Source organism: Falco punctatus (assembly GCF_963210335.1).
Source record: "Falco punctatus genome assembly, chromosome: 5".
In the NCBI taxonomy this organism is placed as follows: domain Eukaryota; kingdom Metazoa; phylum Chordata; class Aves; order Falconiformes; family Falconidae; genus Falco; species Falco punctatus.
In genome coordinates, this window is record NC_137584.1 from 33286253 (window position 1) to 33358341 (window position 72089).

At 40.2% G+C, this 72089-nt stretch overlaps 1 protein-coding gene across 1 annotated transcript; it reads left to right on the plus strand.

Moving 5' to 3' along the window:
- Nucleotides 1-222: 222 nt before the first annotated feature.
- On the plus strand, nucleotides 223-34607 carry KCNS3 (potassium voltage-gated channel modifier subfamily S member 3). Its single transcript, XM_080387962.1, has 2 exons — nucleotides 223-1636; nucleotides 22287-34607. Exon 2 carries the CDS (start codon nucleotides 22336-22338, stop codon nucleotides 23818-23820), a length of 1485 nt encoding a protein of 494 aa, XP_080244088.1. The 5' UTR covers nucleotides 223-1636; nucleotides 22287-22335; the 3' UTR covers nucleotides 23821-34607.
- The last annotated feature ends 37482 nt before the right edge of the window (nucleotides 34608-72089 follow it).

The following is a 72089-nucleotide window of genomic DNA, read 5'->3' on the forward strand; positions in this document are numbered from 1 at the left end:
TTCAGAACTGAAGATATTTGTAAGACTTCAAAATTATTATCAGGAACAACAGCAGGGTGAGTATTGATGTTGACTCTATAAGAAGTCGTCATTCAATACTTTTCTTTAAAACATGTAATGAAGTCTAAAAACAAAAACAAAAACCCACAAAACCCACACACACAAAACCCCCCCAAAAAACCCAAAGAACTAACAAACAAAAAATACAAGCAAAAGTCTCAAAAGACAGAAGAAAATTTTCTGCAACATTTATGTATGTTTTTTTCATGGTAGGGTTGAGCAGGACAAAAAAAGAAATAGTTACTAAGCAGATTTGTTTTTTTCCCCAGATCGTGTGGTTGGTTATGATGCTGCTGATGGTTTAAAGGATATTTTTGATGAAAAGTTTGGAGAAGTTGGCCAAAAGTGCAGGAGATACTTTCGTTTGTGTCAAAATTTGTAACAAAGGAATAAACCTCCACTTTCACCCTCAGCAATTTTCTAAACGGTACCAGTGGAACGGGCAAGATGTTCATTCTCGAAGGCTGGTGTGGCTGTGCCTTGCAGTTGCTCTGGGAGCTGGCCTGGCTTCCCCTTACCTCTGCTTTTGACTGAGGCAGAAATGAGCCCTGACGGGGACAACTACTTTGGGGCATAACACGGAGAAGAAATCATCTCCCTCTGCAGCGTCCCAGGGAATACCCCACATCCAACACTGTACAGGGGCAGGTAAACCCGTGTATTTGCCACTTCAGCAAATCAGCGGTAGTGAATCAATCGCTGATCAATCCCACCCGCGTTGTCATTATCTGCGTGGTACTTGGCACCGCTGCTGCACAAAAGCGGGAAGGTGCAAGCCCAGCAGCCCAGTTCGTGGGGACCGGCGGCAGGCGCAGGATTTACTCCGCCGCAGCCCCGGGGCCGGAGGCGGCAGCTCCATCCCGCCCCCGACGGCCCGGCCACGGCAGCAGCCCCCTCCCCGGAGGGGCTGCCCCTCTCCCCGTGTCTTCCTGCGAGCCGTGGGCGAGGGGGGAACTGCCGGGTGGTGCCTGGTAGGTGGCTGCGGGAGGGAGCGGCGCCGCCGGGTCCCCACGCGTGCTCCGCGGCCGGGTGGCTGCGGGGCTCACCGAGAGCACTGAGCTGGGAGGACCCCCCACTCCACCCCGGACGCGGAGCGGGACTCTCCGGGCGCGGTGTGAAACCCCACGGACGCGGTGCGGGACCGCCTGGCAAAGTGAGGGAACTCTCTGGGAGAGGCGGGGGACCCCCGGAGGCGGTGCAGGGCCCCCCGCGGCCACGATGCGGGATCTCCCGGTTGTGGAGCGGGACTTTTAGGGAGCACCGAGCGCGACCGCCCGGAGCGGTGCGGAACCCCCGCGGGCAAAGCGGCACCTCTCAGGCACGGTGCAGGTCCCCGGGGTGCGGAGCGGGACGCCCAGGGGCGGAGGCAGCGCGGCTCCGCTGGCCGCGCCGGTCCGCTGCGGCGCCGGGACGGGAGCGGGGCGCCGGGGCGGGGGTGCCCGAGGCCGGGGTGGGGACTGGCCTGAGCCCGCCCGCCGCCTCCCCTCCCCTCCCCTCCCACCGCGGGCTGCGCGGTGCGGCCCCGCGGAGCCGGGCGGAGCGCGGCGGGGCGGCCGGTGGCGGCCCGTAGCTCCAGGTAGGCAGCACCGCCCGCCCGTCCGCCCCGGGCCGCGCTCCCCGCCGCGCCGGGCGACTTGGCGGGCGGGTGGGGGGCGCGGGGCCAGGGCTGCGGCCGCTCCTCCGGGCGTTTTGCGGGGCGAACAGCAGAGGGAGGGGGGGGGGGGGGGGGGGGAGGTTCAACCCGGTGTTGGGGGTGCCCCGGCGGGCTGCGTTGCTCCGCTGAAGTCTGGCCCTGAACTCTCCGGCTCGGGACTTGCAGGCCCTGCCCGAGCCCCGCGGGGGGCGGCGGGCACCGCGGAGGGGCCGGGGCGCGGCCGCGCTGTTCTCTGCCGGCTGCTCCGCCGCCGCTTTTTAATGGCTTGTCCGAGAGCGGATCAATAGAGATGTCTCTGAATCCCTTTCGCATTGCAGAGGTCTGCCTCGCCTTTTAAAAACACATTTGGACTAGAAAGTAAACTAGGTGCAAGCAGCTGCGAATCACTTCAGTAGCCTGAGTGGCTAAAGGAATGCGGGAGAAGGCTCCTTCTCCCTGCGTGGGCTTTTTAAAGTAGACTTACTAGAGTTGGGGGTAGTCTAACCTGATTTTAGATCCAGGTGGATTTTGAAGAGGCTTTCTCTTTTTATAAAAGGACTTTTCTTAATTGCTTCTGTAAAATAGTGAAAATCCTCGCTGCTCATTTCTGGGATTTTCTTGCCAGTGAGGTAGCCCTCAATACTGTTTCTCTTTTGCCTAATGCAAAGCACAAGTGCTGGTTATTCTGGGAGCTGAACTCGGACTGGCTGCCGGGGAAGGTGGACCTCAAGATCTGAGCAGCAGCAGCGTATTGATTCCATTAGCAGAATTTACAGATCTACTGACAGATCCTTTTTAACACAGTTGCTTTCCCAGAATTAAAGTTCTCCTCAGAGCATCCGTCGCTGGTCTAGGCCAATAGGTGGCATAAGGTACTCAGGCTAACATCCTAAGAGGACAGAGGAGGCAAGAATACACTTTGTACGTGAGCCAGGATTTTCGGAGGGTATGTGTGAGTCAAATTCTGGCTGTCTGACTTGGGATACCTTGGGAAGGTCTCCTTTTCAGGGACATGTCCTGGGCCATGCATTCTTTCCTTGGTCACAACTGCAGCATTTCCCAAAATCCTTCTCTGCTCTAAGCAGTTAGGGTTAAATTATCCACTGTTTTGGTAGGATTTGGTCAGTGTTGATATCCTAAGCTCACTAGGAAGCAGATGTGGCTTTTCAGCTTTGAAGCGCATTTTTAGCCTCTGCTGCTGGGGGAAGGCTGGCCATTGCAGCAGTGTTGAGACCAGCAACAGTTTGTGATGAGAATGGAGGGGTTTTTATAGTGGACTGTACCCTCTCGCAGTTGCCTTCTACTTTTCTGGATTTCATTGCTCAGAAAGGTAATGCTTGAGGGAGTGGAAGACAATCGGCTAATAAGGAAAAAGCTTCTTAGTTTTTGTATCTAAACTTCTGCTGAGATAGTACTGTGGGTAGACAAAAATGATTTTACGTTCTGAAACTGTAAATTATTTGTATATAGGTAGATAGCTAAATGATGATAAAAGAGCTTTAACTGACAGTAATCATACCTAGCTTTTACATGGTGTTTGTTGTCTATAGATTTCAAAACAGTTCTTTACAAAAAGAGGTGCAATATCATTATTTCATTTTTTTTCAATTGCAGGAATTGAAAAATGGGAAAGGTCCAGAAACAGTATCCAAATTTCCTAAGTCACAGTTCTTTACTTGTCTGTTAGACGTTATTTATACAGGCTGAACATATCTGTTTAACTTGATCTTAAAATAAGAAAGATCTATATGTATTCATAGAAGAGGACATTATTTTTTTTTTAGGAGACCTTCTTCCTTGAACACCATATCTAAGTGTCCATGTCTTGTCATCAGTCTCAGCACTAAGGCAACCTACAGAAATGGTAGCAGCCCTTCAACTTCCTATTTGTGAGTGTGGGAAAAACAAAATCAAAGAACAATGGTTTTCAGCTGAACTGATGCAAACTCCAGTGTGATCCTGTGTTATTCCCGAGACAGGCAAGGTCAGATGTTTTCCTAAAGTGCCCTTTGTAGAAACAGAGAGGTCCTGAAGGAGAACATTTCTTTGCTCGCTCTCTCTAGGACTTAGCAAATTTCCTGGGGCAAGAAGAATAAAACCACCTCAAACCTGATAAATCAGTATTAAGCCACCAATATCGCTTTGATTGTGCAGTTACAGCTATAGGCAAGGTAAAATCAAGTATTAATAGCGCCAAGACCATGGGCCAGGTTGAGCCTCAATACAAAACAAGGTTCAGCAGTGATTGAGCTGAGCTGCAGAGGCACCTTCAACCCATGTGGAGAGTGGAGACAGCTGGGCTTTCCCCAATCAGTGTTGGTGCATCTGCCAGAGGTGTGCTCTTTGTTCTGGCTGAGCCCCCAGTGAAGCTGGCATCGTACACATTGCCTGCTCTGTGCTGGGATCACTGCCAGAGACCGCTGCCACTGCTCCTGCGGCTGCCTGCTGCTTGCATCCCTTCTCCCTGCCAGCTGAGCAAGCCGAGCCCCACATGCTCTCAGGTAAAGTAAGTGGTGGTTAACAAGGATTACGTGTGGAAGGCAGATGCTCTGCAGAGTCTGAGGTGAGCTAGAGTCAGAGTGAGAAGCAGACTGTATCCTGTTGGGCAATATCTTTCCTAACAGCCTGTCCTTCAGGTTATGATCATGCTTTCTGTCTTTTCTCCTGGAATACCTCTCTGTCTAAGCCCATTTGTGTGCAGCGTGCCTCCTGTCTGAAGGTTCTTGATTTGAAGAACTTGTTTACTTGCTACTGGGGCACGTATATTAAAAAAATCTGCCCAAGGCTAATGACTAGAAACAAGGCTCAAGTCTCTAAACCTGCATCATTCCCTACCTTGCAAATTTTCAGTTATGGGATGTCTGCCAAGGACACATAATAAAACACAGCTCATGAGTAAACAAAATGTATTCCACTAACCTGTGGATATTTTCTTCTTGTATTGCCTTTGACCTGTCTCTTTGTTCTTTCTTTTTTACTACTCATCTATTTTTTTTTCTGTTTAGCCATTTTCTCCTTTTCAATTTATCTCTATATTTATTTATTTTCTTCCTGTGTTGCCTCTTTACTTTCTGAGGGGGGACCACCCCCACCCCCCCAAAAAAGCCCCACACCCAACCAAATACTAGGCAGGGTGCTGTCTGGTTGCCCTTGCCTGGTTCTGTGTAGAGGGCCAAATCCTCAGCTGACAGAAACTGTCCTTGACCTGTTCCATTCAGTGGTTCTGCACCAGTTAACGTCCAGTGATATCTGCTCCAAGGTGTAACCCCAGTATGCTTCTTCGTTCTTTACTATTTTTTCTTTCTCATATCCCATTTCCTTCTGGCTCCTTTTATTTTTCTGTATTTTACTGATGCTTCTTCCCTTTATACTCTAATTTTTATTTCATTTGATTACATTCTATTCTGTCTTGTCTGTCTTACTGTCATTCAAAATTAATCTGAGGTCCCAACAGTAGTGTCTTAAACTGCTGTCATCTGTCATTTGTTAATAACTTGCCCATTTTTTCTTAGAAGAGTATTCTGTATGTGACAGTTGCTTGTAATGGTTTTCTTTTGTTTTGTTTTTCATTCTGCTCTAGAAGAGATGACTTCTAAACCATTTATCTTGCTTGGAGAGGAGGATGGTGTTGACCATTTTGGTCCTTAGTTTCTGAGGGAGCTCATTCCACAGTCATGATCTTACTTTCAAAAGAGATTTGTCTTCTGGAAAGGCGTGCTTTATCACTTACGTTAGAAGGTCCCACTGTGGTCACTGTTCTTGTTCTGGAGTTCTCTGGGTTCAGGCCATTTGTTGTGTTACAGGTGCAGCCTGAGACCTTGATTTTTTGTGCACTATTCTGCAAGGAGCTAGGCTAAGTCTGGAGTAAGCACGGTGGTCTCTGTGGCTGGTAATGCTGATTATGGAAGACTTCACTCATTTTGGCCTTTCTAAACTGTTTCCCTCACTGATTATCTGTCTGCTAGGTACTCCTGATGTCCTTGGTCTTAGCATGATTTTCTGTTCTTCACCCCTTTATCTGCAAGCTCTTCAGCCCATCTTCTTGCCCTTCACACTGAAGTGCCTTATCTGTTTTGTCTTCCCATCCCTGATGGGTGAGTGGGGGCTGAGGTGAGAGATCTTGATTTACCGGCTCTCGTAGCTGCTGAGGAATTGCTGGGAGGAGACACAAGGGGAGACCATTACAGCTCAGCCCCTTGGACTCCCCTCTGCTCAGCGCGGCCATGCGCCCTGACTGCAGACATCAGCCTGACTTCAGCAGGCTCTGTGTCTTTTGCCGTCTGTTCCAGGTAGGTTTATGTCTTAAAGGCTGAACGCTGGCAGTGGGAACTGCCTGACTTTGATCCAGCAGAACTGATCCCGGTGTGGTGGCAGTCAGGCAGTGTTGTACCATCCTTACCTCTGCCAGCAGCAGCAAGAGATGCAGTTGTCCCCCTGGCCCTGCAAGGGGTTGTGCTGGCAAGGTGTGAGTGCTCTGGAGGTGTATGTATGTATGCTGCTGGTGCTGCATATGCTCTGAACAGGGTTGTCTTGGGGTAAAGGCTAATAAATGTACTTTTTTCCTTTTTTTTGGAAATGCTTTGGTCTTACCAGCCTGCCATTAAAACCAGCTAAGGCCACATAGACCAAACACAGTGTGGCTGGTTTAAGGAGGACAGGTTCTTTATAATCTGTGACAGAATTTTGCTTCCCCTCTTTTGTACGTTTTTGTCCTTTGTTCATCAACTTGAACTAGCAATTTAGATGCCAACTAATATCTTGAAAACTGGATAATTCTTCCACACGTTTAATCATTCTAGCCCAATGCTACCCTGATGACAGGCTCAGAGCTCAACCTGTGCAGATTGCTTGTCTTCTCTTTTGGCTCTCACTAAAAGCAAAGCATAGACAGAGGCTTTATGGACTTGGGGATATTGAAATGGAACATGTTGACCTGCTATGTGACAATGTATGGGTCACTTCTCAAGTTTCATGCTTGGCTTTCAAAGCATGGATCTCAAAGTATCTGCCTCACAGCACTCAATAAAATGCTGTGAGATTTATGGATAAAACCTGTCTTTTATGTAATAATCTTGTAAAACTTAGTATTAGCAATTTGCTGCCCCTTATAGGAGGCATTTTATATTTCTCTGGGTTTTTGTTCTTTTCCTCTGAGCCTAACAAACTGATTGCTGCTGTTCATGTGACTACAGGCAGGTTACCTGTGGGAGGCAGATAACCAACTCAGGAAAAAGCTATAACAACTTTGATTTGCATGGAGGAGTTAAGAAACAGCCTAGGGAGTTTGATAAAAATTGGAAGCACTTCTGGTGGCTCTGCTCTTTGCTTCTCTTCTACCTCCTCTGCTTGGGCTGACAAGAGCTGATGCTGCTTCCAGCACTGTTAACTGCTATGAAGGCTTCAGCTCAGAAGACTCCTTGATACCAGGGGAGAAGCATATTGCAGAGGGCAAGGGGATTCTCACTGTAGATTTTAGTGAGAGAAGAATTGACCTCACAGTTTGTGAGATGCAATAATAAATCTACAGTATTACTTTAGTGTAGAACTATTGTCAGTGTGTTTAAAAGGGGGGAGGTAGAAGTTTGTATATGTCTCAAAGAGTCTTTTTTATTGAACATTTTATTATATATTTTCTTTTTTAAATTAAAATTCTTGTTATCTTAATCATTGTAACTGCTGATTTAACTGTATTATGATTCCAAAGTTGCTTTGTAATTTTATGAACTCTATTTATTTCCAGTTGAAAGAAGAACAAATAGAGCCAGAAGTTAGGTTTTGATTTTGAAAAGAACTCATTACTGCAGCACAAATTTGAATCAGTCCTCTATGTTTTAGCCCTAGCTAATGATGTGATGGCTTCAGCATGACATTTGAGTGGCAGACACCTTTTCCCTGAATAAGCAGTTGAAAAGAACTGCCTTGTATATTCTGCTTAAACTAAGATCTGTGTGTGTCTCTGTCCGGTGCAATGTTTGCACTGAAAAGTATAGCCACAATGGATCAATACTGTTCTTTAAATTCACCCATGAAATTGGTAAAAGCTTGAGCTGAACAAGGGGAACAGCACAGGTTCTCGCTGCTATTTTAACTCAGTGCCATTAATCTGGAAACAGTAATGTTTATGGTCTCATTTTTTGTAAGCTGTTCTTTTCAGGGAGTTGTGATTTTGTTTTGTTCTTTGCTGTGTGTTAGGCCAGGCAGAGAGTGTTTTTTTCCTACTTTAATTTGTTAGGATGACGGAACAGTACAAAACTAAGGACAAGTTAGCTCTTTGGGTCTCATAGTGTATTTAACACTCAAATAAAAGTTATTGTGGGACACATTGAAACCGAATCTTAAAAACGATAAAAGCTTAATCTGCAAGCACTTGCTGCTAGGCAAAGTGCTTATTCCTGGGTCTCTGGGATGTATCATTCATCTCCTGTCCTTGAAGCCAGCCTTTTCTGAGATCTTCTGTAAGTACTAGAGGCAAGGGATGTGTTTCAGCCTTCTTAAGCTATCAGTAATCCTTGGAGCTCAGCAAAAGCTCCAGTTCAAGGTAATACTTAAGCACAACTTTATTCGTTAGCTTTTAAGAAGTTCAGTGTGACTTGAAAGAGATTCTTTTGGCTCGTGTGTGTCCAACTCTATCTGAAAACTTTGGACCGAGTCTTAGCTGGCACCTCTGACAGCTCCTGCCTCTGGGCCTGAGACTTGAATCTTAGGTAATCAGACGTGTTTCTTTTAGTGATAGATCATACTGATTTCAGCTTGTATCAAGTGTTTGTATATTCAGATACAAAGTCTGAACTTTAAAGATCTTTGGGACCCCTGGGGCCTGTGGGAAACTGCCGCACAAATGAAGCGAGAGGCAGAAGTCATCATTTTTCTGTCCAAGGTTTTACTGAGAACGTACTGAAATACTTCATTCAAATGTAGACCAAGAGAAAAAAATACAGTTTCAAGTGCTGTCTTCTTCCTCCTAGTGAGTTGTGGATTAGCACTCCTGCTAAGGCCAAACAGGTTTTTGCTTAAAGTGGTGTTTAGTGGTACTTTGCTTCAAGCGGCAGCTTATAAAGGGAAACTACAACTAAACTCAAGTATGTATTGCTTTTAAATAAGTTTTTTCCAATGCACATACATTTAATTAAGCATATTTCTTTCTCTGAAGATTCACAGTCAGCATCTCGGATCTTCCTCTGGACCTGTTGGTATGAACCGACTCCATATTGTTTAGCTCAGGCAAAAACCCAAGAAATCCCTCATTCAGTTGAAGTCTTCCACAAAACCTCTGCTGATTTTGTAGGGTTAGGATTTACCCAGCCACCTGTCTTAATTTTTCTTCTCTGGTAGTTTGTATGGGTCATCTTAGACACTAGAAAAATATGTTTGTAAAAATAAAGTGGGAGAAGGAAGGAGAGAAAGGGCTGGTTTTGGCTTCTGAAATTCCCTCTGATCTGGTTTGGCTTTATACTCTGTTCCAAACTTTCTGTTGTTGGAGGGAAATAGTGAAAATTACACCTAAGTAACTTTATAAGGCCTGACGTTGTGTTGAGTAAATGGCTATATTGTGATGGGCTGTGGAAACACATGTATTAATATTGTCAGAATCTAGCCCATGCACGTAACTCCTATAGAACCTTGCAAGTTGTGCCAATGTGCGGTATTATTTTGCATATGTAAATGCAGGTCTTAGAGCTACTCAACACTTCCTGAAAAAATGGTGGGTAATAATACTGATAGATGCTGAAATGAATTGCACTGGTAGGACTAATGCTTATTTGGTGAAAAACTTACCTGCTGGCTGTTCCTTTTTGTGTACAGTGACACTACCTCAGCTATTTCTATGAATATTCAATTCAACAGTGTTGTAGTGATGCAGTTTTGTATCTTAATCTGTCATGTACTTGCTTCACACATTTTCTGGCAAATGTCCTTTCTAGCTTAACGAATGTGGGGACAGCCAAGGTGAAGTAAGCAGGAAAAATACCTTTGGATTCTGAGGACTGAGATGGCTGATATTACACTGGTAATGCTGATGGATGCTGTTAAAAGGGATTTCAATATCCTGGAGAAACTCCATCAGGGCTGCAGTAGCTCCGTGCAACAGTACAGTTTGGGGGGCTGACTGAGTGGAAAACAGCTCTGTAGAGGGCATGAGCATCCTGGTAGGCAAGTTGTTGAACACGAGTGAGCAGTGTGCCTTCACAATGAATTCCATCTGCATCTTGGGCTCTGTTAACAAGGCTGTAGTCAGCAGGTCCACAGAAGCAGTTATTCCTCCCTGCTTGGCACTGTGAGAGTGCACCTGAAGAACTGTATTCAGGTTTGGGCTCTGTTACAGACATTGACAGACTGGAATGAGCAGAAGCTATCAAGATGCTTGGGGGTTGGAGCACACAGCATACAAGGAGAGGCTGACAAAGATGGATTTGCTCAATCTAGAGAAGAGAAGGTGCAGGGGAAACCTTACTGTGGTCTACAGTTACCTGATAGTTAACTTGTCTCAGAGATGTACAGCAATGGGATGTAAGCCAGTGAACCCAAGCTGGAACAAAAAAGTGTTTGGTTAGATTTTAGGAAAATTATTTTCACCATAAGAGGGATCCAACACTGGCCCAAACTGCCCAGAGGAGATTTGGGAAATCCTGGAGATACTCAAAACTCAACTGGTACCAAACAGCCTGCTCTAACCGGACAAGCTTTGAACACTGGGTTGGAAAGGACCGTTTCAACACAAATTAATTTGTGGTACTACCTGGGAAGTCAAGAGGAGAGGTGGAACGAAGTCTCGTCCGTATAGAAATGATGTACATGTGTCCCAAAATCTGAGTGTTCCAAGAAACCGAGGCTTCTAGAAGCCTAAGTATGGGTAAGGCTTACACAGTGGCTCCAAACAGTATGTCCCCCAAGCTTGGTCTGCCTTTACCATTTCTGTAGCACCATGGTACAGTTTGTCTCCCACTCTGAGACAGCACCTGATGTACACAGCTGGCCGGCTTGACCTGCAGCATGCTGGACCTACTGCTTCTAGTGTTGGCTGGCAGGATACGTCCAACTCCTTTTTTGCATCCAGAGGTTTCTATGCTCAAGAAAGTCTCTCTTGCAGATAGTCTCTCCAGCTGCCTCCCCATATCCTTCCTTAGCGTGTGACCTCATGTCATGCATGCTCACACGTTGCAAAAGTTACTTGGATGCTTTGAAAGTGATAGTTGATCAAAGCAGACTGCAGGACTTCCATAAGTGAGATCTGGAGCTCTGCTTCAGAGTTATCTTGGGCCAAAAGATTTTTTTTTTTGGACAACGCAGGCTCCTTTAGTGAAATTAGCATGCTTCAAACACAAATTTTTTTACAATTTTTCAGTTGAAATTTTCACCCAAAATATCCATAGTAACAATTGCTTGTGTTCTTGTTGCCTAAGAAAATCTGCAAGTATCTTGGAGAATTTCACTATGGTACAGAAAAACTTTATCTCTGAGATTAATAGACCTTTTTCCAAAACATAAAAAAATAAATACCATGTAACTTTAGCTACTCAGAATGCCACATAAAATTAGATATATAGCAAAGGAAGAAACTGAGCTCTTAGGGAGAATTTGTAGATAGCTTGTTTCTGTTGTCCATCCTCAGGGACTCCATCCCATTCCAAATCTATGCTAAGTATGTACATCCATTGGCCTGAACTGCAGCACAATATGCTTAAGTAGATGTTAGGAAAGTAATTCTGAGAGAACCAGGGCATTCAAGCACTGGACTGGATTCCACAGCCTCTCTTGGGCAGGCTTTATCTTGGGAGATTAAATAATCATCTGTCAAAAATTGTTTAGAAGTAACGGATTCTGCCTTGAGGTGGGGGACGAATTTAATTATATTGCTTTTTCAGGTCCATTCCCCAACCTAATTTATGTCTTTCTCGGTTGCTAGAGAACTTTGTGGTGTCATCAAATATATCAGAAACATCAGTGTAAGTCTTGGTTATGGAATGGTGGAAGATGTAAATCTGTGCAGGGTTGGAGTTGGGGTCTGAAAATGAAATCAAATGCAATCCATCGACGACCCTTGCAAGGGGTTTTCTCCCAGCTGGAGCCAAACCTGTAACTTACTGTAATGTGGTAAACATCCTGCAAATCTGTAATTCATCCAAAGGGAAAGAATAATTTATTTTAACTGCTAATGTCATATTTGCAGTACCTGATTCCATGATGCAAGGTGGCACATGGTAAGTGAAGAATCCTTCTCTCACAAGGAAGGGTGTTGGCTTTGTGACTGACGTAAATTTTCAGATTATGTACATAATTTTCCAACTCAATTCGAAATGCAAGATGGGAAAAAAATTGAATAAAAAAGAAAAAGCTTTGTTTAAAAAGTGGTTAAGGAACTGGGGGAGGATCTTTCTTTGATTCCCCCCCCCCCCCCTTTGGTCACAATGTAGATTTTTACTCAAAAGGTTCTAATATACAGATTTTTTTGAGGCTATTTTGTTCTTACCTTGTTTCCCTATTTGAAGTATATTAAGGTGGCACTTAGGGACATGGTTTAGTGGTGGACTTGGCAGTGTTAGGTTTATGGTTGGGACTTGATGATCTTAAAGGCCTTTTCCAACCTAAATGATGTTATGATTCTATATTACTAATGTAACCATTTCTTTTATAAATAATAAAAAAAACAAGCAACAAAGTGACTGAGATACACTCATAACAATATTGTGGAGAGAGAATTTTTTTAAACAGCTTACTCTAAAGCCATGACTTTAAAGAATAAAACTATAATGGAATCAAAAATTATGGGTAGCCAATTGAGTGGTTCAGCACTGTGCCATCTGCAGCTGAATTGCCCTTTTAGTGACTTTGTCCTGTTGCTGAGTGCTAGTGAAGGTGTGGTTGGTAGCACAGACATGACTGATTTCACATGTCTCCTAACAGCTTTTTCTGCTATGATGTGTTACAACATAGTCCCGTTTATAGGTATACAACATACCTGTACAACCATAGGTATCTCTTCCCAGCATAATGTAGAAAAGCCCTGCTTTACTGCATGCATAGATTTGTCATTCTTCAGAACAACTTTTTCAACCCAGTGAAATTGACTGTTAGGGTTGGACTTTGTGTCCTTTAGAAATACTGACACAGAGAGAGGGAGGGGGAGAGAGAGAGAGAGGGAGAGATTAGTAGGGGAAAGAGGTAATCTAGGAGCAGAAATGAACAACAGTCTTGCAACATCAGGAGTCATCTGTGCTAGGAACTGGAGGACAATCCCTTAGGATCTAAAGTGAGAAATAAGATCAACTAGTTTTTCATTTAAAATCAGAAAATCTAGGATGGACTAAGGAATGAAAAATTTTGAATATTGGGTCAACCTTCCTGGCAGTGACTTAAATCGTCATTTTAGCTCTCTGTTCCCCTTCCACAAGAAATAAGAATATTCTGTTTTTCAGCAAACTCCATAACCGTTTCCTTAACATGGACGAGTTATGGTTCACGATGGCTATAACTCACCCCTGTGCAGAGGCTTGTGAACTGTTAACACTCTTCTTGAAAACTCAAGAGATATCATGGTTAAATGGTTCATGGACCTGAGCATTAGAGAAAAAATTATCATGTCTAACTGTTTATCCCTTCATGTTAGGCCTGGAGGGGTTGTAGTGGTGGGATAGATTGTGCAGTTTCTCTCCTCTGCCATCATGGCCTCTCAATGCAACCACTGACTCCTGAAAAAGCACTGTAAATGAAGGAATAATATTTAGATTTTCTACCATAGCTGAATGTATATTTTGGGACATATGAGCTTGCACAGGATCATTAATAGGGCAGCTGAGTAGTTTTGCTGGGTGACAGCAGCAGCATGCGTGTTAAACAGAGGCCACTGACCCTGCTGAGTCCAGTTAGAGATGGCCCTTTCTGTTCATGAGGGGACTCCTATAAGTCACTTTTTTTTTTTTTTTAATTACCTGCTATAGTGCTAGTCTGTCAGAATGCATTTGACTGCTGCTCTGGGCCCAAGAACCCGGTCCTGTGCCTCAGGGTACCAGTACCTGGTATGTGATAGCTACTGAGGAGACCCTGAAGAGGGTAGTGGTGTGAGGGGGTGTGGGCTGTGCTTGTTTCTGGGCAGCTGATCTACTGTGTGATCTCAGGCATGCTGCTTTCCCTGTCTGGGTATGTGCACAGTCTTATTTGCCTAAATGATTAACTTTTCAAAGCCAAACTACCTGTAGGAGTGAAAGAGCATTTCGCTGAGAACCTCCTTAGACTCTAGGCTAATCAATGATGAGAGGAATGCAGAATTATTTTTAAGAAATATATTGAGGTATCGTTATTCCATGTCATTTTTTTCCTATAGGGAAAAGTGTCTGATGCTGGGATCATATATCAGATGTTTTTGACCACTAGTGGTACTACAAATTACCACGATAGGTATAACAATAGGATTTTATGTTCATCGTGCTTGTTAGGGAAGTACCTGAATGGAAATCAATGGAGGACTCAGTGGAAAATGGAGTACAGAATATTAATCTGAGGAAGGGATCCATTACCCACGTTGCAGAGAGCCTTTGACCTACAATTTACAATGTTCACTTCAAACAGTACTTCTTGTTTTGAAACTATGCTATGGATGGGTGTCGTTAAGATGACCTGTCAAACAAGATTACTGCCAAAAAACTAACCTGGAGAGAGACAACTTCTTTTACCATCGAACCACGGCAGTGCTGACCTGTTCATAATAATGTCTTCAGGATCTTCTCATCTCAAATATTTCTATCACCTTCAACAACTGGGAGAGTATAGCTGAAGGAAATTCTTAGTGTGGTCAGCTGTCTGCGGAAGCCAACAGGTGGTGTTAACTGCAGCTTTACAACTATCACAGATTCATGGAATGGTTTGGGTTGGAAGGCACCTTCAAAGATCATGTAGCCCAACCCTCTGCCATGGACAGGGACAGCTATGCTTAATTGGTGGGGATTTATGAGTAGATTTTCAAACAAACACATTTTAATCTGTCATTTCCACTTAGTTAAGGTGGATAATGATCTTCTAATTTATATGAACAGAATATAAATTGCATAGCCTTTGGGAACATTGCAAGGGGCAAGCCTCGTTAACTGTCATTGTGTGTTATCTCCAGGAGCTTTTCAAGTTGGGGAGAAGCTACATTTTTTATTCTCATTTTTCCTTTTTTTTTTTTTTTTTTTTTTCTTTTCTTGTAATCATTTTACAAGATGCTATTCTGATAACTGGGTGGGATTAGATCTCGCTCCCTGCTCTTCATGTATATGAGAAAGCAATTCAGACCATAGATTGCATTCCCAAAGAAGCTTCTGTCATGTTGATGCTACAGCTGCTGCTTTTTTCCCTTTGCCCATTTCTCATACCCATGCCTTGGCATATACTCTGTCCTTGCCAGCACCCTCATAGTGACTGTCAGCGGAATTTCACTTAGGGATGATTCATTTTACCTAGTGTTAGCCACATGCAAGTTTAGCCACACAAGCCACATACAGGCTGCTTATCTAGCCAGTACAGAGATGGACCCCACCTCTGGTGATTCACCCTACCTGAAAACATGCACCTAAGCTAAGTGGTATAAACCATGGGCTGGAGGTGCTTATTCTTCTATTCTTGCTTGTATTCTTTTACTCTGAGCTCTAACAGCTCCATTTCTTCCTTATGCAGTCTTTTGGAGGAGGTGATTTTTGTACAAAAATTTTGCCTTGAAGACTATTTTTCCACAAGTACAGATATTTAAATAATTTTATATTTGTTTGGCAGCAGTGCTCCAATGTTGTTGTTTCCAGGTGATGATAATTTCTTTCTGATCTCCATTTTATTGCAAAGATGCACGAACATTTGGCGCAAGTTCAGTTTCTAAAAGAGTCTGGTGACATCAGTAGAATTGTACTGGGATGAACTGACCCAAATAGGCTCACATGAAAGTAAAATCAGAACAAAATTTGGTCCTGGATATTTCAGCTCAAACTTTATTTACCTAAGGTCTTCTGGGAGGTTGTACTGAGTCCATTTTAAAAGAAATGTAGTTGCATGATTTTCTTATTCTTATGGTATTTTAATGCAATATTCTGGATAAACGATGTCATTGCCAATAGAATATAACAAATAAATTACAACTGAGCAAATAATTTAGCTGATGGATTTATCCTCTTTGCCTCACAGAATGTCCATAACCACAGAGCAGTTTCTTCAGATGGTCTTGCATCTGTGCTAGATAACTTTTTTAAGTTAACCTCTGCCTCCACAGACTGCAAAAGATTTGACATTTAACTGTGTCAAATACTACAAATGAGTGTTGATGGTTACAGCTTATATCACAATGAAAGAGTCTGTGCCAAGTAATACTGCCTTAAATTTTTTTCAGGCTTAATTATTTGTGCTAAAGCAATTATTACTTCCCAGCTGTCAGACAGTAGCTTAAGTCATACTAACTAGCTTTCAGTCCAAATCGTTAATTGTGATTGATCAAGTAAATTATACATACATTCAGATGTTTTACTATGCTCAGTGGGTCAGAAAGCATAGACAGTACTTTTAAGTGGTGCATTTGACAAATATTTGCCCTGTGATAAGTAGACGAAATCAAACACTTAAAAAATCAGTGAAAATGTTGATCCTGAGCTGAAGTTTGTTAGGGTCTAATCCACAGGTTTTTAAACGTACTTAGGTGTCCAAAGCTGCATGTGTGTAGCTAAGGTAATTTGTAGAAGCTTTTAATTGTCAGGAAATTAGCAGATGTCAGAGCCCAGGTGGCTGTCTGCATCAGAGGCAAAATCTGGTGCCTGGGGATGGTTGGGTGCTCAAATAAAACTCTTTAGAGTGAGTTTGCTCAAAACTCAATTTTCTGAATTGGGAACCCTAACACAGAAATCTGCCAAAATCATCAGATTCTTTGGGAAATAATATCCTTGAGGTCTGGAAATAGTTTGTAGAGTTACAGAGATTTGCATGTCACATCAGTATTTTATCTCTTGACTTCAGTATGAGCAGGACTAGGCCCTTTTTATGTCTATTCTTTCAATTTAGAGGAAACCATCCTGAAATGTGAACTCTTGAAGTCTTGAGAAGTACCGTTGTGTAGTGAGCAGGAACTGAGGCGACAGATAACATAGCCATGAAGGAAACTGGTAGAAAATCTGTAGGGATGTGCTGTATTTGAATATGTTAAGTAGCAAAGCACAACATAGTCTAGCCAAATGTAAATCAGTTCAACTTTCTTTCCATTGTGCCTGGGTAATCACAGACAGATTAATGCTAACAAAAGCTGAAACTGTCCCAAATTGGAATTACCAGTAGCAGAGGTACTACCATGCTCAAATGTGCAACGTGCCAAAAAAGATGTACTGAAAGTTGTGAATGTGGGACCTCACAGTCTGGGGACTTTGTGTAGAGAGCATGTGAAAGACAACTGAGAAAGAGAAACTTTGCTGACAAATACATTTGTGGTATGGGGATCCACATTGCCACTAAAGATCCTTTAGGGGTTTGTTCCAGAAGAGGTTGGAAACCACAGCACTTTGGGGTTTGTTATACATCTGTGGAATAGCTCTCTCAAAGGGACTATACATACAAACTCTCTGTGACTCTCCTTTTGTGAGCTTTAGGGGTTTTTCAGCATGCTAAAAGCCCAGAAATTTGCAATCCCTCTTCCAAGCCAGAGAACGGATGTGTGGCCTTACCAACAATGCATGACTGCAGAAGTGCTGGCTAGAGCCCATCTCCAAACTGGACTGGGAAGAGATGGATCCTGTCATTTTGGTTTTTATTCTAATGTTTGTATCCTTTTCACACAGCTTTCCTTATGACTGGCTTTTATTTAGCCCTCAAGCTTAACATTTGGAACTTCTATTTGTTGGGGTTCTTTCATCATCTTGGAAAATAATGTTGATTCTTCCAGTAAGCATCTTTCTTTTGTGTTTTGTTTCATTTTATCTTCTATATGAGTTCTTATCCAGTATCTCATTGAAACAACTGAAGCAATTAAAGCAACTGAATAACAAACATCTGGTATGGGTTTGCTTACTCTCTTATACTCTCTCCAGGGAAAGAAGTGTGTGCTTTGGAATGGTTAGCAGTTTATTATGTTATATGTGAATGCTTGTTATTTACAGAGGATCAAAGATGTTAATGTTGCACTTCAAGTTGAGAGCTGCAAAGTTTGTGGTAGCTCTATGTTCTTAGGATGTTCATGACAGGGGCTTTGGCACTCCAGGAAAACATTGTTTCCAGCTGAACACAGTTTTACCCTTGAGTAAAAAAAGTTGGTCTGAGTGAGTAAAGGGTTCCCTTGAGTAGAGAGCATGTTGTGCTGCGACAGATACTGTTATTTGTGGTCTTTGCACTGTAGCTGGAGTCACTTGTTTAAATGCCACAACTTGTTCTGATGGTGCCTGGCACAACGATGTCCTGGTCCATGGCTCAGGGATCAAGGTCCTTGCAAGTCAAGTGAGACATTCTTCAGATCATGAAGCTCCTCTTGGCATAGTTATCCTGAAACTTTACTGTACATTCTTGCCTTAATCTAAATAACACTTAGTAGTGGTATTACAGCAAGTTCTAGATCATTGCCTTCCTAAGCAAGATCTGTTTTCTCTCTGTATTTTGCACAAATTATGACTACAGTGCCCTCAAAACAAAGCAGTAAATTGTTGCTCGCTGAATTTATTGTACAGAGCAATTACATGGAGGAACCATTATGAATATCATCTGCATAATCAATATGGTTTTTTATTGCTCTCTCAACAGTAAGTCAGATTCCAGGATATTAAGGATTTGCTGAACACCAAGCTCTTGCTTTAGTTATTTCTGAGTAAAACTTGCTTTGTTTTTGTTATGGTCTGAAGCACCACTAGATAATCTGAGATCCTGCCTGGTTTTATAGCACTAGTTTACATTGCTAATGCTCTCATCTTAATGAATTGCTGAAAGTGAAGATTTTACTCACTGAAACTAATCAATAAGTCGAGTCTTTTTGGTTTTCAATATACTTTGACCTCCAGTCACCCCAGTCTGTGAGATTTTTTTAATTTATAGTGCTGTAAAACACAGCTTGGCTCTAGATCATGAGTGAAGTGTGGTACTGTTTATTAGCTGAGTCCTGCTGCCCTTCATCTGTCAGTACAGATCAGTGTTTTTATTTTATGTCTTAATCATTTCTAAAAGCTGAGCCTTGGGAAATCCCTGAAGCAACTGTGTTTTACAGTCATTTTGTTAGCTACTAAATACCTGTCTTCAAACTACATCTTAAGATCGAAAATCATTTTTGTGTGCACACTTAACCATGTCTGGTTAACTTAACATAACTGGTTATGTCTGGTTAACATAACTTAACCTGGCTATTCTGTCTGCTTAGTTAGAAAGTGGTATGTCTCATACAGTGCTTTCCCTGCACCCCTATGACTTAGCACAACAAGAACTTTATCTTGATTGTATGGTAGGCTATGCACACAGTAAAATTAATGTTTCAAACTAATTTGCATTTAACATAAGTTGTTTAAAGGGAGTTATGGTGTGGCCAGAAAAAGGAATGCTTTTCCCCATTTTTCAGAATAACTTTTTTCTTTCACTATATAAATAAAGTTCACTCTGGATAGAGATCTGTTTTTGCAGAATTAGTTACCAGAGCAAATATGTAGTTCCAGCATCTTCTGAGCCTGGTTGTTGATCTGTTATAGATGTCAGTAGTTGTTATACACAGGGAGATTAGTATGAGATTTTCAGTAGCTTTGCTTGGAACGAGTCCCATGAAGAAGCAGAATTAGAATACATGAGGTTTATAGCATCAGACACCATGTTCCTGCTTGGACAAAGGACTGTCAAAAACTCAATACAAGCAAAATAGTGAGAGAGAACAGCACTGCGTAGATCTCCAGTGATGTTTGTTACAAACCCAAAGAACCCTTGCATGCAGGGATAAAGGTGAGGTGAATGAGAAGATCATGGCCCAAAAAGTCCTTTGTAACCTCCCTCTAAACAGAAAAAGGGGCCTGTATCACAGCCTGATGAGCCCTAACTCGTGCCTGAAACCCGGCCAACTCGTGAACTCCCAGTGAACTAGTTCTCTTTTCTCACCCTATCTGGAAGGCACTGAGTGGCAAGAAGGCAGTAGAAATTCTTTCCTTCATGGCAGTTGCAGGGAGTTGCTGCTCTTCTAAACAGTGGTTTTCTCTGTCACAGAGAAAATAAATCCTTGCATGTTACAGATACTATGAAACTGTCTTAGCTGTAGGAATTCAACTTCTGGCTGATGAATTAGTCAGCTCTCTGAGCTTTCCCTCCCAGTGTGGATCTGTATCTCCATTTCCTTCTCCTCTCCTTGGCATTTGATCAGAAGTTTGAACCCAGTTTTTAAGGTTTTTCCTATTTTCATCTTTTGCAATAATCAACAAGTGACAGGGACAACATTGCACGTGAGGGATGACCCTACTGTGAAGCAGGATGGGGTTGTCCTCATTGTAGGTCTTGCTGCAGTAAAAGGAGGCTGGAAGCTCTGAAGCAGAGTGTGTCCTTTCCAAGCAAGCAGCTTTTCTGGGTCCTCCCATTTGGGACAATAGACTTGGGATCAGTAGCTGGGAAATGGCTCCACCTCTGCAATGCAACCAGTTCAGTCAGTTTGTTTTAAAAATGATGAGGAAGTCAGTTCTGGAATAGATAGAGGTGCCTAAGAAGTTGCATAGTGAATTATTTTTTGTGACTGATGGAGCTGTAACAGTGGTGGAGATGCAGGCTTATCTCTGTTCAGTGTATTCAGTTGGTTCATGTCAAGAGGTCAGTTCAGCTCAGTCAAGTCTTCTCCACAAGACCCCATGGCTCTAGTCTTTGATTTGAAGCTGTGGAAAGAAAACACACTACCTTTACAAATTCAGGGAGTGTGCCTATATGGCTCAAAAGAACTAGTTCATTAATACAAGTACCTAAGGCTGAGTGAAAGCTGACAGTGAATAAAGATTGTGAGGTGGGTTTATTTTTTTTCTTTTGCCTCCTACAGGTTCTGGTGGTGTAAAGTGGGTCTGAGCCTTGAGGCCCAGTATCCCAACCATCCACTCTGGCACTTGTTAAAGTCTACAGTGACTCTTGCTTGTTTTACATAAAAGGTTTCTTTTATGTAAAGCAGTGCTGGTGCTCCTTGCTCATGCTGACATACAGCAAGGATGTGAGCCCTATGAACAGGGAAATAGATGTAACCGTAATGACCTTCATTAACTGAGCCAGGAGACCTTGAGGAGCAGCAAAAAATATTCAAACTCTAACATGTCCCAACTTCGAATCAAAATTAGTGCTATTGCAGGAGGCACTGAGAGGTGGACAGGTATAGAAATTACTGTCTGTTCCTTGACTAGCTTCCCCAAGCCATTAAAGAGCACCAAAGTAATTCCTTTATGTGCTGTGAGTCCATCTGTTAGGACTGAAGAATTATGATGCTCTCTTGTCACATTTAAAATTCATTGACTTCCATGTTGAATTGAAATAAATCAGCTTAGTATACATTAATTGATGTTTAAGTGTCAGAGATCAAAAAATTTTACTCTCCTCATGATCAGAAGTTATATATAATCTCGTTACAAGTGTAAGAACTGCCAATTTTGGCTTGAAGACAACTGTTCCTTAGAAGGAAAGCAAAAGCTAAGTTCTACTGAAGAAGTTAACTTAGTTGCTAGTAACTATAGCTGCCTTTTCAAATTCAGTTTCAGCTGAATGGTTTAACTTAGAGTAAAATACGTAAACATTTAAATGTCCTTCTGTCTATCTGCAGGCATCCACAATTACTTGCTGAGGCAAAATTACTGTGGAAGTTCCATCTCTGGAAGCTACTGTTTCCAGAAATGACATTTCAACACCAACTGCTCAGCGATACTGTAGTGGTTGTGGCTACGCTGTGGCAGAATAGGAATTGCTTCTGGAACTGACCAGGGTTGTAAGAGGGTTGTGACACTCCAGGTGAGTAGGAAGGCAGGTAGAAAAATACCTTGAGGGAGTGCAGATAGCCAAACATGTACTAGATCAAACTCTGAAGTCAGGAATTTGAAAGCTTCAAATGTACATTTGGTATGTTTTCAAGAATACAGAATGTTCTGTGGATGACTCTAGAAAGAAGTTAATTGATATGACAACAGAAGTAATTGCAGTCTGCATTGGAAGTAGTGGATTATAAATTGCAACATCATATAACTCAGTACAACTCTACTGAAACCATAATTGAGAGACATCTGCTTTTAAGCTTTGTACTAAATGTTTTGGTGATTTGACAAGTTTTCTGTCTTAAAACTAAAGAATTTTTACACAACTGAAGTAAACTTATTTCATGACTAATAATTTTGATGTGATAGTAGAACAGAGCCCAATTTACTGATTAATTAGGCATTCTTCCCCCACACTAGAAAAAATTAAGAAAAGCTAAACCAGAACCTATTGCTTTCAAATTTGCTAAAGCTATGTTAAACCACCGCACTGATTTAAACCTACTTCTGTGAAATGCTGAAAAATAGTATTCATCATTTCATTTCTTTTTTTTTGGTTACAGCATCTCACAGTAACTAGAGAGGGAAAAAATGTGTCGCAAGAGCAAAACTCAATTAAATGCTCTAACAATATCTTATGTTCTTTTCAGGTTCAATGTAATCTCATTGGGCACCAGCAGTGGAACTCATCTGTTCAAAATGGTTTATGGTGAATTTTTCCGCAGACCTGGCAAAGATGCAGAACTTATCAATCTGAATGTGGGTGGCTTTAAGCAATCAGTAGATCAAAGCACCTTGCTCCGATTTCCCCATACCAGGCTAGGGAAACTTCTCAAATGCCATTCAGAAGAGGCTATTCTAGAACTGTGTGATGATTACAGCGTTGCAGACAAGGAATATTACTTTGACAGGAATCCTTCCTTGTTCCGATATGTTCTGAATTTTTACTATACAGGCAAACTTCATGTCATGGAAGAACTTTGTGTCTTTTCCTTCTGCCAGGAAATAGAGTACTGGGGCATAAATGAGCTCTTCATTGATTCCTGCTGCAGCAATCGGTACCAAGAAAGGAAAGAAGAAGGTCCTGAGAAAGACTGGGATCAGAAGAGCAATGACAGAAGTATAGACTCCTCTATTGAAGAGTCATCCATATTTGATAAAGAACTGGAAAAGTTTGACAATCTATGTTTTGGTGAAATAAGAAAGAAGATCTGGGTCAGAATGGAAAATCCTGCATACTGCTTGTCTGCCAAGTTAATTGCCGTGTCATCCCTGAGTGTTGTCCTGGCATCGATCGTGGCCATGTGCATTCATAGCATGCCAGAGTTTCAAAGGCTGGATGCCAATGACAGGGAGATTGAAGACCCTGTGCTGGAAGCTGTGGAGATTACATGCATCATCTGGTTCACTGCTGAACTAGTGATCAGGCTCATCACTGCTCCAAGTCAAAAGAAGTTCTGGAAGAAACCACTGAATATCATTGATTTTGTCTCTATTATCCCATTTTATGCCACATTGGCTGTGGACACAAAAGAAGAAGAAAGCGAAGATATTGAAAACATGGGGAAAGTGGTTCAGATCCTGCGGTTAATGAGGATATTTCGCATCCTGAAACTAGCCAGGCACTCTGTAGGACTGCGATCTTTAGGCGCCACTTTGAGACACAGCTATCAGGAAGTTGGACTTCTGCTTTTGTTTTTGTCTGTTGGGATTTCTATTTTTTCCGTGCTTGTCTACTCAGTGGAGAAAGATGATGACTCATCAGAACTGCACAGCATTCCTGTTTGCTGGTGGTGGGCAACCATCAGCATGACCACTGTTGGTTATGGGGACACTTACCCGGTCACACTTGCTGGAAAGCTGCTTGGCACCCTGTGTATTATCTGTGGAATACTAGTGGTAGCACTTCCAATCACCATTATTTTCAATAAGTTTTCTAAGTACTATCAAAAGCAAAAAGATATTGATCCAGACCAATGCAACAATGATCGCAAAGAGAAATGTAATGACTTACCTTATTTTAACATTAGGGATATTTATGCAAAAAAGATGCACTCCTTCATTTCTAGCCTTTCTTCAGTAGGAATTGTAGTCAGCGACCAAGATTCAACAGATGCCTCCAGCATCCAGGATATGGAGGATGTTTATAACACAACATCTTTAGAGAATGGTACAGGAAAATGAATTGAATCACATTCTGTTCCCTTTAATTCTCTTCTGATTCTTGGTAAATGTGGACTCACAAATTTCAGTGAATTTATTAAGAGCAGTTAATTCTCAGGGTACTTAACTCTCAGCCATATTTGGACATTCTTTGCTCTGAGGATGCCAGAAAAGCTTCATTGTTTATATGAGGCTTTAAATTATGCCTCATATGGTGGCTTAGTTTTTACACAGCTAATGTTATGCATTTTTTGGGAGAAAAAGTCAGGAGAACAGTTTTAAATGTGAGATCAGTGTTTGTTTGGTTTTGTGGTGTAGTGTGTTTTGTTTTTTTTTTTTTTTAAATTGGTTGGTTTTTTCCTCTGCAGCAATCTGATAGCTTATACAGAATCTGCTTTTATAATTTGCTGCTTTTCAGGTAGAGATATATTACAAACGTAAGAACTATTGCACAAACAAGTGAAGTTTTCACCTGCAAATACATCAGGAAAAAGAACTAATTACATATATGTAAAACTGTGCTCACTAACACATTTACATAATTTTGGAGCTGGGAACCTGTTTCCTAAGTTGGGGCAGAAAATATATTGGTACATATTGTTTTTTACTCCATGGAAGCATAATATTTATGAATTTCTTTCCAAAAGCACAATACATTTTAGTTTGTCAAAATAAATTATTCCCATTGTGCCTATATTTTCCCCAGTGTCCAGCATGGCCAAGCTTTATCATGTCCTAAAGGGTCTAAATGATGAGTCCCAGGATGAAGTGGCTGGTGTAGGCAGGACAGGAGCTTATTGTACCATTTAGCCACCTCTTCGTCCTTTGCAAACTTAAGCACTTCTGGTGCCTGAAGAGGATCCTGCTGTGATTAAGACCACCCCAGGAGCTTCCCCAGAGGCTTTGTTTTGTCGGCACTGAAGCAAACATCTGTGGAGGTCTTTAGAAATTCCTGCTCCCTGCTGTCAGTGCTGCTCGGTTGCCGGAGGTTACTGCCTCGCTGGTAGGAACAAATGTGAGCAGCATCTCAGCTGCACTGGTTCTCAGTCCAGGGCTGTAATGCCAAGCAACAGAGATGTGTGGACATGCTGTCCTCTACCATATATCACCCATCAGAGATGCAGAGTGGGCATTGTATGTGGTCATCTATGTGTGAAACTATTTCAGCTCCTTTTTCTAAAGCTTATCTGTTGGTGATGGCAGCTTTCCTGGTTGGTACTATAGGCTGGAGTGGTGCTCATTGCCTGGCAGAGTGCTGCAGCTCTGTGTTCCTCTCCTCTCCAGAGGTTTCTTATGCAACCAGTTAATCCTGCTCTGGTTCAAATTGGATCTTCTAGGGCTATTCAAAAGGAAGGCCAACCCTTGAGCCTAGCATAAAGGAGTGCTGGAGAAACCTGAGGACCTTACAGAAGCCCATGATGTTTCTGAACACTCATTTTCTTTCATTTGTCTGGTGACTAAATTACATGTTGGGCAATGGAGAATTGAAGATACTGTGATGTCGATATTTTCCTTAAACAGAGGCTTCACTCTATTTTTTATTTTTTTTTTTTTTTTTTGTAATTATTGGGCCAAATGCTGAAGCCCTTGCTGAGTTTCTACTCAGGCAGATCAAACTCAGTAAGAGTTGACTTCAAGACTGAGAAAACCAGAAGATGGCAATCAATTTTAGCCTCTGCAGAAGGTTGATTTTTCAGGTGTATGCCATGGTTTCTATTGCAAAATACATTAAGTAGCTGAGGTGCACTTATATTTACTGAGGCACAGAGCTCTAACCTCTTTCTGAGGTGGCGAAACAAGAAATAATAGGATGGATCAACCTATACCTTTGGAAAGAGGTGTCCCTCAGGACTGCTGTGCACCAATATAGCGATATGGGACTTAAAGAGAATATTTTGACCTTTGGAGAAACTTCAGAATTTGGCTTATTACTTGCTGAGTGTTGTAAATGTATGTGATGCTTCACAGGTAATTAAGGTTGATTCTTCCCATAGTTAGTGCAGGAATACCAAAAGGGAAAGTTAGCCTAAATGTGTTTTGTTCTACTGAACAATTAACATTACAAAGATGCAATCATATAAAATATTAAATATTTATATGCATATAAACCTAATAGGAACCAGCAGAATAACAGCATAAAATTGCTCACTGTCCAAAGAAACTCTCTTGGTAGTATAAAGATATATTACATTGCCACTGAAGTTCAAAACCAATGAAAAATATTGTAATGCACAAAACCTGCAAGAAATTTATATTAAATAGTTGAAAAAAACCCTGCTACTGAAAAATCTTATTTTATATATTAAGCATTACCCAAGGATCACAGAGTATACAACTTTTTGTATTAAATTTTACTGACTGGTAATTCATCATACAATTAATAAGCTCTTGATCAAACACATGACTCAGTCTTAAGGCTGTGATACTGTTTAAGTTTCTATGACTTTTTTTGTGCAGAGATACAGCTTGCAGCAGGAACATAACAGAAGGTAAAGTACATATCATACGGTGTATGTTATTTTGATTTCTGTGATGAGATCTCAGCTTTTTTCAAATCAGTTGCATCTTAAATGGCTTTGTTGTTTTCTGTGCCCTTTGCTGCAATAAATCCAGCACCTTGGTTTCACACAGGTGTAACTGGGAGCAGGATGTGAGCCATGTTTCATACCAAAAGACACCCTCCTTGAGGCGTGACTGCAGCCCTGTAACATGCACTGGTACCATGGAGTGTCACAAGTCTTGAGTGCCAGAAGCAAGCAGATGACAGCAAATACTGAAATACTGCATGTTCTTCCTGCTAGTAAAAGTTTTTAGGAAACGAATTAACTAGTAAGAAATAAGCGTAAGAGGGGATTGTTTCTTGTTTAATTTGTCTTCTTTCTTTGTCTATAGTTACATATTATCGGTATGTAATACCAGTGTGAACAGAAGGTAGATTGTCTATTGGTTTTGTATTCCTGAACCACATGTTTTTCTGCTTAAAAATGCTTCCTAAATTCTTTCCACTCAACTGCTCTGTTTCAGACACCAAAGCACAGAAAAGGTTACTGTTCTGATATGCATCCCATTTTATGTGGGAGAGATTTGTTGGTCTTTATGCAGAACAGTTTATTGGCACGTTATTAGTTTCTTTGTCCTGATGGCAAATAATTCCCTTTCCATATCCAGTATTTCCACAGTAGCATCCATCTTTGCAGCAGTTTTCACTGGTAGCATGGGATGACACCATGGCACAGTGTTGCTGCTCACAGCTTGTGCCTTTCTGGGAGTGAGCTCTGTCACTGCCACCATTTTTTGGTGTGTGTTAGAAGAGGGAAAAGGCCAATGTAGAGGAATAAGAAAAGAGAAAAGGGAGAAGGCAGGAAGCTGTTAACCAAAAGAGATGACAGGAAAACCTGAGAGGACCTTAGAAGAAAGGGAAAGGTAAAAGATGACAGAAAGAGTCCTCACATGTCTTCACTTTATTTCTTGTTCTTTTCCACTAGTGCTTTTCTTCCCTTTTTTCCCCTTCTGCCTCACATCCCCTCCTGCTACCACCTTGGCCTCCCTTCCCACCCAGCCTGTGGCCCAGCAGTCCTGCTTCTGTCCCAGAACGAGGGTGTCTCTGAGTCTGGAAAGGCATGTTTCATCCACCTGGATGGCAGCAGGCAGATCTTAGCAGGAATGAAATTAGTGAGCACTTCTGCTGTATATATGAGCAGTCGCTAACACACTTAAGGGCTGTGCTTTTTTGTAAGAAAAGTCACAGTGTGGCTCAAATCAGTGAGCATAAATATGAGCTAAATAAACATCTGTGTCAGGTCTGTAAATGAAATAGCACTTATGGCTTAGTAGGAATTAGTGTCAGGCATCATAATGCAAAATACTACTATTTAAAAGCAGGCTTTGTGTCGGTTCCCACGCGAACAGGTTGCTGTCAGAGAATGTGGAGAGTATCAGGCAGATTTAACTGGCAAATGCAGTACACGGGCTTGTGGCACGCCAAGGGCTCCTGACAGGTTGCTGTGTATTATTAATACATTTATTATTTTCCACACGTTCCTAACGTCTAGAGCAAGTGACAGAAAACCACTAAGGTGTGGAGATTTCCTATAATATTTTTTTTTATTAGCTGAAAGTGTTTGTGAAGCTGCTAATACTTCTTCATCCAAAAGAGGACATTTCTCAAACAAAATCAGAATAACCCTGTGCTAGATGTGCAATTTGTGACTGACAGCAGTAGCTTGGTTGCAGTTGGTAAATATTGCTGTCTGGTGCTGTGTGGCTGCGATGCTGTTGCTTGTATTTCTGAAATGTTTATGCTCTGTCAATTAAAAGACAGCAGATGCCATTAAAACTGTCTCAGCACTTTTCTGCTACGCAATTATTGTGGTGTCTCTTCTAAGCACAGCAAAATGTCATGATTTGCTGAGACCTCTTTTTCTTAGTTTCTCATGTAGTCATCATTAATTTTTCATGATGAGTCCGTGGTCCAAGTGCAGTCTAGGAGAAGAAAAAGTCACTGTGTGTTTCTAGACAAGTTACAAGACTTTGTTATTGACTTCCACTCTGGCGTTGCCCTCCCACCTCACTGGCACAACTAAGGTGGTACAAGGAGTGGTAATTCCTTGTGGAATAGGCTGATAGCTGTTACAGGTAGTTAAGGAGTAAAAAGCAGAGCTCCTGGGGGGTGAATAGAGTTTATACATAATTGTATATATGCCCTCTGGGCAGACTCATTTAGGTGCATGATATAATCAGATTAAGTATAAATTATGACACTTTCCCTGAGGAAATCACCTACATTTCATGTATTTTTGGTGCATATATTGGAGGGGCAGTCTTTGCTCAGGGTTTTAGCAGGTCAGTGGCTGCAGGTCAAAGGGTTCTGTCATCCACACTCATCAGTTTTTCCCATATCACATATAGCAGTGGGAGGGAAAGACTTTGCAGCATGCCCAACAGGCCCATGAACGTGTAGGCCAGGGAACTGAGTTGCCAAGATGAGGGCTGGTGATGGAGGAGAAGCTTAACTGGTCCTGTATTTTGCCAGTTAAAAGCAATACCATGCAGCTTCATGTGGTGAATATGAAGGTTGTCTGCTCTCCCTGTTTCTTCAAAACTATTTCAAGTTAGACTCCAAGAAGGCACTGCATTATAATGGTATAATTTTTAGTTGGTTTCTACTATTTAATGGCATATATATTGCTAAATTAATCTAATTTTTTATGGCATTCATCACTATTTCCACTGCAAATCCTACTCTAGCTAGCATATGACTGTATTAGACGTTGATGTAGCCTCATTTAGTATCATTGTCCTTGGATCTTACAAATCATCAAAGACAGAAAGACAGTCTGGCAGAAATAATTTCCCCTAACCTCAGCTATCATTTGGGCTCTGTCAACAGAGAAACAACAGACCTCCTTGGGAGACAGCACATCAACCCTTTCTGTACAAATATCCGACCTGTAGATGGGTCCTGTCTGAAGGACAAAAGCCTGTATGAATTAATTAGGTTGTAGATGCCTGGCCTTTAGGCAGCTGAAGTTAGATCTGATGAGAGCTAGGCGATAAGAAGTAGGGATGTGATTATCCTCTGGTGATATCCTTCCCTTCATAACATTGTATTTGTAGGAAGGACTGTGTTTCTAATGTCGGCATCTGAACTTGGGTGACATGAAGCCAAACACAGGAATTCATTGTGAAGTCTGAAGGCTGGTCAGTGATAGCCACTGGTTAAGGATTAATCCAGTGTAATATTGCTAAAAGCAGCTTCCTGTACAGGAAAGTTTGGACTTTCCCCAAAAGCCTTGCTAGCTGTCTGTTAAGAGTCTGTAATGACCTACAAGTGGAAGTTCAGTCTCCTGCTGTAATTAACACCCCCACCCCGCATAATAAATATGAGGAGGAGCAAACTGGTGTTAGCAAAGAGGTAGCCACAATATGCTGACAGTAGTTTTGTGACCCAAATTTGCATTATTTCTTGGCTTCCTATAAGCCATATAAAATATTCTTACTGTGCCATGTGTTGTAAAATCTGCCTCTGTGCATTCATATAAATATAATAGTGGAGCCAAGTCTTGGATTTGCATCTATGGAGCTGGAAAAAAACCCGGGCTTGAAGAAACTGTAGAAATATTGTTTAGCTGCAACTGCTGTTTTGTGTTGCAGCTGCCTCAGTAGTGAGGAGCAAGGGACTGTGTGCAGGAAACAGTACGTGGGCTTCCCTTCTTCCTTGGCACATTTAACACATAGCTCTTGAGCATATAGGCTGAGGGACTCATGCAGCCTTGAGGACTGCTCAGCAGACCCTTCCTGGGGCTGTTGGATGTGTAGCCAGCTGTCCCTAGGAGGGAATGGTGTTGGGTGAGAAATTAATGAGGTCTGTACGAAAGAAATGGCCTTTAGGGATGTAGGATAATATCACTGTGTCACCACCTTCCTATACCTCTAAGAGACCTGGGAGAGAAAGCAGAAATGAGGAAGAATTTCAAGGTTCAGATATTTACCAGCAGCCATTTGAAGGCTACTCTGTGTTGTGGTAATCCAAGGGCTTCTACTGAATCAGAGAGAGATCTGTATGCAACCTTCAACCCATTCCATTAGCTGGAATAACATTTGTCTTCCCACAGGCTTTGAGTTGCAGGTACAATATGTCCTTTTCTCTAAGCCAGTTTCTGGATGTGATGCTGTCTCTGCCTTTCACTCTGACTGGAGTTTGGATGTTTCTGAAGTGTTTCACACACTATGAATCATTCTTGCAACTTTTACCCCGTTTTGTAGAAACCTGGAAACTACAAGCATGAAAGAGTTTAAAACAGCTTCTCTAGTCCTTTTTTTTTTTTACAGCATCAAATGCCATGCATTTCACAGAAAGGGATTTTTCCTGCTCCTGAATTGTGAACTTTAGGACTTTAGCTATTTTTTTTTAATCAATTAATTGACCAGCTTAGGTCCTGAGATAGGCAGATAGATAAATTTGGCATTTTATTCCAGGTGGTGTAATCCTAAGTACACAAATAAGTAGCCTTTTCTTTTGTTCGGGAAAATGAGGTTGCAGTCTTGCATATTTAAATTGTGGATTTTTGGAAAAAAACTGGTGAATAAATAAGTCATGTTGCCAGAATGCCAGCTGAATGTCCACTGAGTTCACAGGACTTCCTTATGAACCAGAATGATGCTGGTGTCTGACAGCACGGCTTCATAAGCCTCCTGGATGGAAAGTAGAACACATTTTTTTATTTCTTTAAATATTTCAGGAGCGGGTGGAGTAAGAATCTTGCTGTTCTGTGGTGATGGAGAGTACTGAATGAAAAGAATGGCACATTGAAGTTAAGGAATTTAACTTTGTGAAGACCTCCCTTCCCTTGGGACAGTTTTTCATGTTGTTCCAACTTTTGTTTTTAAAGGCAAAACCATACCAAAATCACAGCAATATTTTTCCTTGAAGGATATTTTTAAGAATAAATTAGCTCTAGATACAGGTGTGGAAAGAGAAATAGCTGGTGGGTAGGATGTGGGCACACCCAACTTTCTTATAATTGATTTTGTAATTCTGTTCCTTTGCCTTTGGCATCCCACATTTTGGAATCCCACAGTTTTGCATTAGCGCTTTTTTTGTGTTAACTGAAGAATCAAAATATATAATAGCCAATATTTATCTGGAGAATTATTTTAGACAATTGAATCTGAGGGAAAAGCATTTCAGTCTGCAGTGATGTCAAATACACTGCTAGAGGGCTTGAAAATGAATTGAAAATTCATCAGAAGCATTCCTAAGCAGCATAAGGATTTATGGCACAGGTATGACACATTTAATGTATCTCAAGCCACAAAACTAAAGCTCTGGCAGTGTTCAGTGAATGAAAGGTTAATAGAAATCCAGGTAGTAAACCTAAACCAGTTCTGTCCTAATTGTGGCTTTTTGTGCAGTAATGTACTCTTGGCTTTTAGGCTGCCTCTGTAAATGAGAGGCTTGTGCTTCAGGTATTTTGACGTATACAGACAGATTGGACAGCTGTCAAAGCATTATTGTGCAGGCTTTTAGATGTCTGGCACCAGAGGTAACCTCTGTTAATCTACCATGCTGGCACTCATCGAGGAGTTGCTGCATTATAGGGGTGTGTGGTGCATGCAAAGTGATCCCATTAGGCAATACAGTGTGAGCATGCACTCGTGGGTCATTGCCAAGGGCACTTGCAGCAGAAATGTTGGGGTTTATTAGCTTGTTTTCACCGTATTGTCACCTGCTGAAAACTTCTGCATGCCCCACTTAATGTTTTAATTAATCCAAATAAGATTTAGGGTATCTGGAAAGGGTTTAGAAAACAAAGATTCCTTGAAAGCAACAACTGAGATGAGGGGGGAAGGTGGCTCAAAGGCTTTTTGCCCTGGCTTTTCTGCCTTGTCATAGGAGTAATGACAGGGCAAGAATGGGAGGAGCATAATAAAATTTAGGTGAAAATTCAGTGTTCAGAGAGTCTTTAGGGCCACTGTGACCCCATCTGAAAATTAATGTTGGAGGAATCTGGGGACTGGGAAAGAGAATCTGCATGCTGGATGTGCCATGCAGCTCTTGCATACTCTGTGCTTGGGGTGGTGGGTGGAAAGAAGACGACATCTCTGCACCTGTGGTTTTCTGCTGCATAGGCGCACTGCATGGACTGTAGCCTTCTGTGCTGTATCCACAATGTCCCTCTCAATCCAGTGATGATTTCCCCAGGCATTAAAATGCCTCTTCAGACCTGAAAGTAGAGTAAAGATGCAATGGGAGCAGCTGGGATGAGGTAATGGAACAGGAAAAAGGGGATGATGGCAAGAAATATGTCTGCAGAGAGGACATGCTGCAAAGATGCTTTGTTGGGTAATCTTACCCTCTATGTCTTGAAGATTTTCCTCTCCTCAACTCCTACAGAGAAACATGTTCCATGGAAGGGGACTGTGCCATAGTGCAGCTCTGGAAAGTGCAGTCTCCCTTCTTGTGGTCATTTCAGAAAGGATGAACCACTGCAAAGTGTAACCTGGGAGATAAATTTGTTTTGGGAATTCTTTTTTGGACAGTCTAGCGTACTTTGTGGCCTTTCTTTTCTTTTTCATTCTGCACTTTACAGCATCCAAGGGGGCTTTGGCAACACATACTCCCCTTTTAGAGCATACAGGATGTGTCAGGCTATATAATCCATGCAAGTTTCCCAGCTATTCAGCAAACTCAAAGAAAGGGTGAAGGGAATGAGGTCAGGAAGAAATGCTTTGTACTGCTGACACCCTGTTCCTCCCACATGTAATTTCAGGATCCAGTTCCTTTAAAATGTAGGTGACTTCCCCATCACAAAACTGGTTCACCATACAAAAACCACTTGCAATAAACTTTACATGGGCTGATAGGTTATTTTGGGATGGAGGAGTAAAAGAGAAGAAAAATGCATGCTTTTGTGTGGTGAAAAAAGGCAGGCAAAAATATTTGAATAATAACTCTAGTGACCAAACAATTCCACAGTTATCAGAATGACCTTTCTTGGATGAAGTTATCACAAAGAAACTATATATACATATGAACATTAAAAAACAAAACAAAACAAAAAAAAAAGGACAGGAAAGAAAAATTGCTGGCTCTTTCCTATCTCTGACTCCTTTCATGGAGGTTGAGATACCTTCCTCTTGGCAAGTCAGATGACAAACTACTTGTAATTCAGTGGTCAAAAAAAAATAGCTGAAAAAGGAGTTTCAATCCTGTCATTTTTGACACCTTAATTAAAAGTTATCTTTGGCAGGGTGAAGGCAGCTCAAATGGTGGAAACGTGGACAGCCAAGTGTTTTGTTGTGGTCATTTGGAAGCAACGGTACTGAAGGGATCAGCAGCCAATCTTGCTTCCACCAGGAAAACTGTAGGTATTGCAGCACAGGCAGGCATGGAACATCAGGGATGGATCAGGGCTGGCTCAGGCAGATTGCTCTCGTGGTGGAGAGCAGCAACTTTGGGCTACAAAAGATTGGGATCTTCCCTTGCGGCTCTAACTGAAGTTTCATGTGATCCTGTGCCAGTCATTCTGTCATCCAGCCCTTCTGGTTTCCATCACATCTTTTGCCTCTCTTTCTGACATTAAAGCTACGTAGGACAGCAGTTGTCTCTCAGACTATACACTCCTTCCCTAGGGGGAGTATGGTGGTCGAAAACGGGGTGGTGATCTTGAAGAGGGCCTCATGTTACTGGGAAAGTGGTGACTTAACTGTGAAGTGGAAAAAGTTGAGGTCTTGTTGGAAGAGCTGACTTTAGTTTTGGCCAAGTTGTTTAAAATAAGCTGTCTTTAATGAAATGTCTAAAAAAAAAAAAAAAGGCTTATTGTGAGAGGAGGAGGGCACGGAAATACTTGTCCCCTGTGCTGTCCTGTCACAGTTATATAAAAAATTAGTATAATTTATTGCAGCAAACAATAGATTTTTCTACTTGGTTGCTGAACTAAATGTTTGTTTTTTTTTTTTTTTTTTTTTTTAAATATATAATTTAAGACCCCTTGAGCTTTTTTTCCTTGACTCAGTGTTTCATTTGATTTTGAGGGGTTAATTCTTTTGCATATAATTAAATTTAGGCTGGTTTGACATAAAAAAAAAAGTTTCACAATGAAAAAGTATTTTTTTAGAATATGTTGAAATGCAGCATTTCAGCATCTTTGGAAACAAGATGCTCTCAGAAAATTTCAAAATGAAATATGCGCTGTTCCAAAATCCCTCCTGCCTTTTTTGTTTTGTTTTTGTTCAGTTTGTTTGTCTTGTGTAAGATTCCCACCAACTGTGGGCTGGATTCAGAAATAAAGTTGGTCTCACTGTCACAGCCTTTTTCAATGAATTTCCTATTCACAAAAAATACTGTTTTCATCCAGTTTTAGCTGTATTTTTTGGGAGATGCTTACCTTCCTCAGAGAATTCAGATGGAGCAAAAAACTAAAAAAATCCATGTCACCTCTGTGATTGCTGTCACTGATCCATTACCTCCTTCCCTTGATGTGCATGACACTCAGGTGGTGACTGGTACGCAGAAATGAATCATCTGGTTTGCTCAAGACAGAAAATAAAAAGCAGTTACAAGAAAATCACATCCTGAGAAAGGAGATCAGTCCATTTTAACAAGTTTATACATGAGGGCTTTGTTACGAAGCACAAAAAAGAAAACACACAAAAAGCCTGTTGGACCCCATCTGGTCATGTGATTCCGTTAATGGGAATCTAACTGAAGGCTGATCACCGAGAAAATTGTTATTTCTTTTAAGTAGTAATTACAAATGGACATTTAAGTTCTTCTGCAATAATTGGTGAATATGTTTTGAAGCTCTTTCCAGTAAATAAACTAGCATCAACCAGTAACTGCTTAGTGGCTGGTAAGCAGAAGTAGTGACTAAAATGGCTAAGTAGGCTCAAGAGAGAGATTGTTATAATATTATTAATCAATACTTATGCTGTTTATTCTAGAGAAGAGAAGACTTGGACAGTTAGGGCAATCTTAATGTATGTGAAAGGCTTTTGCAAGAAGACAAAGCATAGTTTTTCTCTGTATTGCTTAGAGAGCAAAGGAGCTGGGCTCAAGCTGGGGAGCACAAAGATGTTAGATGTGGCTCGAGAATGCCTCCTGCTCCGCTTGCTTGTTATCTCACTCGTGCTGATACAAATCTGTGTAAAGACAGAGCAGATTGCTCCTATGACACAGGTTTAAAAAACACAATAATTCTCTGCTGAGTGGGTGGAAGAGAGCTGTGAGCCTGAAAAGTTGCAAAGGCGCTGGGTTACCATCCTCTTGATGGAGACCTGAGTTTTTTCAGTGACTCCATAGCTGTGGCAACAGTTCAGATCTTTCTGTAACTTGTTAGTTTGTTGGGGACAGAAATACTTACTCCATTGAGTCTGACTCAGTGGCTTCATTAAGGACTTTACTTGACTACCTACCTGTGTCACAGAGGCATCCACGGCCCAAGAAGTTGGGGTGTGGTGGGGACAAAACATCTAGATGATGGGACCCAGCCTCGTACATTTGAATTACTGTTGTGACTCTGTCTTGGACTTAAGGGGCAAAGCAGATTTCCTTGCTGATGTTGGCCAATATTTTCCTATGGTCTTACTGGTGAAAAAGGAGAAAGGACCTTCAGGAAGCAAACTGGGAATATATGTCAATAAAGAGTCAAATAACTTCTTACTCAGTGAAAGGGTCCTTGGGAGCATGATGGAGACACAGTGACAGTCTGCCGTGAGCAAATTCCAAGGCCACTATCAGCCTTTGGCATGTTTGCCTTATTTTTCTTGGTATAGATAATTTTGGTATGCAAGCACTATGCAGATGTAATTTATCTTCCCAGCAGCACCCTTGTAAGGAAGTGTTAATTCCATTTCATGTCTGTTTTTAAAAGTCAAAGTGCAAACTCGAATTCTTTAATCATCATCTTTGTGATCTGTTCGATTTGTCATGCATGTATTTGCATATAGTACTGAAAAGGCTTTTCTTGTGTGTTAAGTAAATTTGCTCTAATACCGGTATTAATATTTTAATTACATAAATAGTTGTAAGCTGAACTACTGAAATGCAATCCTGATCCTTACCTACGCAAAGCATTTCCTATGTCAGAAGCAACATATTTGTATGCCTCTGAATTAATCTTTTTTTTTCCCCTGGAAACTTTTGTTCAGAGGAAATTTCAAAATCCCACCCTTCCATTGTGATTGGGAATGGGTTCAATTTCCATGGCAACATGAAGTTTTATTTTCTGACAGGCTTTGCACACAAAAGTCCAATTTTCCTAGGCTCTTTTGAATACATCAGTTTGCATTTTTACCCCTGCTACTATTTTGAATCTCTGTCCTTAACCCCTTGACTACATTTGGTTCACTGAAATCCTATCTGTTTCTCTTTAGACAGGACAGACAGGTTTCTTTTCATACTTTCCTAATTTTTTCAGACATAATTTAATTCAGTGTGTGGATACCAGAAATATAGCCACATTTTATACTTGGAATAGAAGTTCACTTCTTTCCTTAGAGGAGCACTTTTTCTTTTTAAATTAATTCTAAGCACTGAACTTATTCCAAATCTGGCTTCAAGGCTGTAGAATGCAACCTCTTCTTTTTAAAGTCAGGATCTAACTTTCTTTGTTATGCTTTGCTTAGATTTGTATATCTTACTGTGTTTGATGTGCTGATCAACCGTCCATGGGTGTGCTTGAAAAGTGCCTTATAAATAGTATAACAACAACATAATCATTAAACTTTTCACTGTCTCCTGCAATTTTGAACAAAATATTTCAATTAATTTCTGAATAGATGCCAGACTTCTGTGGTTTGTAAAGCTTTGTCGTTCACTGTGTGAATGATGAAATCTCATTGTATAAAACACTGACCTCACCTGTGCCACTGAACTGTTTATCATAAATATCATATAGCTTCAAGATACATAGTTTAAATTCAAGCAGCCTCTTATGTTTGAATGTGAAAGAAGAACGCAAGGAAGCCAGGGATATGGTAGTCCTCTGTGCTTTGCGTACCTGTTTAGCTCCTTGCATAAGTATTCTTAGAATAAATTATATCTCTGTGTCCCACTAGCAAGTCTTTAATCTGTGAACCGTACTGTAAATATTGTTGTGCCACTCTGAGACTGGCCAGTTTTCTAGCTTAGTTCCTTTCCAGCTGAGCTGGAATATGTGCATGGCTCCTTAACTGGAGGGAAAATATTTTTGATAAGTCCCCAAACCTCCCTCTCCTCCGTAAATCGAAGTAAGGCAGCACTCATAGCAACTGGTTCTGCAGTTCTGTAGTCTTCCCTCTCTTTGATGAAAGGAGGAAAGAACTAGAAACCCTGACATGGGAGCTATTGGCAGCAGGATAGTTCCTGGAGTCAATTAATGGGCCAGTGCAAACCTTTCAATTCTGCTTTGCCACCACAACAACTGGAGGAATTTACAAAAGTACTGAAAAAGCTGATGTTCATGCATCACAGCTTCTGGGGATGGCATCTTTGGAGAACAGCTAGTACCCTCGATAGATGTTTCCAGCTGCTTCCTAACTCTTTAGAGAATGTTGTGCTGATAGAAGGTAACTTTCATTTTGTTAGAGCGTGAATAAGATTGAGCTTCCAGCATAGTCTATTTGGGCAGTTACATGCAGTAATTTTTATTTATAGGCTTTTTTATATTTAGCCATGCCTTTGGTGTGGTTGCTTCTCATTATTAATGGATATTTATATTATATAGACTTTGTTGGTGCTGATACAATTGAGTTTTCCATTGATGTTGAAATCTGAGCTTAATTGTGACTGCACTCCCGTTTGAAAGTCATGATAAAACTGGTCTGTATTTTTATTTTTGCCATCAATGAAACATAGCCAGCTTGTATTCATTACCAGCATAGATATTTATATACTGCTCCCCCCCCCCCCCCAAGTTGTTAGATCTTTTATTGCTTTCCTTGCATGTACTCTCTGAGAAAACTGCATAGGCTTTAAGTTGTGGGAAGATTCCATCCTTATATCTCAATATGTGCCAAGCAAGCCTATCATGTTGCTTAGCTGATTTGAAAGTTATTTGGCTTTTAAATAAATATTTTCAAGACTGTATCTATTTATGACTTTAGCCTCTTGTGAGTGGTTACTTCAGGTCATCTGTTGTTGGTTCAGAAATATCAGTTAATCATACAGGAAAGGGAGCATGGGTGAAACTCAATTTCTTCCTGTGGGAAAGTGAGCAATCATTTTTTGTGCTAGATTATTTCACTAAAACTGTATTCCAGTCCATGCATTTGTAAATATTTGAAATAACATTTATGAATTCTAGGGTATAAAGAAACAATTATTTTTTCCAGTATCTCTCCCTACTCAGACAGAAAACTTATCCCTTAATGAATATAGGAAAGCTGCTTTCAGTATGAAGTCAAATGTTAGTGAAAATATAATTGTTCATTTTGTTTAAATACCTAATGATTTTTAATGCTTCATTTTCAGGTCTTGACATATCCAGGTAGGATGTGCTCAACCAGTTCTTAAACCCCAGAATTTTCATTGTGTCCCAAGTGAATGTGCATCCTTAATAAATACTGTAGGCTTTAGAACAATTCAGAATAGTTTGTATCAAAGCATCTTTATTTCTTCTAGTCCCTTCATAAAAATAGGCTCAGGCTGGAGCAAAGGCAGAATCTGCAGCCCAGCCTGTGTCCTCTGACAGGGCAAAGATGTAAGAGAGGTGAAGGGCTCTCCCCCTCCCAGCCTGGGGAAGAGCTGTGTGTTTGTTCCTTGGAGGTTACTGGCAAATAAAGGCATCTGTGTGGTTCCCAGCCAGAGAAGGTCTCACTGGAAAGCTGGGAGGTGAGTTTTGGAAGCCCAGGGGAAGGCCTCTACCAGGCTGAGGCTGGAAGGAGAGAAAGGAAAAAGGGCAGACGTTCTGGAGCGAGGTGATGGAGGGAGCGGGTGAAGCACTTCTTCCTCTGGAAACAAACTCTAAGGACTGGCAGGTGTAGTCTGGAGCCAAGGGTTGGCATCATGAATTAATTGTCTCCATGACCAGAAAATTAATTTGCAACAATTTTACAACCCTGAGACTTCACTTTACAGAACTTCACTGGTTTACTGCCCTCTACATGAAAAGAACTGCTTACTTTTCACTGTTGGTGCAAAGACCATCAGGATTTCACAAAAGAAACCAAGAGAGGCAAAGGAACCTGAGTAGTCACAGCTATACTCAGTGGGTTTTAATAAACACTGTACCACAGACCTCTCCAGTCCTTCTGTTTCTGATCCTCATGGATGGGAAAAGTTTATAAATCTGGTTTTGGAAAGGTTCTGTGTTCTAATCATCATGGTTTCTGCATCTTCTCTGACGCACTGAAGATGACTTTCATTAATGATATTGCCAGTGTAACTCTTTTTGTGTCTGGTGACTGTCATTCATTGCAGGGTCCTTTTAACTGGGTAGATAATAGTTGGAGAATAAGAAGCTATTTGACAAGAGTTTGCTATTTGGATCTGGCAGCCTTTTCCATTAGTTAACACTTAAACATTAGTGAGCTTCCCAGATGTTCCCATTTTTAGGAACCTAAAAATGATCAAACTAAGTTGCAGAGTAAAGAGAGATTTGAAAATATGTCTATTTGACATCTCTCTGAGCATCAGATATTCTTGGCAACAGAAAATCTGAAGGTCCATGATTGCGCTTGAGCTCATTAGCCTAATTGATTGCAGTTTACTTTTGCACTCAAAGCACAGGGCAGAGACCCCCAGCCGAGCTTCACCAGAGGTCAGTTAGATGGGACATGGAAAAAGCAGCTGGCAGCAGCCAACCACTAAACAAATGAAATGTTGTTCTGTGTGAGTCAGAGCCTGAGCCATGACAAGGTGATGGCAAAGGAGGAGTCACTGACCTCTCTGAAATCTTTGCATCCCATCCTGAGTTTACCACCCTTTATCAGCTGTTTCATTTCAAGATGAGGCATTTGCTTTAAAATCTATTTTGATGAGTGCAGTTTCTGGTAGAATGACTGAGTGTCCGAGTACATTAACTGATAAACAGGCTTAGGAATGGCTTATTAGCATAAATTGCAACAATGAGATTCAGCACTGGCTAATAGATAATTCTTTTAAACCTCCTCAGTCTGATGTACTTCCAGCCTATGACAAGAAGAGATAGAATGGAAAGAGGTTAAGTTAAATCTGGTGAGTTTGGTGATTATAAATGAATTACACAAAATGTATTTTTTGTTTTTCTTGGGTATAACTGGTAGTAACCTGCATGTCCATGGCTTGCCAATATAAGCAGAAAAATACATTATTACTTAAAGTTTTTGAGGCTTGATAAAACAGTCATTTTAAGATCATTGAACAGGTTGTTCTACTTAATATAATGGAGTGACATTTTTATCTTTTCTGCTTCCTTACCTCTACACTGCAGGGCCTACAGTGTGAACTGTAAAGGGTGGTGGAGACATAGTATATATTTAGCTTTAAAAATTTTACAAATTAGTGTGATTTCTGCAAGAGATTTTGGTCAGTGTTTTCTCATGCTTCTATGAAAAAGAACAGAATTGTTTTAACAAAAAAACATTTCAAAAGGCTGGAGTGTTTGCTTTTCACTTAAGGCATCCAGACTTTTTATTAGCAGTATTAAAATATTTTTGGAGACACGTAGCCCTTCATGAAGCTGATATCCAACTAATCTGTCTAAGCATGCAAGATGTTATGAAACAGGTTATTAACAGCCTGCTCCAGAGGGTCAGTGTGCATCATTAGGCAAAAAATAGATACAAAATAACTCTTTAATTATGTGAAGATCGGCTAATATATCTCAAACTTATAATGAATCTCTGACTGCATATGGAACCTGACCACTTTCTTATGTTTTCCTTTGGATTATTGGATAGAAGAAGGAATTGTAGAGCCAATAGTTGAAAACGTTGAACGCTTTGTTTGAAAAGAATGTTTTACAGTGATTTCTTGCCTTCTGTGGCCATGACAGAGTTCTTCCTAAGCAGTCTGATGTGTTAGTGCTCATAGCTGTAGTTTATGATGAAGATTGTTTCTTGGTGCTGAATCAAGAGATCATAAAATCAAAATGCAAAGCTTTTAGCTGTACTGTTGGCTAGCTGGAAATCAACATCTTCACTACACTGGACAGAAACTGGGCTAAGTGACTAATTCATCTGACTGAGAAATTGGATAGATTCTCCCAGAAGATGGCAGTGCACCTATGAGTAGTGTTCTCCTGCCAGATTTGCAATCTAAATAATTTCTAGGTGGTTGTTGTTTTTTTTTTTCAATATTAAGTGCAATAACAAAACAAGTAATGAAAGCAGCTACAGCTAGGTGTGGTTACTGATGGTACTTTTGATCTTGAAATCTGAAGTGAGCAGAGTAATCCACAAAGGTCTGTCCTGCATGGATGGTGATGGACTGTATGCTTTTCGGTAGGTTGGCAAGTTACTCAGCATTTTGCTACACTCACCAGCACAATGAAGATCCCCTTTCTGTTGGAGTCCTTCAGATAATCCCTATGCAAAACCCACTGACTACATCCAGAGCTTTAAAATGTGTCTGAGTTCTTAGTGTCATTGCTCTTAGAAGAGTGGATCAACATAGGATAACAGCTACTGAGAAACGATGAGATTTGAAAGTCTGGTCATGTTAAATCTTCGCTGCAAATAATTTCTTCATTCAGCTAGGGATCTAAAGCAGATGTTCCAAAATACTAAAAGGACTACTTCTGTGTTAGTTCTAGTCTAAGAGCAATCAGTAATTGGTATAAATTTAGAGAAGTTTCCAATTCAATTTCAAAAGCAGGAGTCTAAGTGTGGATTTTCAAACATGTAATCAAACCAGAACTACTTAACCTTTCAAAAATTAATCCACTCCTTATAATTTTATTTATTTCAGAATTAGAAGTATGGAATGCTAATATCTCTTTTACAAAATCCACCTTAATCTATAGCTATACTTTGCAAATAGAAACCAGTAGCTGTTATGTAGTGTTTGTGTTATAAACTGTTCAATATGCATATTTGCATGTATAAGCAATCTCTTTTTGTGATGTAACTGAATGAAGAGATGTTTGTAAAGAGTGGAGAGGGAACAGAGGGGGCTATAGACACATAGCAGTGCTTACTGGTAAAGTTTGAAACTAAACTTTGCCATTCATGTTCTGTCTTATCCAGAATTACTACTAATAAGCTAAAGAACATTTAAATATTTATTCTCTGTAGCTTAGGCTAGAAAAAAAAAAGTTCTGTTGTGGCTCATTCATAAGCATTTATTTGGTTTTCCAAACAGCAAAAATGCACTAGCAGTAAAAAAAAGATAAAATAATTTAAAAAAAAATGCAGCTGTTTCTTTGACATAAGGAAGAGATGAAAAACAAGTGTGTGTTCTTGTTCTGCAGTCAAATATAATTGCATATTCTTGTCCTACTGCTTAGACACTGTGGGTACTAATTTTACTAAATTAACATAAACTACATCATTTCCTTTGCATAAAACACAAAACCAAGCAAGAAATTAAAAAAATTCGGTTGCTTTTTTTTTTTTTTTTTAGTTTCAGTTTCCTTCTCCAGTAAGTCGCCCAAGCTGCAAGATAGCATTGGGTTCTTAATTTTTCAGATGTCTGCCCTCCATTTTAAAAGCATGTCTGTCTTCCTCATAAAATGAACATCCTCAGTCTCTTCAAGGGCCCATCTGTGCCTGAACCTGTCATGACCATAAACTCAGTCAGGCAAAATCTTCCTTAGCACCTGAAAAGATACAGCAGCACCTACCCACTCAAATGGCCAGCAGACCTGCCTAGCCCATCTTGAATGGCCAAAATCACAATCCATACATTGTACGAAGGGGACAGCATTGACAGATTTGAACTTCTCACCTGTTCACCAGTAAAGCCTATTGCCAATACCCACTTTATCACCTAATAATCCACTTTTCACTACTGACAAGCATCCTTATCCTTTGTCAGGAGAAGGCTTGCATTAAATCACACACACCCTCCTTCCAGTCACCTTTTTAATACATTTTTTCTGGTGCTTGCACGACTTGCAGTGTTGGTGTGACTGACAGAGCTTTTGGGTTCTGTGCAGCTGCTCACATTGTAACTTCTAGTATTTGCTGCTGTCTTTATGTAATCTGGATATGCTGTGATGTGTAAATGATAGTGCTTGCTATTTCCTTGCTCCTACTGTTTAAAATCTCAATAAAAGTGAAAAATATCACTATACAAACTGCAAATATCTCAGCTGACTATTTCACAGTAAGGTAAGGCTACCTCAGCACCAATAAAATGTTGATATTACTTTCTTTGTGTATTTCTTCCCTCTCTTTCTCAGTGAATTCTCCATCTTTAATCTTGCTGCTTGAGGGAAATCCAACCTTGTTATTTGGTCTACAACAGTATTATTCCGGGCCAAACTCTGGGACCCTTATGCAAGCAAATGCTATTTACGTAAGAGATAATAAAGACAATGCTAAAAATGAAGAATCACAATATATGGCTTACAGTAGGGTCAGCGCCTCACAGAGCATTTTGCCTTAATTTCTTTTGTGAACCGCATGTGATTTATAAATAAAGCTGCTGTGCTATCTGCAATTAAAACATTAAAGCTGTCTTCTATCATAGGCTGACGTGATTAAACTTTTCAAATTCATGTGCCTAAGATTCTGAACTTCACCTGATACTTTCTTCTACTGTAGTGTTACGTGTTTTGAGGGGGTTTAAAGTGACTTCACACTCAGCCACATTTTTGCCTGCCTCATATCTAATATGGATCTGCCTGTCTTTCCCAAATGCTTTAAGAAGTTCAGTTTGTGGCACACTGAACACAGGTAAACTATTTTTAAAGTCTTTCTGATAGCTCAGTCACAGCAGCCACAGCTTTGTTGTTAAGACAGGAGATTGGAGAAAGCTGGTTTAACCTTTCTGCAATAATTAACTGTAACTAATAGCATAATGCTGATAGTGTTCCCCTAGGAAGTAGAAGAGCCAAGTCTGAACTTCTCTTCAGCCAGAGTGGTTTCAAACATGCAGCTCCTAGGCCAGCCCTCACCTGAAACTCATCCCTCTAGAAAACATGTCAATAGACAGCAAAAATGAGACACTTCAGTGGGACAGAAGGATCATATAGGCATCCTGCAGGCTTCATAGATGATTAGCCCTTGACTGGTTTGTGTTGGCTTGTCCACAATCCTTCTACAGTCCCTGATGGTGTTGTGGCCTCAAAGTCTGTTGCCCATACTTTATCCCACTGCCCACCAACTCCAGGCAGTCCACTGCATCCAGTATCCTGCAAACCAGCTGTCTTATTACTGGTGACCTTTGATGTCAGATTGGGTAGCCTGGAGGTCCTGGGAAGAAAGCTAGATCCTCACACAACCAAGCTGTTCTTTCCAGCACACAGTAGACTCATCCTGAAAATAATCTGGCCAAAACCCGCCTCCTAGATACTCCTCAAGGACTTTGTGGCACTGCATATGTTTCTGTTGAGATTCAAAACCAGAGCTCACTGAAAACAGCTGTTTATGAACATGGGTGCTAGTTTGGCTGGTGGCTGGAAGCAAAGTCAAGTAGGTGCACAATTTATAAGTATTTTAATTACAGTCTCAGACTGCAAGTACAACACCAGATGTCATTAAAACTCAAAGAGGATGTGGATATTGGACCTGGCTATGTTTGGGAGTTGTCACAACTGTTCTGTCATTAATTTTTTTGTAAGTCCCACAATCTGCCTTTTCAACTGAAGGTGCAGACAAGCATCTGCTGTGCCATCTAACCTTGAAAAATAGTCACTTTTGTGAGTAATTCTTACTCAATAGACAACACCTTTCCAGCAGAGAGCTGAATCTGAGCCTTCTCCTGCTGAGTTCCATAGCCATAGTTGTTGTCTCAGGTGGGCATGATTTCCATAAGGTGCTGAGTTTTCCCCTAGAAACATTCAGTGCACTGTAGAGGGAAGAGGAGGCTTGGACATAGCTACAACATTGTCTGCACCAATCTGTGCAAAGACAAGCGGGGCTGCCTTTCCATCCTTGTGATCAAGGTACAGGAGTTGAAGAGCTGCTTTCCTTCCCAAAACCATGGGTTTCTGGCCCCTGAATAAAGTGTGTGGATAAACTATCTTGCAAGCCCTGAGCTGCCGCTTCATGTGATGAGAAGTGACAGACCAGAAGCTGGCTTTGCACCTCTGTGGTGTTTTCAGTATGGATACTGAAGAAGTCTCCTGAAAAAAGGGTGTCTTGGAGGGCATCATCTTTAATGGGTGGAGGAGTCAAACAAGGGATTCAGCCTGGAAGGACCTTGGAAAGGCCTGCAAAATGTTGAGTTGACTAACTGATGAGTCTAAGTTCAAGCCTCCTGAAGAGCAGTGACATGAACCAGACACAAAATCCCTTTAGCCACGGGACTTGGGAATCTTGAGCCTAAGCACGCACACAGCTAGTGAGAGCTGTATGGCCTCAAATGCAGGAACAAAGTCTCTTGCTAGAAAACCCAGTTAAAGGTTAAGTCACAGCAGAGAATTTATATCCAACTACAGATATGTTTAGGCAGTGAGAACATTAGAAAGGTGGTGAGGGAAATATAAGTTCCTTGAAAAGCCCTTTTTATTGATGAAAAGGCTTGGATGGTATTGAAAGAACTGTTTGGACAGCTCTTCTGCTATGCAAGTCTTCTGTTGTGGAGGATCTGTAGCAAAGCAGTAACACCTTTCTTTAATCAAGTCCCTGAAATGAATACATACATCTGTCTCCTTTTCTCATAGGCCACATTTTCGGATTCATCCTACCTAAACAACTTATTGACTAATAACAGGCTGATCTCTGTACATGTACACACATTTCTCTAAGAACTGTGGAGCAAGATGCTCAGATGACATAGAAACAGGAAATTCTGTGAAGCTTTTTTCTGCTGAAGAATGAATCTTGCTGACTGATATAAATAAACCATATGGCTTATCAGGTTAAATACAAATAGTATAGTAACAGTATCTGTGTATTAAATATTTATTTTACGTCTCAAACTAGTTTTCTCCACAGCATTAGGAATCAAGTGAATTACAAAAGGAAGACTGAATAATTACTGTAGCCAGTAAAGTTCAAAGAATACTCAGTTAGGCCTATTGCAGACTTTCAACACAGTTGCCTTGTTGCCACAAAGAGGATGTAGATGCTTCCAACTCAAGTGACTACAGTGCAGTATTTTTGGATCTAAATAGCTCAATCCTTTGAATGGCTGTTTTAGGTTCTTCAGGTCACCTTGGATTTGTCCCTATATCTTTAGTGTTATAAATATCTCTCAGGACATGATGATTTCTTATCTTCTGCCACAGAATCGCCTTCAGGTTTCCATAAATTGAAGTTACACTGCAAGAGGAGAGAACACTGCATTGTTGGTACAGTATTGTTGGTCTGAGTTTCTGTGTGTGGGTCTGCATTAAATTACTGCTCTGACAAAGTACCAATCCCATCTCTGCAACCAAAAGTGCTGAGTAAATTGTGCAATTGAAAAGGAATGAAATTCCATTTCTCCTTTTTGAATTGAAAGAGGAAAGTTTAAGAAAGGCAGTATATCAGAATAGTCTGACTGGAATACCCATCACAAAATACAGGGGTGATGTTTACTTATAGTTATGTGTTATTTGAATATTCTTATACATATACACTTATATACATAAAGATTATATATAATTATGCATGACTATCAATGCATTTAACTAAATGAGTTAGTACATGCACATAAGATAAGCTTCTACTCTTCAGCACCCTTTCAATTATTTCTCTCAATTTCAGGTAAATGATTTGATAGCAGAGAGATTTCAGAAAATTCTTCATTCCATGTGAACCATAGAACTAAGCTGGCTGAGTCCATGATGGTCTTATTGCATGACAATCATGTATATGGTGTTCATTATGTGCATTATTTTTCACACATACTGTGGTTACAATTACAGATACTGGACCAAACCCACTTAATCTTATATTGACAGGTTTTTTTCATTGGCAATATTGTATTGATAGTGTTGACAGGAAGTATTTGGGAAAGGAGGAGTTAAGAGAAATAACAATTTCTTTCTTCATCATATAAAAGAAATTTGCAACAGAGCTAGGATTGAATTTAGTGAGGGTCAGAATACAAAACAGTCTTATAGATCTTAATCTTTTCCAAGTCCTTTTTTGATTTTTTTTATAAATAATGTAATCCTTTCTATCATGGCTTTATATGCCTTAGGAAAAGAAGCAAAGGGAGTCTCTTACATTTATCAATGATGCCTCAATAGATCTAAATGTGCATTTGCAGGAAAAGTGTACCAATTCTGCAGAGTTGGTTTCACTTAAAAAAGAGTGGAGAAAGATATGTGACAAGCTTGGGACAATCAAGCTTATCTGACTGGGTCATCAATATAGTCTTTGTGCACCAGACACATTGGCCATAAGCCAAAGATGCTATTTTCTAAAGGGATTTGATTAACATTGCTAGCTCAAGAAATGTTTTCTCTCTTCTTTGCAGTCTTAGGTAATATCAGTCATTGGCTCCCAGCAATGTTCAAAGGGCTTTTGCAAGCATCCAAAAATATTTTTATGACTCCATTCTAGGAAGACAGAAAAATGAGGGAGGGAACATAGATGAGATCCTCTTCTGCCACTGAAACCCCTGCATTATCCAGTCTCAGGAGGGAATCCTTACCCCTGAGAGGATTGCTAGCTAACTCTTACAAAATATTTCCTGTCTGTGACCTTAGATAGCAGCAAAAAGATAAGAACCTGCTATTTTATCAGGTAACCCAACTCAGATTTTCTGCCTTTTCCCTAAGAAGTTGTCTAGGAGAAGCAGTGGTGACAGCTAACAGCAGAAGATAAGCAAGTGATTGAGCAGTGTTTTCAGGAATATCAGGAGTGTAGGTACTGCTTTTCCTTTCATCTCCCAAATGCTGCTGGTATTTCTTAGTGGCAGTCATAGAGGACTGCACAGAAGGAGAAATGGGGAATGAAACATTTGTGGTCTCATCAAGTTGGTTTCTGTAAAGCAATCCTTAAGTCCTGACTGAACAGGTTCTAGCAGATAACACATTTCTCCTGCTGTTGTGTGATTTGATGCACTAGGCACGTTACCTGTAAATTATATGGTACATATTACTACCATGTTACCCACTAGCTGAGCAATAATACACAGAAAGCAAGTGAACAACACTATTGATGTGTACAACTCATGCCTTTGGTACAGGTAGGCAAGGTTAAGAAGAAAATAATTGATATTTGTTGTATCACAAAAGCTTTTCCAGCACAACACAAAACACTTTGCAGTTCATGCGTGTATCCTATACTACCTGTATGACAGCTGCACCTTCACCAGTATTTTGAAAACTTTGCATAAGTTTTGCAATAAATTTATCTGATGCATAATAACCATGTCAGTAAACTTAGTGCATCTTATTTAGTTAGCAAGGCATTGACTAGCAGGAGCGCTTTAACCACTGGATGTATTAGGATGCAGCTATAGCTTTCTCCCCCTAGCACTTGGAAAATTGCTTTTTTCTGTTTCACAGGGTTCAGTTAACTTTGTAACACATCTTACGTCTGTTAGCACCGTCCTTCTGCTGAGCTTGGTGTTCCTGCACACTCTGCTAACAACCGAAAAGTGTCTGAAACTGACTTTAATAATGATGCTGCAAAAGAAGGTGTAGAAATCTCTTAAATTGTTAATTAAAAATCTTTACTGAAAATGCTCTTCTACTAGTTAGCTCATAGATCCAAAGTCATGACTGTCGGGTGCTGTTTCTGGCTTTCTTATGTCACTGAAAAACAATTCAACCATCTGCAAAAAGCATGCAGCAAGGCTGTTGCTTTCAGTGAGCTGTTTGAGACGGGGGTGCTGGAGGCAGCAGGTGAGCTGTAGCATCACTCAAAAGAGGCACTTCCTTTGACTTGCCTCAAAATATGAGAGGGAACAATAATAATTTCCTACCTTACTGTGGTCTCAGGAGATAAAATTAATTTCTACAAAAGATTCTGAGTCCGTCTGATTACGAGTTAAGTGTACATGTAATATAATTAACTAGCTTTTATAAAGTGCTTTGAAATTCTAGGGTGATTTGTTGTATTTAAAATAATGTTTGCTGCCTTCAGAAAATAATGTCTCTTACTATGCAATTGTTCCTCAGATCTTTATGCACACACTTACTATTAAGCACAGGGTGATTCCTTTCAAGTTACTTGGAATATTTGTATTCATGGAAAATAGAAATTCCCTTTGATATTTTACAAATATCATCACTTGTTGTATGTATGTATTTATTAAATCAATTTAATACAATTATCCATTTACTTTGTTACTTTTAAGCAAGCTAGATTTTAAGAATGTTTTCAATTATCCTGAACACCATCTCTCATTTCCTCACGCACATATCAATTTTTAACTGGATGCTTTGACACAGGAAACCCAGGCTATTCCAAGGCATGAATATCATTGATATTTGTTTGTATTACAAAAGATCCTCAAGATCTCTTTTGGAGACAAAAGAACCTCTTTGCACTAAGTAACTATAACACCAGAATAAATTCCATTCTATGCTCCTGAGTGCTTTATGGGCAAGTTGAAAACAACAGTTCACCCAGAGAATATATTTAACTACTGAAAAGTAGGCAATAAGTAGAAATTTTGAAGGTGAATAGTAAAGAAGCTTGAGAGATGGTGAAGGAATCAGGTCTGATACACATCTTTAGTGATAAAGGGAGATTTGCCATTGACTCCTGTGCTGTAGTGACTTTATCTTTGCATTTGGGAAGGAGTGAGCTTATCATAGTGACATGTTATGTTCAAGAGGAACCCAAAATCATGGATCCCTTCTGAAAAATCTTGATTCTATCGTGCTAGGGTAGGTCTCTTCAGAAGGAGATACAGAGTGAGACATTTACTGCTGCTGTGTTACACCGTAAGTGTGATACTGTGCCTGCAGCTACATATATTTCTGTATGAGTACACCTGTGCATGGTGAGGTGCAGAGACAGAAGGATCAGGGTTTGGTTTGGTGTGATCAATTTCAGTCCTAGGACAGTACAGCTGGTTTGCATCTTTGCTAGTGATGGTGTCTGACCCCTTGCTGGTCTCAGCCATGCACCATGTCTAATAGGTGCTGCAAAGCAGATTTGTGTATGGCTGTCCCTGATAGTCTTGCCATCTTCAGTGCAATTCCAGGTGCATGGAGAGCTGGGTGATGGAGGGTCTTGTAGCTGCATTGCAAAGGGAGTCTAGGGTGGAATGGGAGTGCAATTTTGGTTCCCCTGGGAAAGAAACCACTTCAAGGCACATGCTGAAAGACACCAAATGATGTCGTATAAATGCTAGTTTAGGGGACTGTTGGCCACATTTCAGCATAGGAAAAGGGAATACCAGATCATCTATATGCATCCCTTTACATACCACCTTAATTACCTGTTTCCACTTTCATAGCCTGCAGTAATATAACTAGAGGTGAATAGTTTGGATTATAAAATTAGCGATGGAATTAGTTTAGAAGGATAATATCACATTTTGTCTGATGTCAGATGCCAACAGCTATAATCCATCTCTTCGAAATAATTTTGAAATTACACATAAACAATGTCAACTCCTTTTAATTCATTTTTGCATTGGGAGGCAAGTTTTGCTTTTGCCCCCCCCCCCCCCATCCCTGTCCCCCTTAAATAGTATTTTAGTTTTAAAATGAACATTAGAACCATCTGGCTCATAAACAGTAGGCAAATAACATTTCTTCATGATTGATTATACAGCATAACCTCAGGTAAGTGTAGCATGACCAGTTAATTGAAAATTGCTTTCCATTTACAATTCGCTCTGTGCTAGCCAATGATAAATAATTATTTCATCTGGCTCATTTCACATTATACACTTTAAACACTCAAGCCCCTCACTGTCTTCAAAAAACAAAGCTATCATTCTCTATTTCACAACTTTTCAGTGCTCTTTTTTTTTTTTCTTTTTGTATCATTCTCCTATTTTATTAGCACTTTTTTACTTTTGAATTGCACTTATTCAGACAGATGGGAGAGACAGCCTATTTCATCTATTATTTCCTAAAGATTGTTCCTTATTTGAAATATAATAAAATAACTGAATGAACTCTTTGACTCAGCTGTTGTGGAGTAGGCGCTATAACCTGCAAGGGTACATTGTGTTTTAGGAACTGGAATGATCATGTTAGTGCCTGGGAAAGGAGAAAAATGAGCTATGCAAAACAATCAAATTGAGTAACAGATGTTGCAAAATTTGCGTATTTTGTATTATCAACTTCAAACATTTCGTGCTGGCCTGGAGCAATTTTCAAGTCAACTGAGACCAAATTATAGTCATACAAAATGCCCTGCTATTATGTGAAACAAGACGATAGATTTCTTTAGAATGCATTTCATCTCTGGACTTCAGATTAACTTGAGCCAGTGACAAGACACAGGGTGACATTTTCTTCTCAAATTTATCAGAGCTTCCTTCTGGAAATGTTGTTGCTATTAATCTAGTTATTGACAAGTCTAGTTATAGGTTACATATAAAAAATTATGTGACTGTAAGAGCTTTATATCTCATTTCTTCTTTCCTTCTTGTTTGTCACATTGATGTATTCCGTCTTTCGTTTGTCTTCCAGTAGCAGTGCAAGCACTTTTGATGCACAGCATGCATACCTTCAATGTGTATTTTTTCTGGAAGTAGTTTTATGGCACTACTGCAATTATTTACAATAACCAGTGTTCAAATATCGAGGGACTGGTTTTGTTTTCCATTCAGCTTGTTGCTGACAACTAGCAGATCAGCATGCATAACAAGAAGCTCAGTTTGAGTGCTTGATTTAGCTGAGCTGAATTTATGTCACAAGATTAGTGAAAGGAAATAAAATACAAAATTCTGATTCCTTAAACTGTCTCAGACCATTTACTGCAATATATAGAAAAAGAGAGACAGAAAATCATAATATGGTGGGTGATTTGCATTTGATGGGAACAGATAATAGCTGAAGAGTTCAATGTAGTGATATGCACGTCAACCATTATATTCTCTTCTCAGCCAGTGTAATCCAAGCCCTATGTAAAGTGGCTCATTACGTGAATGTTATGACATTAGAGCCTGAGAAGAAAGCATTAAGTTCCCTTTCTCAGACATGACCTGCATCTATTTTGAGCAAAATATTTAGCTTTACTTTTTAATGAATTACATTGTCAAATTTGTCCCCCATACAGATATGTGAGCTTCAGACATTCAGGTGGAATAGGCAAAAATAAAAGATCACAGTAATAAATGTTGTAAATTATAGCAGATTAGAAAGTATTTTGATAAGCAAGTCTCAGATTTTTTCTCTACTTCTACATGAAGCATTAAAAGTCTACACTAGGTGTCAGATTCTCCATACTGTTGTACCTGTCTTAAGCAAAAGGTAACTTCTATAAATGGGTTTGAGCTGTCAGAGAGTCAGGAGCCATCTACACTGCTAGAAATACTTCTCTGTCTGATAACAGAAATAATTTCATTAGAGAAAGAGGTCCACCATAATTTTCTTTGTCTGATCTGATTTTTATACTAAAAGATCAAAGTGTTTTGGTTGTTGGTTTCTTTTTTTTCAGTATTTAGGACCCAGATTATGCAATGAAGAACAAAAAACTTTTTCATTTACAAATTTTAACCTAATTTCTGGCTGCAAAGCAAGAGTCCTGACATATATGCCATTATGATAAGAAACATCATCTTGAAGATAAATTATCTTTTCTGTGGCAAATGGAATAAAACCACAGTGAACATCAATATATAAAAGACACAAAAATATTTCAAATAATTTAAAAGTCTTCAAGAGAACTGCGTTTCTTCTTAATTCTACCAATTGCTAGTACCGGTTCCAGGAGCAACATGCCAGCAATAGTCCCAATTTCCTATTAATCTTACCATTCCTACACAGAAGAGAATACTCTTCTGACAGCTCTGAGCAGGGTCCATACCACTTCTTTCTGCAAAGTTTTTGTTACCCAAGAAAACTAGCTATTCTTGAAGTTTATTTCATTTCTTGGTGATATATCCTGCCCAGTAAAGGCTGAGGAAGAATTCTCAAAGTCCATTTTTGATGTAAATCTCTTTTCATATCTAACTGACTGCATACAAGAATCATGTTCTAGATTAAACAGATACAGAGAGTGAAAAGCACAAAAAAAAGTGCATATTCATATTTCAGTAGTGGATGGATACCCTTTTGTTTAACCTGGATTGCCCTGTATTGAGTGCTTTTAAATCTAGAGATCACAGCCAGATACAGACAGATGAGTAATTAATCAATTACTCGTGTAATAAGACTCCAGGATAGCAGTTTCCTAACCACTGTAAAGTGTTCTGGCAAAGAAAAGCTTTGGGGGTTGTTTTGCAGTTGTGTAAAGGTATTTCTATATATGAAAAGGGGCATGGATAGATCTGAAGAACCTGAGAATTTAACTGACAGCATTGTCTAAGGAGAGAAGAATGTTCTTGACAATGACATGGAGGCACTAATTAACACAGAGACTAGGTATAAATAATTGCATCTACAGGACCTTGAAGAAAATAATGGTGACCTCTTGCAGCTCTTTCCTACCACTATCTGAGCAGAGTTCTCTAAAATACCTAGTGGCCTGGATATACATTGCCATAAATGTCAGCTGGATCATTCAGGAAAATACAGCCCTGCACACGGTCCCATGGAAGTCCTACAGGTGGGGTGAACGTGACTCTGATGGTGTGTGGGCAAGCTCTGAGTTTGGGTTGGTCACTGAATTTCCTTGAGGAAGTCACTTCACATATGCTTCTGCTCTGTCCCTTCAGTGCACAGCTCACCTTCTCTCCTCCACCCATACCTTGACTATTTAGATAGTAAGCAGTTTGTTACAGAGGCTGTTGTTAGCTTATCACAAGCAATGTTTTCTTAGACCTTTGTTTTATTCTTAACTCTGCCACATACTGTGTGGGTGACCATGGCAAGCTGGATCTCATTATTTATAAGATGGGAATGATGATATGTGTTGCCCCTCTACAGCACCTCGAGGCTGGTAATTGGCATATTAGTGTATTACTTTGACTATTAGTATAGAGCAGCTCCAACCTGTTTCAATATGCTCTATCCCTTTAAGTGTTTTAGCTGACTATCTATCTTTTGTGGCTATTAGTTCACCTCCTACAAAAGATACTCCAGAGATCACAGAACAAATATGACTAATGGATAGGTCAAACATCACAAGTACTTCTTGGAAAGAGCTCAAAAGGCTCCAATTTCTTGTCTAATATAGTAAATGTTTTGGGCATCCCATATTTTCCACTCAGCTCATCCCATGAGACTGTGGTTAAATGGTAGCAGAATAAGTATTCCTAGATTAACTGTCTCCAATTTCAAACTGCAATCACACTTAGAGGATTCACAAATACAACCATCACTTGAGAAAATAACAATGAAAGATCAAAGTTTTAAAAACTGAGAACTCGAAACAGAGCAGACCTACATCCAAGTCTGAAAATGAGCTGCAAGGACTCTGAAAAGGACTGGCACATTTAAAGGACAAATTGCTATTCCTACTGAAATAGATCAGTCAAACCATGTAAATAATGTCAAAATGGGAAGAATTTCAGAATACCTTAAATTCGATGCCTGGGCAGTGAGTCTTTAAAATACACATTAACCTCTTAGTGACAGAATACCAGTGCAATACATTCAACTGTTGCTACTACACTACTGAAACTGGCAATAAAATAAATGCAGGAAGCTCAATTTTCTGCTTAATTTTGAGGCATGAAAGTGAATGTAATTCTTCACAGTACTTTCAGCAGAGGCATTGGTCCTTGTAGGCAAAAATCATACATCATCTTCTGCACCAGAGCTCTGGAACATGTTGCACATCTAAACATTTTGGTCACATACACTAAAGCCCATTAAAAAAAGATAAGTTTTAAACTCAGTTTAATAATAATAAAAAATTCTTCTGTGAATTGGAGGACATAACCTCAGCTCAAAACCAGTGAAGACAGGTATTTATTCAGCAATCTGTAAATACATTTAAACTTATTTGCATTTGTAGAGAGCATTAAAAGACTGGCATTCTAACAATGCTGTCATTATTCTAGTTATTTTTATTATGCAAGATTGTCTATTTCTTTGTGCTTATAGTCAGGAAGAAGTGCAAAATGAGTAGTATTCATGATCAAATATGATATACATAGAGTCTTACGCCTGATCATTATTTTGTCATAAATATCATTTGCACACAAATATTGGAAGAAAGACATCTTCCCACTTCAGAACCTGGACTAAGAGTAGGTTTAGAGGGGGAGGAACATTTTATTTTGCCTCTGGAATTTCATTCCTAAACATATAGCTGCCCTAATGTTTATAAAGACACCATAAAAGCACAGTGAAATGCAAGGTATAACCTAGGATTTTTGACCAAAACCATGGAACTTTCATTGCTGGTAGATATAATATAATTTTCCCTATTTTCAGAATGAAAATAATGAAAAAATACTTCAGAATGAGTAAGTAAGGAATGAAGAAACCCCAAATCTAGCTGCTGGCAATAAAGAATTTGTCACATGATACCACATTTGGTATGTGGGCAGGCTGAAAGTACTGCAGAAGCAACCAATAGTCCCGTTGGTGTCTGACTTTTCAACTTTGCTTGCGCAGCTGTTTGTTTATTCTGCTATTTATATCTCAACTGCCACTTGGAACATGTTCAAAATATGTCAAAAATTCCCAGTAAAATAGCTTAAATCATATGGACTGTCTTCCATCCTTCCTTACTTAAAAAGGGGAAAGAATCCCAGAAGTAATATAACTTGGAGAAGTGCACATCTTAATTTTACAAAATATTAGTATAACTTCAGATTAGAACAGGACTGGACTGACAGGTCCAAGGTTTAGTTTAGAAGAGATTTTTTCCTCAAAGCACTATTCTTACAGGCTACTTTCCACATGGGAGACATTTCTGAATTTTTTTTTGCAAATGTAGAGCCTAACCCTTGCTCTTAATTTCAAATCCTTTAACAAGAAACAGTAAAATCTACTTTCTATGCAGGTTATCTTTTTTAGGTCAACCAACCAGAATGAGTTGGAGGAATCTGCTTTCAGACCCTTTCAGCATCTTGCCAGCACTAAGGACTGAGGTACTGAGATGGTGGTCTCTGGTGGAAGGGTGCTGCCTTTGTGTTTTCTCAGTTCAACATAAACATCCCCAGCATATGCATTGTGGTTTATGAATCTTGTATTTCTTTCAATTTGTCATTCCAATGCAATCACTGAAATAAGTGTTTAGAATTCCAATTGAAATGAAGGACCCCACTTTAAGCAGCACTACGCAAAGGTAAATTTTGCAGGAAACTATTTTTTTTGCCATCTATTTAAATCAAGCATTATGATAATGAGCAATTACCATGGAGCTTCTAGCGCTTTGTAGGACAAAGCTGTCCCTCCCACTTCTTTCTTTGCTTTGGTCTTCTGTATTCTTCTTTGTTCTTTGCTTTATTTTCTAGCCTACTTCCTTCCTGGTTCAAAGGTAACTTCATTCTTGGTTTCCCTGATGCTGATACTTTCTGCTGATATTGATCTAACTTAGCGGCAGCAAGTCAGACTTCAGCAGTCTTGAAGAAAACTGCATCCAAGGATATCTTTAACAGCACAAAAAACTTTCTAGTTTTCAGTAGCTGTTCTTAAAACCCCACCCATAAGCAGGGAGATGGTGCTAGCTGTATGCAACAAGAAAAAACTAAGGCAGAAACACATATAGACTTCTCTACTGAATTTTTAAAAGGAATGTAGTTAACATTTAGGATGTCAGCTGAGGAGGAAAAATCTGCAATCCTTAGGTTTGCAAGTGCCTTGTTATCACTGGTGAAATTGCAAAGATGCCTAAAGTTCTTCCCTGCTAATGCTCCTTCCTGCAACTCTATGTCTTACCTGAGTCCAAATTGGGACCCTTTAATTTGCTTTGAATTTCCTTGAAAGACTCAGTCCAAGGTATTTAGAATATGCCTATGGTGTACCTGTGGGAACGAGAACAAAAGCATCAATGGCTTTTATGAGATTAGCTGATTAATTAACAGGAAAAAGAAGTAGAAATCACTTAATGTGTAGTCCACCTGGATCAGGTGCTAGGGGTAATTCACCCTGGGGACAGGTAACATCCCCTCCCCATGAGCTCTTTATGCTGAAGAAGTTCAAAACCACTCATCAGGAAACTATCCAAACTAGAGATGATCCCAGCATCTGTCAGACATTTCCCCTTTTTTTTCATTGAAGCCTTTTTGGTGTGTAGCAAAGAACTAAAGAACCACTGGACCAGACAGAAAACACAAGAACAAGCACAAATCTTTAATACTGTTATCAGGCAATTTGCTTAAAAAGGGTGAGTTGTGGATTCCTGTTCTTGTCCCAAGCAATGTTTATGTATTAAATGTTAAACAGCCAGTAAATAAAATAAACAAACATGCTTGAGAGCTGGGTCTGGAGCCTGTGACTTAATCTCCAAGGCAGAGAGCTTTGCTGTCATTGACTGGCCTGGCTGATATTAAACTCTTTTGTGCAGAAATTCAGGACACTTATAGAGAAGTGATGTCTAGCTTGCTGCCCAAGGCTTTGCTGGGAAATGGGTGATTTGGCAATGTCCCAGGCCGATAACTCTTCCCTGGTTTGCAAAGAAGGGTTTGCGTGCCCAGCTCAAGGCTGGACTTTGCTTGCTGAGTGCCAAGAACCTGTGCCTGCCCTCCTGGGTGCCAATGCAAACATCTATACTTGCTGTTACGTCTGGGCAGGGCTGTTCCTTGACATGGAGGCCAAAGGTCAGAGTGCTGCCCACCTTATTGCACTTCAGTTCTTTTACCTTCCAGAATAGGGTGCTCACAGCAAAAGTGACTGTTGAGAGTGGCCAGCAGCCCATGCTGGTGTACAAAGCATCTCCAGGGACAGTCTGGGAGATTTAAGTGCCAGTTTGGGTCATTCTAGCAACTTAGCCACATAGAGGCAAGTTCCTCTGCTTGGAAACATTCCATCACGCTGTTTAATTTATTCTTTTAAACATAGCCACAGAGATCTGTCCAAGTCATGCAGGAAGCATCTCGTCTTTTGGCTAATCTGGGTTTATTACACTAAGCGATAGCTGGGGCTCTGGCTGCAGGCACCAGTCTTCAGCAGTCTCTGCTGTTCGTGCAGAATGTACTGACCGCAAGCCAGCACCAGTCAGCGTGGGCACTCTGGGGAGCTTCTTCACCAGCAGGAAGGATGGAAACCATCAAGAAAAGGAATGGGGGGCATCTCTGAAGCAAACTATGTGTATCATGCACATAATTGAGGTGTAAGCCATCTTCGCTCAAACCAGAAACTCTTGCTCTTGGCATGCATTGCTTGATAAAAGTGTTAAATGCTGTTTTTTCCCATCTTGCATCTCTGATTGCCCATAGTAAATAATAAATTCTTGCATAAAATCAGGATTGGTCATCCTAACTGCCTTTCATTTTCAGCTTTGAATAGAAAAGATCCGTTTGGACCTTTTCAGGTCCTTTGTTAATTCCAGTTGTGTGATATCCTTTTTAATGCCATTTTTAAATAATGATTGCTGTACTTGGAAATGGCTGGAAAGACCATTTCTAATTTTGGATGACAAAATATACCAACAAATCTTTAAATGTCCCTTGATTTATTCAGAGCTGCCTGATGCAAAACCACCACAGAATATTAGACTCTTTACTTATAATTCAAATACACATTTAAGACTGACATTTAAAAGTTTTGGCCCCAGCGTGCCAGTGGAGCAGTTTACCTAGTCCATGGCAAGCCACAACTTTGTGTTACAGTGCAAAGCCATCAGGACTGAAGTGGAACTTCACCGCTACTTTGTTGCTTTTCGTTGGGTAGCACTAGATTAGCAGCGGGACCTAATGAGCTGTGGGCTGGTGTGCTACACGCTTGAGTTAAAAGCAAGACAGGGCACTCTGGCCCGGCTTTGACTGTTGCCACCAGCCTCATGTCAGTGCTCTAAATCAGGGCAATATCACTTCATTATTGCTTTTAATGAATATTAATGCTCACTGAACCAGCTGTATAAGCTGGGTTTAGCTGGCATACTGCAGAACTGTCAGATGTTCTGAACAGCAAAAGTAACATACATCTTTCTTACATTTGCATTTAAAATACTGGAGAAGATGCAACTTATATTACTATTTATTTGGATGTTACATATAAGAAGCAAACATCTGTCAAGCAACAGAAATTATTAACTGCTTAGTCTATTTCTCTGCATGTCAGCTGCCGTCTTTTACTCTTTAGAGGATGTATACAGATTATGGGGTAAGCCTTACGGATCAGCTGGTTGACAAAGGCGATTTTATGTAAGTTTGTATATTCTTTGGAGTTACTGAAGCTATATGATTTACATAAAGCAAAGAATATTTTTCAGGTTCAACAATTTTTGGCCATATTCTGTAGATTCCAGATACTGACTAGAGTGCCCCACTGTATATCAATGGCAATAACATGCACTTTGTACTTGCAAAAATCTCATAGCATTTGGGGACGATAGATAAAAGTGAAATTGGAATTATACATGTTTCTGTGCCTACGACATGACAGCAACATGATCTCAGGCTTTAATGAGTCTTGCCATTCCACCTAATAGTGCTTAATCAGTTACAAGCCTTGTAAGAGGCATAGGATAGCACACGAGATCTACAGTAACTGGTTCAGAATTCATTTTGGGGTGGTAAGGTGAAGTAAGGTGAAGGGCTGGCAGAAAAACATGTTTACATAAAGCTTGTTTCCATAGGAAACTGGGTAATTCTGCTTTCTCCCTTCTCCTTGAACTATCTAAAACTCTCAATTTCTGAAATACTTTTTGATGTAAATGAGCAGGGCAAACAATAAATGTATGCTGATTAAAAGTGCACTTGCATGAGTCTGGCAATATGATTTATTTTATTCTGGTAGCATTGCATTTTCCCAGAAGCAGACCCAATGGGAAGGTCCCATGAGTTACAGAAGGTTTACTTTTCCTTTTTGTTTTCTCAAATATAATTGTTGACAAATCTTTTCTAAAGCCTAAAGAAAACTAGATAAAATGTACATTTTTAGGACAGAAGTCCTATGACAATTTATGACAAAAAAAAAAAAAAAGGATATATCTAATATTAAATGATGTGATACCATATATTTTTTTAAAAGATCAGTTTAAAAGGCTTAACATATTTCTTTTCTCATTCCTGAAAGTAATACATTCCATAAAGTGTTTCTCATTCCTGAAAGTAATACATTCCATAAAGTGATGCCATCTATTACTTTATTCACCAATATCTCTATATCTGAATCAGTCACAGTGGCTCCGGAAATCATGTGAAATACATTTGCCTTTTGTTTTTTTCAAAAAGCAGAAAGTTTTGTCTCATTTTGCTCTGAAACATTTTTGCCATTAAAGAAAATAATCATGTTTTGTCTTTCTGACTTTTTGGGGCTTTAATTTTTTCCCCAAGAAAATCACATCTGCAGTTTAGTTAATATGAACTGAATAATCATTCACACTGGAGAAGCCACATGTTCTCTAATCCTTGTCTCACATGCCACTGCAAAGAAAGCAAGTTAACATTACTCATGCAGTGGCAAAAACAATCTTAATCGCATCTCTGCAACCTCTTTCAGGTCCTTCAAGCCTGCAAGTTTTTGAATATGCTTTTTTCTTTAGTTAGTGTCTTGTCTGTATGGCTGCACTGACCTTAGAAGTTTCTCAATGGACATTTATCGTTTATATGGTATATTACTTTTCTTTTGGATATGAGGATTGCATTGTGGTTTCTAAACTATTTGTAACCAACAGGCTTCTTTTTTTTTGTTTGTTTGTTTGTTTGTTGGATAATTCTTCTAAGGATACAATTCTTACAAATAGTACAATCCCCTCTTTTACTTTTAATTTCATTGTTGTTTATCTATGTCACCCATGATCAGGAGCTAAATTTTAAACTCATATAAAGAGGGGTGATGAATTACAAAGTTCACTTCTTCCTCTTATAAAACATATTGAAATGCGGAGATAGAGCTTGAATTTACTAGCTAGGGAAATTAAAGCACAGCTATAAGCTAATTCTCCTCTATACTACTTTTTATAGCTTTGGAAAATCGCACAAGATACCAAGGAAATTAGTCACTTCTGACATCCAGAATAGATCTCTTTTTTGAAAGCTTCATCATTCTGTGTATATTGTCAGCGTACAAAATGTTTGGACTTACAGGCAACAGGCCAACCTCGCCTGACGTAACCTGGGAGAAGTTGTTATCTAATTGGTAGATGAAAACATTTCTCATTTATTAGTGCCATCTTCTATTACATGTTCTCAAATCTGCATGTCACTGTGTCATAAAGCAAACTGAATTAGTCTGCAAATGAAAGGATTTGTTCACTTCTTCAATTTAGTATTATAATTTTAGGTTAAAAGTAGTTTGTTGTTGAACAGCTCAAACCTTTTCTTAACATGAATTTTATCAAAATAAAGAGTCTCTCAGAACACTTTTTTGCTCAGTTGTAACTGCACCACTAATTTAGCTAAGGTATTTAAAATTCATCCCCTATTTTAAATGGGGAATGTGTCCAATAACAGCAACCTTGCTTGTTACAGAGAAAGCCACTTAAAAAAGGTATTGAGAAATCAGATTTAGAGGACATAAAAGTCTTACAAGCCATTTAAAAAATATAAACTGTGAGGAAATGGGTTTATTTTCTTAAGAGAAAAAATTGTTCTTCACAGTTTCCATGTCTGGAACAAGTAGTTATAAAGGAAAAAATGATAGATTATTTTCGATGTCCCTTGCTGCTAGAAGAAAACAGGAATTGGTTGTATTTGCAGCAAAGATTTACACTAGATATTAATAAACTTACTTTTTTCTTTACCTTTCCTGTGAAGTTGTGGCAGAGCAGCTACCTGGAAAGGTTGTGGTACTTGTTTCATTGCATGTGTTTAAATGGCTAACTTAAATGTAAATATAAATAACCCAATAACAATACTAAGACTGTGGGAAGATTTTTAATAGCAGAAATGCCAGGTGAGTGCAGGGTTATGAGCCAGAGCCCCTTGGGTTTTGCTGTGTGTAGATGAAAGCAGCAGATGAACTGACAAACTGGACACTGTCCCACCATGGTGCGCATTCATGTCAGATGGAACTTAGGAATGAATTTGAGATTGGAGTCAGAGAGGAAAAAGATTAGCAACCAAAACCAAAGAAAGCTGAGGAAAGAATAAGAGGAGAAGTAGCATCCAAAAGTTGTGTGTCACCTTGAACAAGCCACAGCAGAATTTATAAGCTAGTTAGTCAATGAACCAGAAAATGGGACCCTAGTGGGATTTTCAGAAGCACTTAGAAAAAAGTATCTAATTTTTCATCCAAAATTAGAGTCTGAGGTGCTTTAAAAATCTCACTTGGGCTATGTGTGTCTATTGTGATGGTGATACCTTAAAAATATGGCCCCTTAGCAGACCACTTTTCTCTAAAATGGAAATAATGGTGATAACAACAGTACTTGCTCTCTTGCAGGGTGCCTCTGAAGACTATTTTGTTGAAAAAGGATTATGGGATTCTCAGGTACTGTGTTATGAAAGCTAAAAAGCAGCAAAAATATCAGTCACTGCTAGTGTTCAGGGTCAAGTGTGGGCCCCAAAGCTCAGCTCCACTCCTAGCAAGCTTTGGTGGCAGATTAAGTCAATCAAAATTAGAAGGGCATTTCAGCAAGCAGACCCAGTAGCCACAGCTGCTGTTGAGCCCCAACATATTTAAAACTGAATCTAAGCTGCAGTTTTTGCTATGACCTCTGGGTTTTGATCTGATCTAAAATTGGGATGGGATTTAGCTTCAGAATCATGTATCTGACTTCAGGTATTTCCATGCAGGTGCTTGCACGTGAGCTAGCATTGAGTAGTCAGTGGACATCCAGCCAATACTGTCAGTGGAGTCGTGAAGTCTGTCCAGCTCATCCTAAATAAGAAAGCTACCTAAATTTAGGCACCTACTGCTGTTTGAGATGTCTTCAGGATTCCAAAATGTCTGCTAAGAGCTGGCAGAAATACACAAGATTTATGGGAGATTGCATGCCCTGGATACCCTTGCAGTATCTAAGTAAGACTAATAAGCAACGTTTAGGCAACTGAATCTCACTCTTATCTCTGGTCAGATGAATACATCTGCAGACTACAGTGACCGTGCTGGAAGCCTAAACATCTCTTGATATGAGGAAATCCCCACACAGACAATCACAGGATCACAGAATCACAGAATGGCCAGGGTTGGAAGGGACTTCTGGAGACCATCTAGTCCAACCCACTGATAATGCAAGTTCAGCTCGAGTAGGTTGCACAGAATCATGTCCAGGTGAGTTTTGAATGTCTGCAGAGCAGGAGTCTCCACAGCCTCTCTGGGCAGCCTGCTCCAGTGCTCCCTCACCCTCAGAGGAAAGAAGTTCTTCCTCATATTCAGGTGGAACTGCCTGTGCTGCAGTCTGTGCCCATTGCCCCTTGTCCTGTCGCTGGGCACCACTGAAATCATCAACGCTCTTCAGGAACCTCTGGGACTGTGTGTGCCTACCTGTGTTGTCTTTCCAGCAGATATCAGGGAGGTTGAAGTTCCCCATGGGAACCAGGGCCTGTGAGCGTGATGGTACCTCCAGCTGTCTGTAGAAGGCCTCAGTGACTTCCTCTTCCTGATCAGGTGGCCTGTAGCAAACACCCACAGCAGCATCACCGATGTTGGCCTGCCCCTTAACCTTTATTCATAAGGTGTTGACTTGTTCTGCACCCCAAGAAAGAGCTCAACACATTCCAGTTGCTCCCTCACATAAAGAGCAATTCCACCATCTCTCTTTGCTGGCCTGTCTTTCCTAAAAAGTACATAGCCATCCATGGCAGCATTCCAGTCACGTGAGCTATCCCACCATGTCCGTAACAGCAATAAGATTACAGCCCTGTGACCTCACACAGATCTCTCATTCTTGCTGTTTATTCCTCGTGCTGCATCTGTTGCTGTACAGGCATCCTGGCAGAAACAATGATTTCGAAGTCTTAGTTTGACATGGAAATTCAGCTGTGGTCTGGTAGAAGGTACTATACCCCACTGCAAAATGGGACCATCTTTTGTTATTATATTTTAGGTAGATAATTACATCATGATTTTAGCTACAACGTTTTCTACTGATCCACAGCTCTGAGCACCATTTAATAAAAGCATATCCTTTCTTCTCAGAAGACAGCTTTCTCAGCCTGTGTAAGAATATTTGTTTCAGTTTGTTTTGGCTTCTTTCCCTGCCTGTCAGGAAATAAAATTTCCAGCATCCCTTTTCTAGACTGAGTTTCCAGTGCCCCTCTGGTCAGTACAAGGTGCTGCTTCTCCATTCCCTGCACATTATGACCCAACCTCTAGCTTGAAAGCACAGTCCAAGTGGGGTTGAAAAATTGAATCATTTTACTGGTTGTTAATATTTTACAAATCTTTGACCTTTCTTGAGACTTCTGCTCCTCACAGAAACAATTAAAATGTCAGATATTCTGTACAGAAAAAAGCATTATACAATTTGCGGCAAGTATTTATGCATTCCCTTTTCATTATTTTCTTTGCTGATATAATCTGATTGCTAGGGACAAGAAAGAGCAGAGACTTCAACTGAAATAACTAGCATAGAGCAGTGGTTAGTGGATAGCAGAGTACTGGTTTTGTATTCTTAATTTTCTCTTTCCTGACAGAAATATCTGAAATCTCCACTGCATGTGCCCTTTTAGCTCCCTGTCTAGGCACATATCTAAGGCAACCTGTGCCATTTCAGTCCATTCCTGCAGAACTTCAGGAAAACATTTTAGTGCTTAACAGACTGTCTCACTCTGAACATCCCTTATTCCCCATACTTTGGCCTCTTTTAGTTTCCATAAACTTTCCTTTTAGGTGGCAGAAGCAGCGGTCAAACCCACCTTGGAGGTGTGTGCAACTATTGGAGGCCCTTCCCAGAGGCATGCCTGGGAAGATATCCTCTTGTCTGACCCTTTCGTGCTGCATTTATACTGCAGTGAATGCTATAGTCTGGGATACTTTATTGGTGATTCGGAAAGCACAGGATATTCTTCTTTCTTTTTTCTCTGTAGCTGTTTTTCTTAGCATTTTTCCAAGCCTGATGCAAAGCCATTCTCAAATAGTCATCTTTGCTCCTACTGGTAATGAAAGATGTATGTGCCATACTAACATACTTGGTGGCAGTTACTGGTTGATTAATTTGTTTGCTGTAGAACAAGGTTATTTTGTTTACGCTGAACTTTCTGTATCTCAGTTTTCCCAAAGGAAAGGAAGAAAGGAAGGAATAGGAAGAAAAGGAGTGGCAGAAGGTCACATGAGGACACTTGCAGACTAACAGCCTCACTGCAATGAGCCACCAATGCTTGCTCCTGGGACAGGGAAGGCAAGTGCCCCAGGGGCCAGGGGCCATGTGGAGGTTTCATTCCTAGAGTCCAGGGGTGCAGGTGCAGGTGATGGACAGGTGCAGGTATGCTATGCCAAACACATTTGGAACTCCAGCAAGAGATATGGGACTGGGAGGCTGGTGGCAGGCATAGCTTGCATACTGGGGGTTATATGCATGGAGGGCTCCATAGGTGTTTCTCCATGGGCTGCCTGGCACAAGGAAGAAGCTTGCTCTTGACAAAACACACTTACATGAAGCAGGACTGTCCTGTAGTGAGTTGCTCCCATGCAAACATCCTAGATTCACAAAAAAGTCCAAACAGCTTTCTGAAACTTTTGATTGAAGATGCAGAGAAAAGCAGGTTTGAGGAGTAGAAGGCAGGAGCTATTTTAGCATATTTCAAATGCTTGTTAGCTCTCTTAGCAGAATCTTTCATAAAGCCTTAGCTAAGTACTAACTAATACTCTACTTTTAGAACAGCTGCTGTTTTTTCACAGACCTTGAGACACAGGTTTTTGTCAGGGGCAGGACAGAGTCACCAGCACACCACTGATACTCCCATATGTTGAGATGATGGAGGAACAGAAGAGTATGGTCAGGAGCAAACGTCCTTTTAAGAATGGGAGTATTGTTGTGTATTTAGTGTTCCTGAGGAATAGGTAGTATCACAGCCTTCTCTGAAGGTCTCTGCAGAAGGACTCACTCAGTAAAATTACATGGCACCCAGTTTGTGTAAACTCACATTCATCTGCATCTTTTCTTGATTTAAATTTAAATGTCTTCATTTAAATTTGCTGAGCCCCTGATTCAGCACTGCAATTACAGAGACCTCCTCCTGTGCTCTCTCAGCAGGCCTTGCAAGAGGTGTCTAATTTTTCTATCATGCTACGTTGTTGAATCTGCTTGATATGAAAGAGCAAAGAGCATTTAAATAACAGGACTGGTGGATGATAATTGTGGCTTTTAACACCTTCAGTCCCTTTTCACAAGTATCTGAGTGGGCTATGTCAGCCTGCTTTGTTTGTTCAGTGCATTCAAAGGCATCTAGCTTGTACGTAAGCGCATCCTAATCCAACTTGCTTTGGAGAGAACAGGATGGAAGAAATTCCAGTCAAATGACCTGACTTGAAATTTGTTTCTAAGAGGAGAAAAAGAATAGAGGAGATGTCACTTAAAAATATTTATTTGGAGAATAATAACAGAAAAAAAGAAAAACCAGGTATATATGGTGCTGTAATGCCAACTATTGCTCTTATAGCATGAAAGGCTTGGATTCGATGAGGATAGACTCATCAGATTTAATGGCCAGGTTAATATTCTGCCTTCTTGTGAGCTTCAGCATTCTACTTTGTGTAAGCTCCATCTTCTAGGTGATGAGATTGGCTTTCACTTAGCTGCTTAAACAAACACACAAAATAAAATCCAAAAATGTCTGTCAAGCCTGTAGATTCTGTTTGAGGGAATGTCAATGGGAAATGACATACTGCAGCACAACATGCAAGTATCATTATAGAACTGTTTCCTATATCTAAATTTTTGGCCATAGCATTGGAAGTTCAGGAAGACACTCTCCACTAGAGAAGTGGTTAATTTCACATAAAACATTTGCATTAAAGTTAGGTGTTCAGTCTAAGCTATGCATGTACCTTCACATGTAACTTGGTATATCAGGGAGCACAAGTGCATTGGGAAGCAGTGGATTGTACTCTGGAGTTTCTGAGCTCTGTGTAGTAGATTTAGAGAGAATCTGATGACTGGATTTCAATAGATGTCTGAATTCAAGTAGCTGAGTTAGGCAGAAGGAATCCCATTCCAGTACTCCCCATATTGCTGCAACAGTGGAGATGAACTGGCATTTTAATGGTGGAAATGTCTTTACAGTAAGTCTTAGGCTAAATACAGGGTCAAAAAGTCAGCCGTTATCTCTTAGCTTTACTTCCAAAGCCAGGGCATATTTCCAGACTGCAGATAACACTGTGTGACAATCAGTGATAAATTATGGTACTTTAATAGCAACTGACTTAAATAGATTACCAAACCCAAAATATGTTAATGTATCAAATGAACAGCATCTGTCAAAAATATCAGTGGGCCATCAATTAAAGTTCTGTTCCAGTTCCAGCACTGCCACAGAGCCTGTGAGAACCCCAAAGAAGACAGTGCAGTCCCTGATGATGTTCCAGAAATGACTGACCTGTCTTATTGAAAATATTTTAAAAATAACTTCAGGATACATAGGGAAAATAATCATGTCCATTGCCCCGGCAGTAACACTTAGGATGGTCTAGAGAGATTCAACATGATAAACCCTTAAGATTGGTTGGAAAGGTTAAATCATAAAGAATTTTAAGTGGAATAAATGAATAATTTTCTGTTGAAAGTGGAAAATAAGTAAGTTTGCCAGCCTGGTCTGTAATACACAATTGTTGACTGTGGAGTAACAAAAGGTCATCTACTATGGTAAGGTCTACTTGCATGACGTTCAAGCTTCACACTGAAATTTGGCAAAGGTTTCTTTTTAAGGCTTCTTTTTAAGGCTAAGGTCAGGTTCTAATCTAATAACCTATGCTTTCTCTGTCAATATTTATGAACTTCATTTAATTCACTCAACTCTGTTTTCACTGATTAAAATTCCCCAAACCATCTCATATCAAGTCAAAACCCTTAAAAACTAAAAAGCATACCTACAATTACTATGTTGTCACTTTAAAAATAACAAAGGAAGAGTTTAGAAGATTAATTTGAGGATAGGCGAACTGTTTATGGTATGTGAGACATTCCTGTTCTTAATGCAAAAATACTTGAAAGTGTTCACCATTTAATTAGTGTCTCTCAAAATGAGAAGAGCTGCAGGGAAAGAAAAGAATCTGCAGTCTCAGTATTGAAATTTAATTTTCTTTGGTAACCCAGAGAGTATGAAAACCAGAGTTGGCTTTACTTCCACATGCTAAACATGTCTTGCTTAGTGACCTCTGCCACGTCTCAGAACCCTGGTAAATAGTTTTTAGGTATCATGAGTCCCAATAGACATGACGGCTTGTTCTAGAACAACTACTGCTTTTAAATCTTGCGTGAATTGGAATCCTGAGCTGTATAATGTAGCATATTTGATTCAGGAAGTTTTAGAAAGTACAGATCTTAAAAGGCAGGCAAATAGTATGGAATTCTGACCTGTCATTACCTTCAACGAGTTTAGTAAGAGATTCATGGATGTGCAAAAGAAAAGATTTATGACACAGAGTACAGGATAGCACAGAATGTAGATTTTAGTCATAATTTTAATTTAACTGGGGAAGTGTTGCATAATCTGTGGTAAACAGGCTTAGTGAAGGAGAAACTGGGCATCTAATCACACTACCTTCAATTAAGGGAGTGAAATCAAAATCTAAGATGTTCTTGCTCCTCAAGTATATTTTATAAGGTTATACAGTAGTCTGCAGGGAAAGGGATGAAGATAATGAAAAAGATATCAGTGAAAAATCAGGAGATGGAGGATGCTCTAAAATGCTAAGTGAAACACATGTATTTAAAGTAATGAGTATTTTATGATGAGACATTTCACCACGATCAATTTAATGGCTTTAAAATATTAAAATGCAATGAGACTAGGGAGGACAGAAGTGTTTTAAATATAAATCTATTGATTATAAACCTAAATGCAGAGGTATTGCACAGTCAGTTCAGAGGCAGACAAGGACAGGGAACAAGAACATAGTCAGAGGTCTTTAAAATGATTGCTTTTGATCTAAGCACTGAACCAAAAATGCAGGAACTAAAGGTTGTTTGAGTTGTTCAGGGTAATTCTTTGACTATAACTGGGGAAAAAAAGCAAAGTCCCTTTTCTTCTAAATGTACTGTGAAAGAAACAAGAAACAGCATCTTAGTAAAGTGAGTATGCTGCCACAGGATCTTTTTAATGCTAGTGGGTCCCCAGATCTGCCCCCTGCCCTGCCCATCCCCCCTTCCCCTTCTCCAAGCCAGCTTCCAGGTTTTTCTTTATTCATTTTTAGTGTTTGCTATATTAGATCTGGAAACATTTTACCTTGTATGCTTTCTGCTCCACTCTGGCTGATAGGTTTATGCACAGAAACCTTTGGTGGTTTTGATTGAACCACACTGTCAAGCTGCAACCTCCTCTGCACAGACCGAAGCAGAGGGGTACTACATTCACCAATTTGAAATAGGTTTTGCCAACCCATCAGGCTACTATAAATTTGGTACCTGACCAACTTCATATTATTGGGTAGCTGATTCCTACCATCTGGGATTCTTTTTCCCCCTAGAAATGTATCATTTTCAATCATTTAAAAAAAATGGAATGTGAAATATCCTTGATTGATGGAAGAATGATAGACTTCTCAACGGCAAAGGGAAGCTTTCTGTTTCATTGTCAAACACCACAAATTTCCAGACCTGCAACATAGTAGATCTAGGATGTGGCAAGTAGAATTTAACTATGTGCTTAGAGGCAAGCACATGACTGAATGCCTTGCTAAATCAAAGCTCAAGATATTTGTAGATCAAAACATGCTGTGCTTAGAGGAAGGGAATAGACCATTTGTATTCCAAATGTTTGTACAGTTAGAAAAGTGTTATTGCATTAGCCCTGTCAACATGACTTACTTTGTTGGCTGGTCCTCTCTGTATTGCTTTTGCTGCTGTTTCCAGTCTGTTCGTTCCCTACAAGAACTTGCTTACAAAGTAAATCTTACAATAGTTTTATGCCATCATAAGGTTCTGTGCACTGGCTTTAGTTCCAAGCAATTTCTAGGTATCTATTAGACTTCTCATTTTCTTAACTGACCTGATTAATGTCCATTTGGCTTAGCCAGGATGCTATTGACTCTTAGTGCTGAAGTGACAAAAAATAACTGTGGTTGACCATGATACATGAAAAATGTAATAACAAAGACTGAAATTCACCTCTGTGTCACAAGCCTTTGTCCAGAAATTATAGTTCTTACTGTGAGCGATGTCATGAGCCCTTTGGCTGTGTCACTAAAGCTGGGCAGATATGCCTCATTGCATTTCCATTGGCTCTGGTACTTAGCTTTGCAACCTGGCACCCTTCCAGCTTTCTGTGAGGATGAGATCTGAATGTGACCATACGCCAGTGCGTTCTAATCTGTTCTGGAAGGAAATCTGGATGTATGGTCTTGGAGAATACTATGGACTTTTCTAGTAAGTCCCCTGTGCACTAGTCCAGTGATGCAGATGTACTAATTGGAACCAGTAGGAATCACACTGCTGTCTTCAGTAGGAATATTAGATAAAATTGTATTGACATTTACCACCTCCACAGGAAAATCTTAGCACATCAAAGGTATATTCATTGTCGCTCCTGCAGGCTTTTCAGGAGATGACATCTATGAGAGCACAATAAGTTTCTATTAAAGATTGATGAACTAGTGCCACTCATTCTGACTTGGTAGGGCAGAATATGAGAAAAGCAGGGAGGCTTGCAGAGCACTGGAGGCATTCAGTGCTGTACCTGGGTGAGTGGCACTGGTTACATGGGTGCAGCATGGGCTAAACCAGCTGTTCTGCTCAGGGAGATGCTGCTGTCTCCGTTGTGCCTGCCTCTGTTAGACAGCTCCATAACTGAAGTAACTAGATCAGTCATGAGTACAGCACACCAAAAGAGGATTGTCATAGTTTAACCCCAGCCAGCAACTAAGTACCATTCAGCCACTCGCCTGCTCCCCCCACCCCTGCCCTCAGTGGGATGGGGAGGAGAGTTGGAAAGATGTAAAAGCCATGGGTTGAGATAAGAACAGTTTAACAGTTGAAATAAAGTAATAATAGTAATAATAATAACAACAGCAACATCAACAATAATAGTTATAATTTATAATAATATATAATATATATTATAATATATATAATAATATATATAATATATAATATATAATAAGAGGAAAGGGAAAGAGAAGAATAAAATCAAATGCAAAAAGAAAAAAAAACCCCACCAAGTGATATGCAATACAATTGCTCACCTCATGCTGACTGATGCCCAGCTGGTCCCTAAGCAGTGATCCCGTTGTGGGTGTGCTGAAACCAGATCAGGGCATACAGTCCATCTTGTCTACTCTGAGCTCCTGCAACTGAACTGATGCCAAGCTGGTTCAAGCTGGCTTAAACAGACTTGGTTCTAGAAGCCACAGTCATGGCATCATATACCTGATCATTGTGCCCAGACTTGAAGACCTAGAATAATGTCCTGATACCATTAAAAGCAAATATTGCCATTAACTTCTTTGTGACTTCGTGGCCACAAAACTTCATAGTTTCATCCCTAATGATGTTAATGTCAGTTTTTGCAGATCACAACAGAAACAAAAACCTAAGAGAAACTGCCTGCTTGC

Excerpts from the sequence above, each read along its gene's own strand:
- KCNS3 (XM_080387962.1), top strand. The coding sequence starts at position 22,336 with ATGGTTTATGGTGAATTTTTCCGCAGACCTGGCAAAGATGCAGAACTT.